We start from the raw sequence: 72,089 nt of genomic DNA, 5'->3' as shown, positions 1-72,089 counted from the left end.
CACACACTGTACAAGACTGGCACAAACACGAACAGGAAAAAGTAAAACACTCACCAAAGTGCAGACGCTCCCTCCGCCCGCGCCGGCTTTTCGCTTAGAATCCAAAATGCCTGCGACTGTTGAACTTCTTAAACACGTCCTCCTTGCGCAGAAGCTGCCGCCCAAGAGCGGAGTCCTCCGAAGACTTAAATTCGTACGTTCGCGCTCCAATTTGAACAAAACGATCTTCGTGATAATCACCAGCGAAAAACCTACATACGGTGCTTCGTTCACAGTGCAAGATGCGACCACGGTGGCGGGAAAACGCCAACTGAACTGGCACATCGCCGCACTCAGCGTACCCGCGTCTGCGTGCAAAGAAAACGGGGCGCAGAAGAACAGCTTCGGTGAAAAGCCGCCACCCCCACTGCGCGACTGCTGAAGCCAAGGTCATCTCCGTGAAAACAAACCACGGAGAAGGCACAGAGCGGAGACCAAGCGGGAGCAACCCCTCCTCCCTCCCCCCTTTTTCCCCCCAGCCGACAGGAAGCGACCCTCGACCTCTCCGGACATGCTGGCGCCGTTTGCGGGGCACGGGTGAAGTGGGATGCGGACAGAAGCAAGGCGGCGGCCGAATGCGTCCTTGAAAAGAAGAGTCGCCGTTAGAAGACGCATGCAATCTTGTTTTTTTCTTCTTTTTTTTTTTTTTTCATACGCGAATGTTTTTGCTATGCGTGTTAACTCTATAGTATCCGTGGGATCAATCGGTGATTATTAGAACCCCTCAATGTTTAAAGTGACTTCATTTTAGCATGGTGTCCACTTTAAGAAAGGAAAGAAAAGAAAAAAATACAGTAAAACTCTCCAAAGACATAGAGCGGTGGAGGATTCCAATACAGACTGCACCTCATTTTGCGGCAATAAGCTACGGGCAAAAATACCTATGCTTGGGCAGAATGTCAGACCCTGAAGCATATATATAGTGAACTTTGGAACTGGTTTAAAAAAGCTCTGTCCTGCCCTACATGGTAGGTTCAATCTAGGATCCTGTTTGTTAGTATGATGACTCACTGAACTTGTTTTATGATAAATATAAAATATGTCCTACCACTAAAGTTACCTTCTGCGACATACAGAAGCTGATCCATTACGGATTCTGATTGACATTCAACGATGTATTTGCATTATTAGTGGAGGCTTTGCCATCATGAAGTTTTTAGGGCATATTTTCACTGTGTCGCGAAGCTTGAGCTAAGTGTGCACCGTTAATATGTACTTTTATATAACATGAACGAGCACGCAACTGCATGCTGCTCTTATATTTCCCTTTGCAGAATGTGGCCAATAGTTGATTACAGGTGAGTAAAAAATTCATAACGAAATTGTCACATCATGCTCTTATCATTTGTGCCTAAAACTACTTAAAAACATGGGTCCGCATGAACAGTACACGCTAATTGTTCGTGAACGTTGAAAACTGACAACAAAAAGCACATAGAAAAAATTGCACAAAAAGTCTATTGGGTAGAACACAATGAAAATTCTGTTGGCCCTGTAAAGATTGCATTCAGCTGGGGTTGAATGTCTATCGAAATTCAATAAATTCAAAAGGCGGTCAATAGTCCAACAATAGAGTTTCAAAACTCATTTTTGTAAGGGTGTTTTGAAGCACAGCAATATTTTATCTGCTGTCTGCTCCGTAGCTTGTATACTACAGTGCCTCACGCTCTCATGACAGCAGCACTGCTTCAGTGAGGCTGAAAGAAGGCTGGCGAGTGTTTCCTCCAGTTATTTTTAATTATAGTATTTACATATATGCATGAGCCCCCGCGGAAGAGCAGTGGAGAAAGCGTTCTGCTTCCGTGGGCATTCGGTTATTCGTGGCGGCCGAATAAACAAATAGCTTCTTTGTTGTGAGATACCGATGCACGCTAAGGGACCCCCATGTGGTCGGGACTGATCCGAAGCCAAGCTCCAAAACAGCGTCTCTCATGGCCCACGCACTGTGTTACTCTACCGCGTTGCAGCATACTAATACAACATGCTGTGTGCCACTCCATACCTTTCTATGCGCATGCGTTACCGTCTACGGTAAGGCACAGGAAGAAAAGATGCGAACCCATTAGAGCGGACTCACACATATTCAGAAGACTGCCCAACCAGCACTAAATGTTTCGACGAACCTTAACCCATTGTGTGCAAAAACACCTGCTGCAGCAGCACGGATGGATCGCTGGCAGATGCCGGCATTATTCTTTGCTGTATTTTAATAACTTCTCAAAGTAATCGGCGCTACTTGTACACACTATATTTTGAATACAAATTAAACTACCTTCTAAGATGGTCAAATTTTCGACCCTGGACTTGTATCATCAGGCCGTTGTCTTCTTTTAAGCCTCTAACACTCCAGCAACTTTCTTACATCTACTGCAAACTCATTCACAATAGAAGGCACAGCGCACACGCATTAGAGTTGACATGCAGTGCCAGACGCGCTCCTCACTCTGTTAATACGTACCTGTTATTCCAAAACTCTGTCTTAATTCTTTTCATTTTCTCTAAACCCTACGGCCTCAGGGACACCGAATCAACCTACATCGGCATAATATTGCCCCAATATAGCACAAAATAGGTTGCATTCTTTCTGCAGGTTTACCGCGCTCTGCACTTATGTGACCATCGGTTAATTCTTGTTTTGAAGCTCTGCGTTCTAAGCACACGCTAACCTCGATTCGAACAGCAAGGCACTACCTCGGAAGCCACAGGCACAGTGCCTGCGCCCACTAGTGGCGTCGCTGAGCTGCTCCTCTCTCAAGGCAGAAGCTGTGCAACGCCGTTTTTCATTGCGGCAGCCGACCGTGCTTACAGTTCACGCCGTACCCACGCTACCGCTGTCACGGCTACTTGGTCGGAGGGAGGGCGACCTCTTGACTCCTTTTGTGGCGCTACGCCGGAGAGACGTCTCATTAGCGCGCGGTTTCTCGACGCGCGCGTGTGCGTATACCGGCTGTTTGTACGCGGAGGCCTTTTGTTCTGGCGCACAATGCGTCTACCGCGATGCCAGGTGCGATTTGCCATGTCGCCTTGCCCGGTCGATGATAAAGGATCAGGGCAATCTCTCAAGAAGGGAAGGGCAAGGCCTCGGGGAGGGGGAAGAGGAGGGGCTAGAGCAAGAATCAGTGTGGAGTAGCACGCGAGAATTCGTCGCGACACGAGAAGTTGCTCAACTGGGAAGCTTCCCCCGTGCGAAGTGATAAATCACCGAAAACACTCCGGTGCAATGCGTCGTTGAGGGTGCTGCAGATTTATTGATGTCTCCTTTTCGCGGCGCCGGCCAGCAAGAATGGATTTTGATGAGGTCTTCGATAGTATCGCACTGAGACAAGACAACTTTGGGAATACTTAATATCTTGGCTTCGCTTTAATAGTAGCACGCTTGCTTGGGCACAAAATATACTGAAACGAAACAAGGTGCGTCACATGCTAGGGGAAGCTATACGTGTGTGCGAACGGCAGCGTTATAGCAAAAACAATAGCTGTTCTAAATAATAAAAAGGCTTACCGCTGTAAGAGTGATATATATATATATATATATATATATATATATATATATATATATATATATATATATATATATATATATATATATATATATATATATATATATATATATATATGTATAAAAACAGGCGTGTTCACGCATCGGTACCCGACCCTAGCCTGTCCGCTTGCATTGGTTAAGAATGCACACATCGAAATCTATATTATGCATGCATGATATATCTGTATTGGCTGCTTGTGAGCCATAATGGACGGCCAACGGCTGTGTCGAAATAAGGCTAATAATTGTTTACTGGAGCCAAGAGCACTTACTTGCAAAAGCGATAGTTTACTATAAGAAAACCGGAGCAACGTCACATACTAAATTACTAAGTTGAGGCAGCCTGAGATAGTAATTAAACCTAGTCAGTTTAGCGCCAAGCTATTACAAAGATTCTTGTTCACAATGAATGAGCACAGCAAATAAAAGAAATACAAACTAAACTGTAATGGGTAAAGCTTGCGCGAAAAGGATTCCTGCAGAAAGTTGTACAAGTACCACAAGAGACTTATCGTTTGACTGATATATGCATTGCATTTGCAGAAAGAAAACAGCACTAAAATTTATAAATACGCAGCATTGGCCTCAAGAGCGGCTAATATACGTGGAACTTCATTTTTTCTTCAACTATTCGCGCCTTAAACGAAGAAGTTTTTATTATGCAATGAAAAAAACAAAAACGGTAAAAACCAACTTAGCGCCAACAATCCCGTAGAATGCAGTCGAGACGTCAAGTACGAAGCATGTCCACAATGTTGAATCAACGGCGCGCATATGGAGGAAATAAACGACAAAACGCAAACGAATAACAACAACAAAAAAACAACCACGTTCCATCAGGATAAATGCCGAGACTCCCTGTGGATTTTCCGCGAGTTGGGCTCTAACGTTCATTTCGTTTTCCTTTCCGTTCGCAGCTTACACTCCATTCTTCCTCATATGCAACAGCTCCGTGAACCAAAAACTGAATTCTTTCTCGCTTTCGCTCCATGCCTGAACGCGGCAACAGGAAGCGTTTCCACGCTTCCGGCGCGAGCCGAATTTCCGACGCCAGCTGGTAAGGGTGTCAGCATTGCCCTCCTCTCCCGCTTAATTGCCACCTCGGGCAACGAGACGCGAGCCTTTAATGACGGGAAAAGTCGAGGTTGCCAACTAAATGTGGCTACTCGCGAACGTTGCTAAATATAGGCGATATTTGTTTTGTAGAAATTGCAATGACGCTACGTCGCGTGCAGTGTGTTTGAGGAGGCCAGCCTGCTCGACGTAATAGCTCCACTCGGGGAACGTGTCGCTCTCTTGCGCACGCAATCCGTAATATAAACATACTATCTCGCGATAATCTGCCCCATGAAATGCATAATAAATAAGAAATCGTAGATATCATTGATTTACTCTGCCCGAGGCTGGTTCACCTTGCGAGGCGAGGAATGCGACGAATATGAAGCCACTGCTAAGGTGAGATGTCCCATTAATAACACCCATTGAGTGTCGAGTTCAAAGGATATCTTGAAACAAAACATTCCCGAAATATAGACCGAGACACGCAAACACTGCAAACGCGAGCATTGAGAAAGAATGCCTCGCATTCTCGGGTGTCAGGGTAGTCTAAGATCCAAGATACTTGTTTGAGATGACGTTGCGTGCTTGATGGCCTTCGATTTGAAAAAGCAATAATTGAAGGACCTTCAGCTCGAGCTCAGGTGACACAACGGCTGGAGGTGGTGCTGGAGACCACGCTAATAATGAACGCAGGCTTGGTTCCAAAAGATCCATATTTCGCATTCCTGGTTCCGACAATGGAAACGCGGCCGGGGATAAGCGCACGGGGAATACATTTGCTGTATCTTAGCGGCCACCTGCATTATTTGATCTTTATCATGAGGGTCACGAGCGGTGTTATGGACCGCGTTCATCTGGGCAAAACAAAGAGGAAGAAAGAATGATTGCTGGTCTGTCATTTATTCAGGTGCTTTAGTTATATAGGATATGCGGAATCCTCGACAGTTAATGGGCGAAATACTTTGCAGGCAGAATGCGTGTCGTCAAATAATTACTTTCTTCTAACTAGCGCATCATGTTTCTTCTTGGTTTTTTTTTTTTTTGGAGCATCTCTGCATTACGCAGTTAGCTACTGCGTGCCCATTAATGGTTCCTTATTATTCAGGTACCTCCTCATTTTCTTGTACATTGTACATTATTCAGGGAGTGCAACACCCCCTACAGCATCTGCACCATTCATTGCTCACAACGCCGAGAACTCGGCGCTAAGCGTCTATTACACGGAACGATTACATTCCAGTTTTTTGTTTCAGCTTTCGTCGTTCATCAAGAGCTCGCCATGCTGAGCCCCTTGCCTATCACCTTGATAGGACACACGTTGTGACTTATAACTAAAACTAAACAGAATAAAGAAAGAATGACTGTATTATGCCGGCCCTGAGCAGTTCCCAAATAGTTATTACCAATGAATTCATGTAGTCTTATTGAATATGAATTAGCATTAACCGATATGCGCTTCGATTAACTGAAGTCTGATTTGTTCGGTTTAATTTTAATTATAGGTTTACTGCCAAGCAGGATTTTAATTGCAGCTTTTTTTATTGTTTCTCTAAATGGGCACCGGTTCCTGAGAATTCACGCTCATAAGGGGCACAACAGCATCTGCAATCGCCGCTTCCTCATGTGAACGCAAAGTTGCACAACACCCATCGTAAGACTCAAGCAGACTCGTCTCTCAGTCAGCGCAGAATCTAGCCATAGACCACACGGGACACCATTTAGCTCTGATTATCGGAACGGTAATTATCCCGCCCCAATAAGTATAGGATTCGACGAGCCGGTAGTGAGCGCGTGTTTTTGAATCAAGTATATTTGCTGGTGGCTTCCACAACATGCGCAAAGCGCTGTCGATTTTACTCGTAAAATCGCTGTGTCGTGCATCCCTTATGCGTCGCCCATTGTACGCTTATTTCCTTCTACGTTTCCTAACAATCAGCACAGTGATTTTATAAAGTGCCTTTATGCTCAACGGCACAGCGTTGAAAACACATTTCAAGCCTCCGAAAGTATTTTCTCACTGATTGCAGCACTGTTATGGTAAATTGGGTAACTCTATTCTTTGATGTCTGGTGGTAAGGCGGCAGTGGAGGTGCAACCATAGGAACAAAGATGAATAAAAAATTTGAAGAATGCAGTCAATGCTTACCTCAGCAACGTGGATGGTGTTCTTCGCGTGGCCGTTGATGAGTTCCTAGTTGCGAAGTGCCAGGAGTGGTAGCGGAGAACACAGAAAGTTCGCTTGATCAAATTCAGCTGTTTCTCACAGAACTTATTCCGAGGGTAAGGCAATAGTGTGAATCAGGCAGGAAATGATTTTAAAAACTGCAGGTTATTACGGGGCGGATGATCGACAAGATTCAAGGCTAGACTTCTTTGGCGTGACAGTGATGCCGTGGATTGCAGAGAATTAGCCCTCTTTATAATTAAAATAGAGCTGTCTTGTATTAAAAACACTTTTTAACATATCCTGGGTAACAATTTTCGGCAATATTGTTTTGCACATACACAAAGGTTACTACCAAACAGTGCAGAATAGCCGTAAAGTTCTCACCATAAATTTGCCTTCATAAGTAAAACTTGGCGATGCGCAAGCTTTGTACTTTGCACCTAGCGGTTTGTAAAAGTTTAGCCTTGTCTATGCGTGATATGCGATGAACCAAGCGCACAAAGTTATCTCCACACCGGAATTCGCTAAAGACGAAAGAAGACTAATTAACCTACGGCACTTCTGAAGAAATACAGCACTGTAACGATGAACTCGCTCTCAAACGTACCTCTTAGTATAAAACTAAGTGTGAATTAGAGAGTATGCTTCTGTCGAGCCTCACTGAGACCAGCAGACTATATCCTTCAGTTCTCGCGCACTTCACTGTAACGCGCAATGCCGCCATCCGCTTTAAAGCTGCACACTTTACGTCGACGTCATCGAAGAGCCGTGGGATGAAAGCGTAAACAAGAAGACCGCAAGCAACTGCGCTTCTAACAGCCGTTCAGGCCACGCAGTATCTGTCACGCACTTTGACGTCGAAGACCCTGCAAACGCACATGTCTTGCAGAATGTGCCGATGGACGGAGCTCGTGATTCGAATGACCAACACACACTCAAAAGTTTTCCACGGCGCTCCAGGAGCAAGCAATCAGCTGAATGTCCACCGCTCGTTCAATATCACTGATGAGGGCGTATCTTCCCGATGAACTGTGCTGAAGACATCCGCAGCGTTGACCGTTGGGCAAGGCTTACGATGGAATGTTTTGCGATGTCCTGGACAAGGCGTGCCCAGGGTGTCCTGCCGTCGGTAGAGGGACAGTTCCGTTGCCGTGGATGTATCAGACGCGGCGCGCTGTTCGCACCGAGCGCCGCATGGTCGTGTACGCACGAGAGGAGAGAGGGGCCAACACCTGCGGCAGCGAAGAAGCGCCGAGCACGACTGAGGAGCCTCGGAAGGAGCCGGTCCGCATGGCCTACGCCGCTCTCGACACAGACGGCGGTGCCCGGCGCTACCTGGTGCGACCCGCCAAGAGGCGGCGCCAGCGCCCAAGGGCCACGCCGCCGGCAGTCGCGCAACGGCGGCACTTGGCAGCTCCTTGCAAGATGGAGAAGGGTGCGGGAGAGGGGTAACTTTCTGAAGATAAACATATATAGCTGGGGAGCGGGCATCTTGTCTTCTGCCATCTTTGGCGCACAAAGTACGCAGAGATTGATAACATGGCGTGCAAGTTTCGAAATAATGCCGTTCAGGGGGGTGGTAAAAGGTTCCAATGTCCTAAGTTTTCCGCGCATGTACCTTGAGAGGCAGCTGTGTTGTTTACATAGGCATGCCAACAGCCGTCGTTCAGGTAGCACGAGTATTGTACCTGTCTCTTTGTGTCCGTCGATATGTATGTATGTATGTATGTATGTATGTATGTATGTATGTATGTATGTATGTATGTATGTATGTATGTATGTATGTATGTATGTATGTATGTATGTATGTATGTATATGTATGTGTGTGTGTATGTATGTATGTATGTATGTATGTATGTATGTATGTATGTATGTATGTATGTATGTATGTATGTATGTATGTATGTATGTATGTATGTACGCGTGTATGTACGCATGTATGTACGCATGTATGTATGTATGTATGTATGTATGTATGTATGTATGTATGTATGTATGTATGTATGTATGTATGTATGTATGTATGTATGTATGCATATGCATGCGTGTGTGTGTGTGTCGCGCGTGCGTGTATGGATATGTCCAGTTTATTTTTGTTTCCATTACACATACCCTTTAAAGGAAGGAGTTTTGGGGTTTGCTCACATTTCATCACATATGTTGCACTACCGTCATCAATACGTGAAAACTTTTCATGATGCGAGTGATTGAGTCGGTACTCGCAGAAAGTTTAAACGTGCCCAATGCAGCTGCGAAAGAAAAGAGAGAAAATGAAAGGTACGGCATCAAGATGAAGAGCGCGTCGTTCCTACGCAGTCGACAAATAGATTATGCATGTGATAGTTATTGCAGTGCATTAAAATGCTAGCTGTCGTTTCGAATGTGCGGCAAACGCAATTTTAAAATTGCTTTTGTTTTGCTTTTGACAGTGCGCACTGTGAGGAATTTGTGCACCCTCGGTGGCAGGTTCCATCAACTTCGACCTTGACGTGTTTAACAGTACACAGCGTCCTGTTTTGTCTCTTTTGTCATCAAAGGAGATTTTTTTCTTTATTTCCATGGTGCAGAAAAAACTATGCACATGAATGTATCATCATGTTGCGAATTTGCAAGGTCGCAGGGGGGCACCAGAGCAAGATGACCAGCGTGGCAGGCTTCTCCTTCTGAACAGCCCGTGCCGTGCTTGCGCTCTGAGCACGCGCTGTACATCTTTTTTTTTTTTTTCTCTAACACGGGCTGGTAACGCTGATCTCAGCGCCTCCGCTTTATGGCGTCGGCGGGCGCTATAATCCCTTGCTGCCTTATTTCTCTTTTTTTTCTCTGCACTAGTCTTTTCTGCTGGTAGCGTTTCCACAAGTGGGTATCTTATCATTCACTTTCGGGTAGGAAAAAGACAACTAGGACACAGAAAAGGTACCCTTGGACGCGAAATCACCGATAGTTCTATATGGAAAACACTGGTAACAATGCCGTCAATACGGCGTCACGGTTGTCGAATGAAAATAAAACGGTGTTGCTAGAGAACTGCGATTAAAGCTCAACGCTACGACAACAGAATATATTTAGGCATCGAAGCATTTCAACAAGAACAGTTGAATGCGCCGCGCCTGTCGACCCTTGTGCATTCCTCCGATGTGTCTTCGCTTTATTTGTGCTACGACGCACATTGTGCGAAACACATGTCTCCATGACATAACCCGTATGTTAGTCACATAACCAGTCGACATCAAAATAAAGAGCAATGACTAAACCCGAAGATGTCAAGATGAGGACATCGCACCACAAAGTGCATGCAGCGCGTATTTTCTAGTCTTGCCCCGGCGCGGTGGCTCAGGGGTTAGAGAACTCGGCTACTTAGCCGGGCAACCCAGGTTCCATCCTGGCCGCGGCGGTCAGGATGAAACCTGGATTGTCCGGCTGTGGACGGGATACTTGAGACGCGTACGCTGTGCGATGCTTGTGTAGGTTAAAGACGCCCGGTGGTCGAAATTACCGAAATTACCGGAGCCATCCACTACGGTGTTCCTCATAGCCTGAGCCGCTTTGGGGCGTTAAACCTATAATCAAATATTCTTCTTTGACCGGCAAGAATTCAACGGAAGCCCTACCTAGAGATCTTCGAGATTCATCCCCCGATCGTCATTGTTTTCAAAACTCTTTCTGAACAAAATAAAGAATGGAATGAAGTGCGAAGTGCCACATGTCATTTTCTGAGGAACAGCGCGACTTGGACAAGGACGGAAGGAAGACAACACGGACAGGCGCTACTTACTTGTCACATGTCAAACAAAGTAATTTTGTTCTTTAACCGGGGTTACGGTGGAACGTGCCTCTCTCTCTCTCTCTCTCTCTCTCTCTCTCTCTCTCTCTCTCTCTCTCTCTCTCTCTCTCTCTCTCTCTCTCTCTCTCTCTCTCTCTCTCTCTTCAAGCTACCCTTTCTCTAAAAGCACAAAAGATGTACTAAGAGGGCCTGGCAGAGACGAGGAGGACTCACATACGAGTCTAATCGGCAAGACAGTTATTTCGTATAAATGGTAGCCGTTTGGACGAAAGCTCTATAGAGTTCAGACGAAGTGTGAGAAAAAAGCAATGGCGGCTACTATGATGCGTATAATTTTTAGCCGCCTCACAATGATAGTTTCATGTCCGCAGTTTTACGACTTGTATTGCAAGGTGCGATGCTTAACGGAAACCGCGAATTGTGAGCAGCCCCTTCTGCTGGCGCTTCAATGTGTACAATGTCAGTTTTGCAGAACGCTTCCACAAACTTCTACTGAGTTCCTTCGCGCTTGCTTTCTGCTGAATCTCGTGAACTGATCCTCAGAAACCCTGGCTAGCAAATGGGGGACTACCGTAATGCCAAGTACATTATCATGCAGTAAAATCGGTATAAAATTCTATGCCTCCCAATATATTTGACTCTACAAACGAACGCATAACAGGATCGAACACTTGGTGGCTATCCTCTTCAAGATAGTAACATTACAAGAAATTGCTGAAAAATGGTTAGAGCTCAGATTTAAAAAAAAAAATCATTTTTAATACCCGCCTTGCGACAAAATAAAATTAAATAAAACTCTTCTTTTTTTTAATTTCAAGATCCTGTGCGGTCTATCTAACTTCAGTTCTGCGTAAATTGACGCAGCTGTCATTGGCATAAAAGTGCAGTTAATTGCTCTGTTCTGTGGCCTAGTGTGCGAAACAACACCGCAGTACAATACTAAGGTGATGATTACTTATCGCACATTAGTTCTAATTGTTTTCAGGCCTTAGTACTCTCCGTAAATAGAACAGAAGGCTAATTGTACTAAAATAGCTTAAAATCCCGCGCATCTTTGGTTTCTTGTGAGCCCTGTATGTACCGGCTTCGCGTGCGCTCTTCTGTGCATGGTCCAGTTTATTTCCGTCTTCGTTTCTATTCGTAAGTGTGCGGCAGTGGTCCAAACCCAAGTCGTGCAAATGTAGGCCTTTCTACAGTGTTTAGCAGCATGAGAGCCATTCCTCGAAAACGTCGGGAAGTAAAAACCTCCATCGTTTAGAAGAGCCACCCACCCTTCCTCTCCCTACCTTTGCCCGCCTCCACCTATCAAATGCCCACCCATCAGCGGAACAAAACAGACACGACGAGGTCAAATTCGTGCATGGACGCAGTGAAGAAATAGAAGACTCTCAGACGTACTAGTTTCGTTTTGGCTTCTTTTGTGTGGCTGTATTGTTTATGTTCCAGCTTTGTTTTGCATTTGACAAGTGAAGCTACCACACGGTATTACGCGTAATAACCTGATGCTATCTAGCACGAGCAGAAATTTCGGCATAACTGCGTTTTTAGGCTTCGACGGAGTAAGTATAGTAGGCACCGGCTTATGAGAAACCGGGATAAGAACTGGGAGCTGAAGCGATATGTGCAGAGTCAGTTTAGACAGCTGCGCATGCATAGCGTTGGAGTAGTTTTGACAACCGGAAGTAGAGTAGCTTATTACTTTCGTGCACACGTGCCCCTGTATTATAGTTTGTTTAATGTAAAGTTCCTCTTCTCTGTCTCCATAGGTCATTGTCCATCGTCTTCATGTCTAATTCTCGTCCTCTGCCAAATCGACGCGAACCTAGACGGAACAAGGTGGAAGAAAAGAAGAGCCGAACTTTACTATTGGTACTCATTCTGTATGTGTGGCCGCATTTTAACATCTGGCTCCCAGGCGGCGCGAGAAGAGGACGGTGGTGGTGTCGCACGCGCGAACTGTTATATTTATACGAATTCCCGGTTTTCCTGCCCCATTGATAGCTAACTGTTGCGGACCCCTAGCGCAGCTTATGCGTGTCTGAATAGGTCGTGACCTGATTAGTCTCCAAGCTAATCAGGGCTTGTTCGGATTTTCTAACGCAGACAATCACCGTGCTCGACGGTTGCTCGACAAAAAAAGCCCAGAAGCTCGTGTGAAGCCTTGCTGTGAAACAGACGAAAAAAGCCCGCAAAGCCTTAACATAAAGAACAAATTCGCTCATGCGATGCGTCCCATAGTGCTACCGCACGATATTCCTCATTTAGCAATGCTAAACCAAATGCTGATGTTTTTGCTCTTTCTGGTTTATACAAGTTTCGTCTTGCGTAGTTGTTGTGGCTGTAGGAAGAAGGAAAAGAAAATGCACGGGCCTGCTACTGGCTCTGTAGCTGAGCCACCTCCGCTGCCTCGTGCAGACAGAAGAGAAAATAGAAAAGAAAGAAAAGGAAGACGAAGAGAAAGACGCACGCCGCAACAACAGCCGTCGTCCACCACCGTAGCGGTGGCGGGTGCAATGACGGCCTACAACATAAAAATTCGGTGGCAGGCTAGCCCCCGCCGCAAGCGGCGGTGACCTACCTGCCCCAGCCCCATCAGGGGAGACACAGTCCCTTTGTCATTAGATCGCGATAACTTATAGACGCAGACCAACTTAATGTAATCCTCTACATCCCTTTTATATGAAGCTGAAAGCCATAATTTAGTTGGAGTTTCTGGCCTTGTTCCTTGGAATCAAAACATATCTAGCTGTACCGCCAAAAACGCTATACAAGGTTGTCAATCGATGTCTCTTTCGAGAACAACTTTCTGGACAGGGTGCGTCCTAAAGCCCTATAAACTTATAAACCTATATCCCTATAACCCTATAAGCCCTATAAACATGTACCACCTAATAGACTGAGGGCTGATATGCCCTTTATTCCAACGAGGGCTCCCAGCGTGGGTGACAGAAGAGCAGCGAACCAGGTGGAAGCGTCGCAATGCGAAGCAGGGCACGTCGCAAAATGCACTGGACGGGAACCGAGTGGCCTCTCCGTCACCGGGGCAACAGGCAAGGTCCGGGGTCCTGCGCCACGGGTCCGTCTTCAGTGTGGCGGTGCACCGCTTCAGGATGGACCCCTCGCGGTGCTTTGAACGGCGAATGGCGCCCTACGCGTTGCTGCTGTGCCTTCTTTTCACCCAGGCATGTCTACTACTCGCCTCGGCGCAAGATATCCTTGGTGGGTCCTTTTCCTGCCGTCAAGCTCTACTGAGCAAAGGACGGTTCTCAAGCTGTTTTCAGCATTTACATGTTATCAGTTTTCTTTAACAGCAGGCGACGTGATAGCTGTAACTTGTTCACATTTATAAAAAGTATGTAGCCTACGTCACGTGCTACAAGATTTTTACTAGGCTGCATGGATAGATTTGTGTGTCACCGCTGGCGTTACAAATTATTGATGCCGACATCAAAGACAGCCATCAGAGTTTGTTGGCTTAAGCACAAGGGGAATACGATAGAAGCTACAGTCTACTGCTCAGTGCCAGGTCTGCTTACAAGCAACATGCATTTTAGGTATATTTGACAAATGGCTTTCTTGATACTGATTCCGGACTATTATCGAATGAAGAAAATACTATGGGGTTTCCTTAGAAAGAAAGGAGAAGGAACACGCGCGAGTTGTGCGACTGCAGGATACGCGCTTACCTGCCTCTCACGCAACTCTCCACGTCTTGACAACCCTAAAAACAGCCACTACGGCAATGTAGTCGCAGCATAGCACCAACGTCTAACTCTCTCTAAAGAAGGTAACTTTGTGCGCGTTGACGGGACGTGATTCTGCGGAAGCATACACGATAACAAAATTTATTTAGTCTGATCAGTCCTCCCAGAAAGTACCGGCACCAAGGAAAAGCTAGGAGTCCAAAATGGCCAAGAGGGAACGTAGTTGATCGCGGCTAGATCTAAAAAAAGTATTACAAATCTGAAATGGAAAATGCAGCAGCAACATAGCCTTTTTGTCAGTTTGTTAGTTTTGCTAAGTTCTAGGGCCATGAATTTTCTGCAGTTAGTGTGTTTGTTGGTAAGGAGTTCCATTCATTGCTCCTGCTATATTATTTGTTTGTTACATTGGCTACATGTGGTTTTATTTTATTATAAACGTTAAACGCAACTCAAAACCAATTACTGTTCGTCAACTGTATTCTTTCTTTTTTAATTTTCGACTGCCAAATCGTGGAAACAGATCGCGAGCGCGAACTTTACATGAGTTGTCAGGTGTTGTTTTTTCTCTATTGCCTGTCTTCAACCCAATACGTACAACACAAATTAACACATACACTGGTTCCCTTGCATGTGAGGATTTTATAATCAAGCAGTCACATCCGGCGTCATCATATTAAAATTTCCTCAGGGAAAACAGAGGATTCATTGTCCCTTCAGCCATTCAGTAACTCGATCAGCTCTTTTCTGTGTTTCCACAAACCAGTGCATGTTTTCGAGGAAGTAGATTCGGGCTGGCCTTGCATCTGGTTCACAATGGTATGCAGCCATTCTCGAACGCCAAATACTGTGGAGGCCATTAAGCATTACTGTATCATAGGCACTTCCTCGTCGTTTAAGCACATTGGCAAAGCTTTCACACACCTCCATAGGCAACTAAATTTTTCTTATTCGTAACCTATTGGTTAGAACATTGTGATTCTCTGCGTTGCCCACCTGTCCAAACTTGAGAAGAACAGGTGTCTTTAAAGCCCTTCGTCACGATGCGATCAGCTCAAGCCTACCCTTTGCGAAGTCAGAGCCAAAACGGCGGGTTCGAATTAGGAATGTTAAAGATGCGGTACGTTTGCTTCGTGCCGTGCAATCGGGGTGCTTCAATGGTATGTGTAGTTTGGTTTAGTTTATGGAGTTTAAATACCAAAGCGACTCAGGCTAATGAGTAACGTCATAAGGGAAGGCTTCGGGAGTGTCGACGAGCCTGGGGTTATTTAATTCGCATTGACATCGCACAGCACACTGGCGCATTTATTTTCCCCTCCGTCGAAAAGCGGCCGCTGCGGCCGGGATTCGACCCCGTATCCTTGGGTACAGTAGTCGAGCTCCCTAACCACTGCGCCACCACGGCGGAGTGCAAGAGTTCTGTGTCCACGGGCTTATGGTTGTCATAAGTTTGACAAATTTGTAGCTTTACACTGCGTCGGTTGGACGGTGCTTCTTTTGCATTTTGAGAATAAGGCAATCAATCAGCTTTCAATACAGAGGAGCGCCGTTTCATTAGGCGCGAGCGTTCTCTCATTTTATTTTTGTTTTTGCTTTCTTCTACGGCAGTTTGGCGCAAGGATCCAACAAAGCGGAAAATGGCATAAAGGCAAGGACTCTTAGAGACAAAGTCGGTCCCGTCTACCCGTCCTGCGCTTTGTTTGCCCTCAAAAATGAGCCGATGCTAACCAGCCCAGTTTCCCACCCTGTGCACAAGTTTTATGCATCCGAAGTTGAACATGGGCTATGAGGAACGCCGTAGAGCAGGGATGGCCAATTAGTTTGCACCACCTAGAGATTACGTTTGAGGGGGTCAAGGCGATGCAGCTAACACATGACCGTGTTAACTGCAAAGAGCTGGGAGAGGCATTTGCTGTGCATTTGGTATGGTCCGGTTGATGACAATCTGAACTTTTTGAACATTAATTCGCTCACATCCCACAGCACAAGGTCCCTTTTGTTATTATTTCGCCTCCTCTGAAAACGCGGCCGCCGCGCCCGGTATCCGATCCCCCAACTTAGGAATCAATCCACTTGAAGAGGGGTTTTCACCCTTGGTGTCAAGTGCTACGATAGAGACGAAATATAAAAAGGGAAATATTTCAAAACGTCGCCAGCATACATTTGTCTAGGAGCCTTGCAGTATGTTAACTAATTTACTGTGGCGATAAAGCAATCTCTAAGCCAAACAAAAAATATATATGCACTGAAATTTCTCGTCATTGCAATTTTTTCTCGTGAAAATGTGCTGTTAGGAAGTGTGTAAAACAGTACAAAATAATGTCGCTTTTTTCTCGAGCTGTTAGTTTAACCAATGTGGACTATGTCGTAAACCCGAATCAATGGCAGTATACATTTGCTTCGCTATCTTGGTGATTGTAAAACCAGGAGCAGTCACAACTGATCAGTGAGGTGGCTTGTCAAGGTACAAGTTTCCAATTAGTGGGGCCTTTGCTTAGTGTGTATATAGCTATCTTGAAATGAAAAACGCATGCGGGTGACCAGCTCATGTCCGCGTTAGGGCTGGCAATAAAGAGCGCAGACGAAGGAGTTTGTACAGAGAGCTGCATAGCTACCTAGATGCCGAATCCTGACAGTGTTTTGGTTTCAAAGTTATCGGCAACTTTCTTTGCTACAGCACGCTTTACTCTATCGGACAGATTGAAGCGACCGACGAAGCTCGAATTTTTGCAGCTGATTTGCTGCAGGCGTGGGACTGTAGTTGGAGTCGTACATCAAGTTATAGCTTCAGGCTTTCTTGCGAAAGCAATAACATGAGCGTTTAGGACAAGCTTATATTTTACGTTCCGAGCGAAGAAAATTGCTGCCGAGGTACCAGCAACGTTTCTTGTTTTCTTTTTAGATTGTCTATAACACGTCACGCTGCTCAAAGCCATCTTTAGTACTTGTCTTATCTTTGTTGGCGGCAGTATCCGCATTTCACGCTTTGCCCTAGCCCTGAATCTTAAGTTTGGAAATGCCATGAGCCGTACGATGCGCAGAACCGAGACAGAAAAATAGCTGTCTCGTTATGTGCAAATGGACGACGGTGTATATCTCTCCTTGTAAATCGCCTGTTAAAAGGGCCTGATGACCTATACGATTCTGTGTATTATGATCCAATAATCAGCAGTGTAGTGATAGAACAAAGTTTGAAACTGCAAGCGAACTTGTTAACATGAAGTGAAACTTTTAGTGAAGGATATTCCAATTTAATTCTGGATCAACCATTTACGCGAAGAAAATTTAAAGTTGACGCATAATTGGTACTTTAGTATATGTTCATTTAACACTTTTAACAATAGATACTAAGGAGCAGTGTCTATTTCTCGTTGTGATCAGTGTTTTTTTGTTTTGTTTTTTGTGTGCACGTCTTGGGGCTGAGTATGCCAAGAGCAAATGTATATAATAATGAATGCTGTGAGCGCTAAGATAGCATGAAGCGTTCGTAAAGTGTTGCCCATTGTCTCCTTGTCTGTAGCATTGAGTCTGTATTGGGCTGAAATGTCAATATTTCAAGAAAAAAAAATCCGGAAGGACAGGTAGGAAGCATACCGTCTGTTGCAAAGATGCTACTCATCCTGATTCTTTTTGCCTAATTTTCTTAAACCCAAACCTCATCAAGAACGAAAAATGTTCACTGTCGTCGCTGTACCGGCTTTCGCAAAACCAAAGGCGACGGGCATCTGTGCGATATTCTACCCACCACCACGCCACCCTCGCATGTATACGGAAGCTTCAGCACCGATTCGAGGCGCCGCCTCTTTTGGGGAGGACCAGCTAGAGGGCACCACGGTGTGTTTTAATGAGCGCATACACGCAGTAACGCCATCTACTATCTGGATCACAAATGGCACAAATCGAATAGCCGGAAAAAAATCTGTAAACCAATAATACCATTACTTCAACTGCTTGTAAACAATTTTTCATATTTGTAGCTTGCTGTGTGCATAGTGAGGAGCGGCTTGATTCCAACTGTGATTATTTTGAATAGTCCATAACCACATCGTTTCCGTTTTGTTTTTTTCATGGCGAGCGGCAATTTCTTTCAATCGAGTCACCTGTTTTCGCACGCAGGCACTTATTGGTGCCGATCACGGACATATTCCGACAGATAATGCAACGTCCATCAGGTACAACGAACGCAAGCAGGTATTCGGAGAGGAAAAACTAATCTCCGATATTGTTTCCGACCGCCTGGCTATGCCCATATCGCCTCGCTGCAATCAGATGGAGCTGGCTAGAGGGGAAGCGGAGGCGCACCGCAGAGCTGCTGCTCGGCAGTCGAAGCGGCGTGCGTGCCGACTGAAGCATGGCCGCGACGGTCTTCCAAGCATGACGCTTAGGCTGCCGCAAGCACGCAAACAACCCAACGCGTGGGCCCCACAAGCCCCCTCCCCCCTATCCTCTCACCTCAAGGTCAGGCAACCTGAAGGACACTCGGACCGCGGCTGTGACCGCTGCAATGTCGGATCGATGGGCAAACGTCTACCCGTCGCGCCGTTTGTTTAGCACAGAGTCAAAGGAAAATGATGTCAACTCTTGTTGAGCCCAGGAAAGTGCTCATGAAGGGAAGAAAAAAGAAAACAACCTCCTATGAGCTAATTTTTTGTAGATGGCTTACACGTGACATCATGGGCACCATCTTTGAACAGTGATACTAGCTTCGGAAGTGGGACAGGAGATAATAATAATAATAATAATAATAATAATAATAATAATAATAATTGGTTCATAGGAAGGGAAAGGCGCAGTATCTGTCACACTTGCTATGTGGACACCTGAACCGCGCCGTAAGGGAAGGGATGAAGGTGGGAGTGAAAGTGGAAAGAGAGAAAGGGGAGCCGTAGTGGAGGGCTACGGAGTAATTTCGACCACCTGGGGATCTTTAACGTGCGCTGACATCGCACAGCACACGGACGCCACTTCGTTTCGCCTCCATCGAAGCGCAGCCGCCGAGGTCGGGTTCGAACCCGGGAGCTCCGGACAGTAGTCGGGCGTCTTACCACTGTACCACCCCGGCGGGGCAGACAGGAGAGGTGGTGATGACGGAATTAGACAAACGTGCATGTTCCCGTCGCAGCACTGCTGGCCATAAACTTGGTTGACACTATGGCTTCGTTGCAAACTATGCTCATCAGTTACCACAGCATTTACGCTGGAACACTGAGCTTGCAGAGTCTGCCTGCAGTCAGGCGCACAAGCGCTAGTCAACAGGCCTAATTATGTGTGCTTGTAGCACTGCAATACTGCACGAGTAGTAAGCATCAGCGAAAGCAGTGCTACTTTAGCAGCCGTTATTGTCTACCTAGATATAAGTGTATGTCTTAAGTGTTATCCCGGAAAGCTCTAGCAGGTGAATACAGTGGGTTTATGTATAGAAAACAAAATTAACAAGCAACACGGTACAACAGAAGCTAGACGCACTCGCGTGTACTCGACACACTGAGAAATGCGGCGGCAAAGACACCGAGCAAACTTTTCCTTGAACAGTCTCTTTCACCTAATCCCAGCGTTGAAAAAGAAATGACCAGAAATTCTCGGGATGCTGAAAACACGTGGAGACGACCTGAAATCAGCCCGTACTAATAGAGTACCCCGTATGTTCAAATGATTAGCCGAAAATAAAGATATAATGAGCCGGAAAAGTCACAAAATGCGATGCATCTCTTGCTGCCATTGGCCTTTGCCGCAAAGAAACTGCGATGAAGTCAACACATTTTGTTTCTCAATGCTGCCGCAGTGCGGTGTACTTTTCTTTGCAGTATGGATTACTGATCGCTCCCTGTACGATGGCAGCTGGGCCTTATGTACTTCCATCTGTTTTGTTTTCTTTGTAGGTTTTAATGTGCCTTTTTTTTTCCTTCCGCGTGGGGGTTAAAAATGGTAAGAGAACGCTCTATATATGCAGCCTTAACTGAGCTTCATTTCTCGCTTTTTTCCACTCATCGGCGTGAATAACTACCAACGCGATCAGGCGGTAGCAGATTCTGTTGACACCACAAGAATCACTACGTTCCGTAGACCTTAATCACTTAACAACCCAGGCTGCCTCAGTTATCTGCTTTGCCATAAGAATATATAAATCTACCTTTAAGAGCTCTTCATGGCATGCATTCACGTCGAAAGCAAACACCACACAGAGTAGCCGCCTGAGTGCGCTGATTGTCATGTTATTGGAAATTTGGAAATTCCGTGACATACTATGTCATTGGGCACATGCAGCATTGAAACTCTTTGAAACTCACACACATATGGATGGAAGACCTGTCGTTAAGGGGTGCGCGCCACAGGGACAGAGAGGGAGAAAAACGTATTTAATGAAAGAAAAAGGCAGAGGCCACATGGATCTCTGCAAGGCACCGTTTGCCTGCTTGGGAACCGACAAATTGGGGGAGGGTTGCCCACATTCCGTTACAGTTCCTTTCAGATGCTTTTCTCCAAATAGTGACTATAGCAGTGGATATTGTGTGCTCGACTATGATGAGATCACTGAGCCAAAACAAAACGCTTCTCTTTAATTATTGTTTAAAGTATAGTTATGGCCTAGTAATTTCTGGCCGATTAATCACAATGCTAATGCTAGCAGTTACCAGAAACAGCTTGCAGAAAAAGTTTAAATGGCGCCTGAGAGCACCGTTATTTAATAACCCTCTTTCGTCTGCTTCTGGCGTCCCGCAAATATCCCGGTAGAATTCAGGAAATTTGTCAGGTCTGGAAAAAGAAGCATGTGTCCAGCTTGGAATCGAACGGATATTTAATTTTACCAAACGCAGGAGCAGCAGACGGGCGCAGCTGTACCAGGATCGTGGAGGGATGCCTCGAAGGCGACTGCAAAGTGTAAGCCACGCCACTGCCACGCAGACGAATGATTCCATGTTCATCGGCACACTTGCATCGTATTACATTAGCATCTTTACGAAACCATACTGCATGGCCGCAGGGACAACACGCGCGCCTCACCGTGTAACAGTTTTGTACGCATCTTCAGCGCGTGTTCCAGCGATGCACGCAAACTGCGCCATGGCGTGTCAAGAGGCGCCACGCTAGATTCCCATTATCACATTTTAACGGCACCCAACGCTGCCGAGTGGAACTTCCAGTTGGCGCAGCTTCGTTTGCATTCTTTCGTCCTCTCTCTCTCTCTTTCTTTTTTCTTTGTTTCGTCGTAACTTTGCTGCCATACTTTGTCGGCACGCTCTCCACTCCTGAAAAGACTCAGCTACACGCAGGTCGCAACGTGCCATCAATTATGCACGCATAATAACTTCGAGCAGTCAAGGATATGGAAGGTGAACGTATTTGCTATAATAAACGTGCTGGAGCGACAAGTTTGACGTTACCTTTTAGTCCAAATCAGTCTTTTTTTTTTTCATTCCTCCAAAAAAAATATAATATTAAAACACAAAAATATTGGCCTTCTGAAAACTTCTAGCAATCTGCTGTACATAGGGCACAAACTCCTTTCACAAACCTGCCTCACAAAGCTTCGTCGCACACACTAAGACAAGAGGACACATTTGCAGTGACATATTCTGAGCTGTCAATTTTAAATAGGAAGACAGTCTTTATTTGCTGGCTACCGTTACCTGTGAGAGTTGCGCGCCAATAGCCAGCCTCGCCAACAGCATGGACAGGTAAGCTTTATTATAGCTTACGAACAAGTCGGGCACTGATATTACTAGAAGCAAATGCGTGAAATGTTGATTCATTGCTTCAAGCATGCGTCATTATGCATGACTCTTGGTGCGCGCTTATTTTTGTCATTGTTGTGAACACGAGCCGCTATACGTTTACCTCAGTTATGTACAAATAAATTAGTGCTCGGCTCACTGAGTATACAATTATTGCATTCCTCTTCTCAGGACAATGCCTTGCGTCAACGGAGCTTGCGACGGGCTTGGCCGCTGCATTTGCAAGCCGTGCTGGGAAGGTGACTCTTGTGACGAGTTCGGTAAGGCATATGCTGAAACGTTTCGAATCTATCTGAGCCGGTATGGCAGAAGACTGCCCTGCCACGCACGAATTTCAAATCACCTCTTGTGCCCAGCATAGTTTACGCCATTGCTTGACAGCTCGAACTCCGACTGGTCACTTTACTTTTGCTAATACGACGAAAAGACGTTTTAAAAAATTCGGGCATATGTGTATTGCACGTGGTTGTCCTGTTTCGCTTTCATAGGAGTCTAGAAAGAAATGTTGCTGGGCAACTCATTTTCAAGAACACGCGCTTAAGTTTAACAGAGAGAAAAAAACACACAAAATTTAAGTTGTTTGACATGCACATATCAATGAACCACTTGCGAGGATAAGACAGCGACGCTTGCTGTGCGGTTGACACACGGCATCACTTCCTGAGATGTATGCAACTCTTTCAAGCAGCTCAAAAAGCGATACGCTTAGAAGTTTTTGTTCTTGTATCTCAGTAATGCTTTTTCTTTAAAAGGAACTTCAGAACACGCATAGTGCTCTGTCATGCCCACTGTTTAGGTTTGTTCTTCGTTGTATGCACTTTTCAATCATCCTACTAAAACTTTTATTTAGCTTATTACCATCATTTGGGACAGCAGCACGTCAAGAGCTGTGGGTGGGCACGTAGACAAATATTTCTTTCTTCTAATGAGGAGATTTCTGTTCTTTGTCTACGTGCGTTACACTAGACCGTATTCTGTAGTATGACTCTACTACTCTGGTCACCGCACTTTGCACGACTTTTGCACACCCGAGGGTCGTCCATGAGCTGCCACTAGTCTATAATAGCCAGCTCGCGTAAAATGCTTGCACACATCTTATACCTTCGTTGTCAGCCAATGGCGCTGTTCGGTTTTCCTCTCCCGGTCTGGAGCGTACAGGAGTCATCCTATCTCGCGTTTTCTTTATTAGTTGTATGTGTGCGTGCATGTGATATGAAACGAAGAAACGAAGAAAGTAATCAATTACAGTGAGCAACTGTGCGCATAACCTGTTTGTATAACGTGTTATAATAACCCCCGCCAGTGGACCTGTACCCGCCGTCCTTCCCAAGCCGGGCCGAGGTGGTGGCCATCTCGGAACCAGACGTGTCTCGGCCCGTGTTCCGCGCGGCGGCTCGGGACCGTGATCTGGAGGACACTTGCGAAGGCCGCGAGCCATGCGCGTGCGCCATCACCAGCTACAGCATCGTGGCCGGCAACCGCTACCAGCTGTTCTCGGTGGACAACGTCACGGGCCATGTGACGCTGGACGACCCGCACCACCTGGTGGAAGGGGTGCCCTTCCCGGTCACCCTGGGCGCCTGGTCGCCCGGCAGCCTCGAGAACGACACTGACCCGGACTCGACAATGCAGGTTTGCAACGCACGATGCATCTCCTATCTGATGATATCCGGCAATACGACAACTGAGCAACGATATTCGATTCTGGGACCAAAACTTCTCTTAATTAGACCCACAAATCTTTAGTATTGGTCATTTTTTTCCTGCAGCAAAAAAGGAGAAAAAAAGTATCGAGTGTCAGCAGGCATGAAAATTTCCCTTTTCACCAAGTTTTCCTCCTAAAAGTTATGAAGAGAAGAAAATTTCTCGAATAGTACTTACCTGAAACTGAGGAACCACCCGATAAAAAGCAGTGCTTATGTATGAAGAGTTTGGTTAATATATCCCGCTGTCTAGCATAAGTTCAAGCTGATAAGCACTTTTCATTTTTAGTGAGTTGAAGACAACCTTGAGTAAGTAAAAAGGATGGAGCAAAAAAAAAAAACGAAACTTCACAGAAAGATCCAGAATTTTAATTTTTGCTACATAATTTCGGTCAAGGAGCAAAACTGAAACTGCGAACGATGATGGCGGCTGTAAAAAAGAATGTGGGTACAGCAGTCAAGTGCCCTAACCACTGCACTACCGTGGCGAGGCCATAACAGAACTCGTTTTTATTTAAAGTAGCAGCGACACTGGAACTCTGGCAGTGACATCCCATCTAAAAGTTCGTATCTTATCGATGTACCTCCACCAAATAAAAATGGGTTTATCCATTCATAAAACGGTGGATATAATTATGCGTAAACTGAGTGGCGAGTAACACAAAACACAGCCAGTCTAGACACCAAAGCGATCTAGAGCAACGCGGAGGCGCTTCCCCGTTCTCTATGCCATCTTTCTGAGGCGCGGCCGTTACGGTTCACTACACATTGATTAGCTTGAGTTTTACGGGTATAATATACAGCAATCGTGTAAGACCGACATTTGAACTAGTTTTTAGCAGCATCTTAGAAAAAAACAGCACACAATAATTAGGAAAAGTGTAGTCTTTCTTGTCCTGTTTAGTGTGCGCGTTTTCTTTTCTTTTTTTCATCTTTTTTTTTTTTTTTTTTTTGCTGAGATACAGAAACCGTGTCATGTCGATAGTCGGAGACAGCTTTATTTTGTGTCAAACACGAGTCTTAAAATCTAACACCTTAAAATGTTTGTCGCGCAGGTGACCTTCTACCTGGACACAGCCGAAGACCACGACGACCACAGCCACATGCTCACTGGTGATATTGACGGCACCAGTCATCATCACAACCGCACAAAACGGCAGGTAAGATTGAGCTAACAATGTTTCACTTCCCACCATTCGGAAGGTTTGTAGTCCATTTCCACGAAATGAACTGTACTCTGTAAAATAAAAAAAAATAGTGAGCCTAACCAATGAAGTTAATTAAAGGGCAAAGAAGGAAACCGGCGGGCATGACAGGTTTGATGACTACATTTCTGCATACCAAATCCAGCAATGGGTGTTCTAATCCGACCAATGAACATATGCATGCAACTTTAGTGCAGACCCACTATTTTTTATGCCCTGTAGGCCAGTCATCTGCACGGTTTTCTTTTTCTTCGTCTAAGATGGAGCTATTACTGACAATCTACGTGAGCCTTTTAAGAATAGCTTTTAGACACATTTTCTGCGTTTCAAGTACAATTCAGTACTTAAAGCACCCCTAATGACGAACAGGCCTAGAAAGGCGATGACTGTCATTCCCCTCAGCCTACAGAGGTTGGAAGCTTTCCTTAGGTTGACGGCTGCACGGCTGAAACACAAACAATGTTGTCCGAAGAATTTTGACCCAAGTCTGCTTTGCAGAGGCCTGCATCTAAGCACATTGCAAAGAGTCGGTGCTTTCAGCCGCCCGAATTTCAGACGCTATTGTTTATTTTAAGAATCGGGGTCGAAATACGGCCTTAAGTGAAGTTAAGAAGCGTTGGAAAGTGACCCACCAGAAGAACTCTGCTGTTACATTTCTCTTTCTCCCTCTTTGATACTTTCAATGTAATGCGTCGCATTATCGGCCACGGCCGGTACCGAACGCAGGCTCCGCCTTCAGCGACGGACTCTGAGAACTACCGCACGGACTTCAAGCTGAACATCGTGAGCGGTGATCCGGCCGCCATGGAGCTTGGACGCGTGCTCGAGTACGAGCTGCAGATCACCATTCCGCCCACGGAGAGGCTGGACCTGCTTGTCGACATATTCACCAAGGACGTGATCGCCGAGAACTACGTGCCGCCGCTGGCTATCTTCGACGTGCGGACCGACCTGCCGCCCGAGATGACGTTCAGCGTCGGCGAGCCCACGCCAAAGATGATCCTGAGCGAGTCCGTCAAGAACGTGGTGCGTCTTTTGTCTGCCCTTCCCACCGGATCACACAGCGCTCCCTACTTAGCTTTCTCCGCTTCGGGGTGCTCTGTGAGACAAGTTCACTTGGCTGGCGATAAAACTTCTGCACTGTGAATGAAAAAAGGACGAAGTCAGTTCATTTGCAAAAAAATATTGCTCCTTTTTCTGGAATGCAAGGAAGATTGGTATGGAGGGATGCCGTGACCTGTAGTACTTTTGTGTTCCATACAGTCCTAAAATAATTTATTCTCGCAAAATTAATATGGCATTTACAGAAGCATACTAGAGTCACCCTAGGTCGATAGCGTTGTCATTCTAGCGTTCACTGTTTCACGCAAGTTGAATGTCCTGCAAAAAAGCGTGTTCGTGCTTCCTGTTGCTAGCCAGTGCTAGTTCTGTGATTGATTGTTGAATTGCTTGATGCGGTAATCCTTGCAAACTGTGATGTTGGTCGTTACCGCTTTCATTGCATTGTAAAGAGGAGAGTGACTGCACATGCTACCTCTCAAAACACCTTGCTGTGTAAAACCTATAATTTCTGTGGCAGCTATTCTTCGGAAGCTGTTATCAGTACACTTGTAGTGTTTATGACGCTGTGAAATGGTCGAGTGAAGATGTACAAGATGTCATCGTTTTGAGAGTGGCATTGTATTTATTTGTCCGGAAGTCGCAAATGCTTCCTTGTAGTCAATTCGTGCTCGAGATGAGTGGCTGCAGAAGAGCGTGAGATTTATGGCCTCGGCCGGTAAACAGTGCAGTGATTTTTACTCGCACTAAAGCCGCAACACGGTTTGGCCTAGTCAGAAACAGCAGGTGCATATTTTTCATGGATTAATGTGTTCACGTGGACCTTTTGGGCCCAGTACGACCGGGTGGTGGTCGAGTTCGGCAACATCGTCAACCCGGACACGAGTCGCAACATCCTGCTGCGCTTCTCGGTGACCGCCGTGCGCACGCGCACGACGTCCAAGACCCACTACGTCACCGTGGGCGCCGAGTTTGACTTCGAGACGTACGTCTGGGTAGGCCAGACCGAGGTCACCCTCAATCCAGCGAAAGCGGTGAGCCCTGCAAAACGTGGTGCTTGCATTTGCATGCATAGGACCGCCATTCTTACGGACTAGTGGAATATTTCGCTCCGCGTGTCGTGTATACTACATCGATTTACAAAAGGGGAATTTGCTTACTTACAAGCTGCATTCAAATGTTTGCTGTCTTTTTTTTTTTTTTCTTGCTGGATTTCATTTCCTATTCGTGTTGTCAAGCACAAGAATACTTTAGAAGCTTATGCACCCAGCGATTGCACAATGGCCCACTTATCAACAGCACACAAAAAAATTGTATTATTCCTGCCTGCTTTTCTTGGTCTCAATAGGTGTTGCCTCCTTCATGCGCATTTCTGTAGCATGTTATCTGCTTGTTTAACGTTGATGCCCCAAGATCTAGGGCTACTCTACTTGCAGTAGGATGGCAAGATGGGCTAGTTGGGTTATGTTCATCTTGAGGAAATATACAGCGCGAACAGAGACGACGGACGAGGAAGTACACAGTGCTAGTGTTGTGTACTTCCTCGTCTGTCGTCTCTGTTCGCGCTGTATATTTCCTCAAGACGAACTACTCTACTTGATTTGGTTAATTTTTTTATTTCCAAATATTTCGTTGAAATAGTGTTTTCGGACACTGCGAGGAAGAAGTCAATTCGTTCGCGTTGTTCACCAGCCCATGCGGCATGTATTGCATTTCACGGCAGTATGGTACCTAGACTTATTCAGAATTTACCTGTTTTGCCTGAATGCAGCACATCTTGCAATCATATGCCTTCGACCCCTGGTGTCAAGATACAGACTGCCATGGTCTCACAAATGCTATTATATAAAAAAAAAACTTATCTTGGCAGTACCGCTTGCAAGGTTATTTCGTGGCAATTTTTTTTTTCTTTTTCATTTTCAAATTCCACGTTCTGTCCCGCAAAAGGTTAAGTCGAGAAGAAGCTAAAAAAGGGCTGCAGTCACTAATTTTGCGCACACTTGGCAATAGTGTCTAATGGAATACCCACTTTGTATTGGATCTTCTGAAATTTATCTATGCAAATGGACGCACGCGTGCAAATGCGAGCTTACGGACAAATGATAGTCCTGGGTTCTGAAACGTTACACGTCTAGCTGCCACCAGGGAATTTTGATTTGCTGCATTGTTCCGTATGTCTTATGCACGCTATTGCGCTGATGTAAAGCGCGACCCACAAGAAAGCCATCCCCGACACGTTGCAGTTAAAACAGAGAGGGACTGTATTTACACTGAATTCCAAGTATTCGTTTTTCTTTTTTTTTTATACTGCAGACTGCACTGTGCGTGCAGGCTGCTTTGGAAACATTTTGTTACAGTTGTGAACAAACCCCGGGCAAGTAGAGAGTGGGTCGGTGGCCGGGGATATTTAAAGCTGAGAGCATGCGGTAGCTTTCCTAACACCTCATGACATCTCGCACCACCTGGTACGCGTCGCAGAACGAGGATGAGAAGAAACTCGAGGTGGACGTGACCGGCCCGAGCGAAATCGCGCTAGACAGCGCAGGCATCTACACCGTCGACATGTTCCTCAAGCTACGCTCGGACCGGGTCACCATCTCCGTCACGGGGCCCACCGACCTCGAGGACTTGCTTGCCGTCGGAAACCTGGGAGTCACCAGTAAGGGTCACATTGCATCCTCCTGATGTACTGCTCGGGTCTTGGTTTCCTCATTTCCGGCTTCGCTGGTTGAGAAGCGCAAGAGTTGAATGCGAATATTGAGACTGCTCTCTGAAATGATTCAGGCGCTTTTAACACCCCTTTTCTTTCCGCGAATACTTTTTTTTAGAGTTGGTTTTGGAGGAAAGAAAGGCGCAGTATCTCACTTCTCAGTGAACACTGACGCTTGTCGTAGGTGCATAAGTCGGCGGTTGAAATCTCTATAGCAAACCATCCTACAACTTGACTAGGAGATGGATGCTAAATGTGAAGCGAAATGGTATGACGTCACCCTGAACGCTGCACAGAGAACGATTGCGTCACAGTTTCGATTCGAAATCAGGTGCCTGTTTTCTCTGACGGCGTTTTTAGCCATTTTGGTTACGGCGGCGGTGACGTTAACCTAAAATTCGGCAATAATAGATATCAAGAGAGAGTAGAAGTAAGACCTTCTGGTCTACGCACTGCATGAGTACCGGTGAGGTGTCATATACTATATCAGGCATACATTTTACCGCCGGTCTCGCCTACATTACGTGCCACAAGGCATATAGACTCATTTTGCCCCTAGCTAAGCGCATGCATACTGTCGGGGTATAGCTTCCTTCTTTCCAATGTTAAATATTTTGCACTGTGCAAAGGCGCAAGGAACGACTACAAAAATAAGGAATACGGAAGGCACTCACGGGCGCTGTTTGTTTTATGTATTTCTCCCTTGTTTCTTCGTTCTTTGCACTTTTTCACCGTGCCGTACCGACTAGCCCTCCATGTCGCTCTGTTGAATGTCTTGCAATTTCACTTACAGGTTTCAGCGGAAATTACAGGGCCATACCCAACGATGTCAACCACTACAAGACGGTGCTCACGCCATCAGCCACACAGGAGACGTACAGCGCCGCAAAAATTGACATGGGCCTCATCACAAGCACGGGTGACTGCCCTCTTTCTTCAGTCGCTTGCAGAGCTTTTCAGTTTTTCAGTTTTTCAGTTTCTAGGTTGGGCAAGACAAAGCACAGTTATATCGGGTTATGTATGTTTGCCGATTATCCGCATTCTGTGAAGTCTGCAAATACCACATGTTTAATTTCCACTCCAAAAGGACAGATGTCAGAAGAGGGTTCAACGAAATATGCTTCAATTTCAGTGCCAGGCATAACAGGAGGGTATGACATACTTATGCACACTTGCTACCTTGGCGAGAAAAAGAGGCTCTCCAATGAAGAACTGAGATTCTAGTCGGCGTGTTAAGAAAAATGACATGCTCTGATTACATTGCCTATGGGAACAAGTACTTTTGCGAGCGGCTAGAAAGATAAGGACGCGCACGCCAAGCAGCTTTTGATAGCAACATTGAAAGCGTCAATGAAATATATAACAAATAATCTGTTTAAAGATCTCGGCTCATAAGCTGCTCATTTACTGTTGTCTCAACGAATATTTGCTGGAAAGGTTGGAGGGAAAACGAGGGACAAATGCGATGTGTACTATGTGCTCGATATTTGTTGTGGGTATGATTCGTAATAATCGTAAGAGTAATAATCGAGGATAAATCCAACTTTCTTCATAGAGCTGTCCCGCTATATTTCTGATGTGTCCCGTCCGTAATGTTTTTTTCTGCCATTTTTGTCAGCAAATACACGCATTAAAATGAACTGAATGGCCCAGAACTAAGACTAACCCTGTGCATTGGTTGGCCGCGTGTTTTCTGACAGGTTCGATTTACCAGAAGGCGCGAATCGACGAAAACAAGATCAGCTTCACCTTCGCCCTGTTCGCACTGAACAAGCCGGAGTACGTGGGAGAGACGAAAACTGTCACTCTGGAGATTAGCGTGGCCAACAAGGTCATGTACAAGGAGCCAATCTACGTCAATCTCACCGAGATCAACCCCGATGAACCGGTACGTTTTGCGCCGTCCTGTGGGGACTGATCAACTAACCACAGCTGGGTTAACTTCAACCATTATATGAGCAAAATAACTTTGTGCAGTACACCAAGATCTCAGACAAATAGCTGCTAGCTTCCATGTATAGTAAATTTTGGACTTCCATAAAGAAAGAGAGACTTCGTCAGCTAATAGGCACTTTTGGCAGATATAAGCTGCTATATGTTTGATTGGAAGGAAACTATTGCATGGTACTTTAACCGGGTGGAATCACTGAATACTTGAGATCAGTTGTAAGTGGGTAGAAAAAAGACGTTTTGGCCGCACCCCGGTGGCGGCGTACGCAGACAAACAACGTGGAAGACGTGCTTCCGATGACGGAGCTGAGCAAGGCGACACTGGGAAGCCTGCTCAAGTTCACGCTCCACCTCAACGTCACTTCGGGCGGCTTCACAGCCATCCGCATCATGGCGGAGGCCGACCCTGAAAGCCCGATGCAGCTTTGCTCGGCGCGCTTCGATCTCGAGGCCAGCGGTTTCAACCTGCCTTGGGTGAACACCAGCTCAGCTGAAGCCACGCTCGAAAACGATCACTACGTAGTCGACCTCGGGCGCGTCTACGTTTCTCAGCAGGTGAGCCCATTGTAAAGGCGCCTGTTCTAGGGCGCACAGACTGCACAACATCCTTTTGACGGATTTCCCAAATCTATTTATTTATTTTATTTATTTAGAACATACTGCAGGCCTACAGTAGGCCCAAGCAGGAGGGGCGAATACATAATATACGCAAAAAGAACAGGATTAGCAAAATTGAAAAAATGTTAAATACAAGTTGTGACACAAAATACAACAATAAATACAAGGCTCAGATGCAAAATACAAAAAGTAAACGTAGAAATAAATGGCTCTCAAATAAATGCTGTGAAGAAAAATTGGGTCATCATCATCGTCATCATTACCACCACCACCAACAAATCTGGCCTCATTGTAGGGCAAAGTTCTCTTTCTCGTAGGGATCTGTTCTAGGGCGCACAGACTGCACAACATCCTTTTGACGGATTTCCCAAATCGATTGGGTCATCATCGTCGTCATCACCACCACCACCAAGAAATCTGGCCTCATTGTAGGGCAAAGTTCTCTTTCTCGTAGGGATCTGTTCTAGGGCGCACAGACTGCACAACATCCTTTTGACGGATTTCCCAAATCGATTGGGTCATCATCGTCGTCATCACCACCACCATCAACGAATCTGGCCTCATTGTAGGGCAAAGTTCTCTTTCTCGTAGGGATCTGTTCTAGGGCGCACAGACTGCACAACATCCTTTTGACGAATTCCCCAAATCGATTGGGTCATCATCGTCATCATCATCACCATCAACGAATCTGGCCTCATTGTAGGGCAAAGTTTTCTTTCTCGTAGGGATCTAAATTTAGTCAGCACTTTGGCAGCCGCTGTCGTCACAAAGCTACGGACTTCCTTATGTCGCTTGTCTTATTGCAACCTAGTTAGCAACTTAGTTTTAAATCAATGTTGCTTACGTCCGAATCGTTTATTTTGATTTGCAAAATTTAGCATACAGCGAAGACGCTATGTAGGCGCCTAAGTTTTGAAAACAATGTTAGTTACGTGCAAATCTCTTTTCACCTAAGCCGTAAACGCAACGTATTATCACCGTTCAACCTCCAAAAACTCGTGGTGGATATGGTAGCTGTATAGAACTCAACCTTCATAGGAAACAACGGTACTGTTATTGGAGTTTGAAGAGCTAGTCAGCACTAGCTGCGTCATTGTTATCGGTCTTATATTTTGACGCGATGCTACGGGCCGGGTATAACGCAGCGTCCTGTGGGATCGGCCAAGGAGAACACGCTGGTGCTGGAAGTGTTCGTGTACGTGGACTACACGATGGACGTGAGCCTGAAGGAGGGCAACTTGTTCCCCATCAAGATGAAGGTTGGCAAGGGAGACGATGGCCTGCTGGTCCCGTTTGAAGCCCTCACACTCGAACCTAAGGTATGCCCTATACACTGTGAAGGGGCGTGTTCTCTAACGCGCAGTATCTGAACATTAGGTCAAATCAAGTGGTTTTCAATGCCTGTTAAACATAAACAGTAGTGACGCAAGCATTAGAAATCCTTCACAGCGACGAACACTGCGACATTACAAGGGTAATAATTTCTGTAGTCGCGCGGTGTTCATCGCCACCTAGATTATAGAAGACCTCATTTTTACCAACCACATTTCAAGCATAGACTTGGGAAGCAAATGAAAACCTAATTAAAAGGGCTGAAGTGCGCGAACTTCGATTGTTTTATGATAGCTTGTAATTGAAGTGATGTTCTCACAGCCGCAGTTCACTTTTCGTGCGTGCATTTCACCTTATCGCCTTTTCATGTCTTCACCATCAATCACAGCAAAACCTCCGGCGTCCACAAAATTCGTTTTGCACAAGAACAAGATTGCAGGGAAGACTTTGGCGAGTAATCTAACTAGGAGATTGTCATACGATTACACTTAACCGCTTCGCTTGGAGGCGCACTTCTAAACTACGCGGCAGCGTGATGTGACCGACGTCGTCGCTCGCAGCGCTACATGTACAACCCGGACGTGAAGATCCTGGACGCCGTTGGCTGGCGGGAGCTGTACGTAGGCGGCGCGGTGGCACTGGACGTGGTCATCTCCATGCCGGCAGGATCGACTCACTCCAACATCACACTCGACGTGGCTGGCCAGAACAACCCGAGCCTGCCCGGTCTGCACATCTGCCGTGCTCGCGTCTCATTCGTGGGGCGCGCATTGCCCTGCCTGCAAGCTGTGCTGAGCACCGTCAACTTGGAGGGCGTTAGCTACCCGAAACTGTGAGAACACTCATTGTTGTCGTTTATAGTGTACAGCTCAAGAGCTAAGCATGCATTCCTTGAGTTTTGTAATGGGGAATATTCGCGTGCAATCAAGGCGAATAGCATGTTTCCAGATGCTCCTACTTTGTTCGAAAGCAATGTTGGATTGATTCCACTGCGGCTCATTCGTGGGGTGCCACCCTGGTAAGGGTGGCACCCCACGGGCGAAATGGTACCCCCCAAGGGCGAAATTGCACTGAGACGAGTCAACAGCAGAAGTATAGTGAGTGAGTGAGTGAGTGAGTGAGTGAGTGAGTGAGTGAGTGAGTGAGTGAGTGAGTGAGTGAGTGAGTGAGTGAGTGAGTGAGTGAGTGAGTGAGTGAGTGAGTGAGTGAGTGAGTGAGTGAGTGAGTGAGTGAGTGAGTGAGTGAGTGAGTGAGTGAGTGAGTGAGTGAGTGAGTGAGTGAGTGAGTGAGTGAGTGAGTGAGTGAGTGAGTGAGTGAGTGAGTGAGTGAGTGAGTGAGTGAGTGAGTGAGTGAGTGAGTGAGTGAGTGAGTGAGTGAGTGAGTGAGTGAGTGAGTGAGTGAGTGAGTGAGTGAGTGAGTGAGTGAGTGAGTGAGTGAGTGAGTGAGTGAGTGAGTGAGTGAGTGAGTGAGTGAGTGAGTGAGTGAGTGAGTGAGTGAGTGAGTGAGTGAGTGAGTGAGTGAGTGAGTGAGTGAGTGAGTGAGTGAGTGAGTGAGTGAGTGAGTGAGTGAGTGAGTGAGTGAGTGAGTGAGTGAGTGAGTGAGTGAGTGAGTGAGTGAGTGAGTGAGTGAGTGAGTGAGTGAGTGAGTGAGTGAGTGAGTGAGTGAGTGAGTGAGTGAGTGAGTGAGTGAGTGAGTGAGTGAGTGAGTGAGTGAGTGAGTGAGTGAGTGAGTGAGTGAGTGAGTGAGTGAGTGAGTGAGTGAGTGAGTGAGTGAGTGAGTGAGTGAGTGAGTGAGTGAGTGAGTGAGTGAGTGAGTGAGTGAGTGAGTGAGTGAGTGAGTGAGTGAGTGAGTGAGTGAGTGAGTGAGTGAGTGAGTGAGTGAGTGAGTGAGTGAGTGAGTGAGTGAGTGAGTGAGTGAGTGAGTGAGTGAGTGAGTGAGTGAGTGAGTGAGTGAGTGAGTGAGTGAGTGAGTGAGTGAGTGAGTGAGTGAGTGAGTGAGTGAGTGAGTGAGTGAGTGAGTGAGTGAGTGAGTGAGTGAGTGAGTGAGTGAGTGAGTGAGTGAGTGAGTGAGTGAGTGAGTGAGTGAGTGAGTGAGTGAGTGAGTGAGTGAGTGAGTGAGTGAGTGAGTGAGTGAGTGAGTGAGTGAGTGAGTGAGTGAGTGAGTGAGTGAGTGAGTGAGTGAGTGCGAGCGATCGGTGAGACAGGTGGCTTCCCATCCGTCCCTGTTTACTACCACAGCAACCCTACCCGCCAAGACACGGATTCCGCCCGGGTATCCCTGGGCACTGTGGCACACATCCCCAAAGTCCTGAGCAACCTGACCGAGAGCAAGATGATCATCAACTTCGTGGCCAGCATACAGGACGACGCTGAGTTCGCCAATGGTGCTCAATACGGAATCATCACCTCCATGTCCATCGCCGGCAAAAGTGTCTTCACCGAAGAAAAGAAGTTCGTCGCCACCAGAGGTCCTTCCAAAGATTTACTCCGGGTGCGCTTTTTTCTCCTTTGCGTCTTGCAGTATTAAAGATCGTTTCGTATTTGTTTTTGCTGCGAAAAAAAAAAACCTTGCTTCTTGGTTGGTCGCTGTGATGGTCGCCATCACAATAGCTACGCATGCGATTAAATATCTATGTAATTATTTATAATCACCTAAGAGTTCCGACTCTGTTTCGTTTAGGAACAAATATGCTTAGAAGAATTGGCAGAACGTGCCGGGATCACCGGCTTACTTAGTTACCCGACTTGCTGAAAGTTTGCCCTTAAGATTGTGAACGGTATCATGCATGCTAGAATCTTTGTTATGGTTTAGAGGCCCTAATAATCACGTTAGCGTAACAAAGCAAGCGAGTAGTGATAATTGTCAGTAACTAGTGAAGCTCAGAAATGCTTTAGAAAATTTTAGTATACGCAGCTTTTATTGCTGTGAACCCCCTGCTCAGTTTTATTTTTCTGGGTGTAATGTGCCTTATCTTAGTGCAACAGCGGAGGAAAGAAACTTAAATACAATGAGTGCTGCGGTAATTCCGTGACGCAAAAGACCTTCAAGACAGCACAACCTATTCCAAAGCTGGAACCTTAACGAGTAACAGACAGATTACAAAATGTCTAGCAATCGCATTTTTATCCTATCTCAAGTAGACTGAGTTCAAAGCACAATCCGATCTAGCTGCTTAGACTCAGTAACCGGCTTACTGCCTGTGCAGAACAACCCGATCTTCGCGTATACCCACCCGCTGTGGACGACGCCCATTGTTCCGGGAATGGTGGCCGAGTTCGAACTGGTGCTCAAGGTACCGCCTCGCACCATGGGTCTGTACCTGGTCGAGGTGAGCACGGCCAGCACTGACGTGAGCGTGTGCGTGCTAAAGATCAAGTCGGTGGGCGACACGATGCCGTGCCTGGACCCCGAGACACCGGCCACGTACACGCTGCACGACGACCCCAACGACGGAAACAAGAGGGCCTCCATCGCTCTGCAGGCGCTCGCCAACGTCGGTGAGGAGAAAAGCCTCTCGCCTCCGGTCGCTATCTTTATGCGGTATGGGGAGGGACGGTGGTGAGGTGCATGTAATAGTGCCCACAAAATAAAGCGGAACACAAGTTTGGGGGAAAAACGGTCTCCTTCGTCCGGGCTGCTGACGAGGCGAACACCAAAAGTGTCAAGCTGAACATCCGGGTGACCTACACGCATCCAAGCTATACACAATCGCATCCGCTTCCAGGGCGCGCTACGAAACTAAATTTTGTTCGTTCGTGTGCTCCGTCTTTTTTGAGGGCACTAGTACAAGAAATGTTTCCGGTTAAGAGAAAAACAAGGACGTTAATTGTTGTACTTGGGCGTTAGTCTACAAATGTGCGGTTCTGATCAGTCCCTGCGAGCTTTCCTGCCCGTTTCCGCTTTCCCTCCAAGAGTTGGTCGTCCTTTAGATAATTTCATTGAATTAGCATGCAGCTCTGATTCATCACGTACAATTAGTCATGCATTTGCGTGAGCAATGGCAATTTTGCGAAATGGGGCTTGTTGCCACTGCATTACAACGAAAAAATATATTTGATTGCCATCAAGCTCGCTCTAATTTTCAAAGAAGACGAAACAATCATTGCAGCCGACTGCAGAAGAAGAAGAAGCCGACGGTTTGATCCGCACTGCTCTCTTCGCGTCTTTTAACTTTGCATTTATCATTCTTATTTGGATTACTAACTATCCTCAAATTGCGTTGATTCAAAGTTAACTTTAGGTCAAGATGCTTTTCTTCAACATGCACACTGAAATGTACACGCCACATGCTGTGGCTCGAGGAAGATCTATTAATCATATACAGTAATTCTGGAATACCTGTTCAGCACTCTCCCCTTCCTTTGAATGTGGGGTGAACAAAACCGCGAAGTCGGGTTGTGTAGGCTAGCGATTGCAGACATCTTGCGGGTATGGACTAAAACATGCAGCCATCAACTGAAAAACAGCTATCAATTTGAAAAATTACAGAGTTGCGCTTAAGTCTTCTTACGTGTGAAAATTCGGAAGTATCGCGAGTTCTGTCACGACGCATGGTGGATTCGCCCGACACTACGATCGCGGACTTCGCCCGCACTGGCATATTTGCATAGGTCAAATGATGTAGCGGTGCAGACGGAACTTGATGAAGACGATGATGTTCACTGCACAGCGTGTGAGTGCCAAGCAGTTTGTTACTCGAGGCGTGATCGGCTTTTGGACAACGTTCTCCCGCTGTCCACAGGCCGCAATCCATCTCATTTCAAATTATCCCCCCCCCCCCATGTACAACATATATTCCCTAAACACTGACCCTCCCTCCTTATTTCCATTCCCTTTTTTTCTACATGTATATTATCCCTTTATATTTATATTACCTTGACACGTGTATGCAAACAAGAATTATAGTCCCTTTCAGTCGAACTTACCCTTCTTGTGCTGCTATCGGTAGGAATAAGATTATTATATCAGCTCCGCAGCATTCTATTTACTTTGTAAATACACGTTTTGTTTGGGGAAAACATTCGGCGATGGGGTAGGGATCTCGCGCCTGACCCGGGTTCGAAACTCATTCGGGGCAATGTCATTTTTTTTTTTATCTTTCGACATTTCGTGCCGATACGCTCTGCCGACCCTCTCTGTCCACAACTCCTTTTCCCGCCACTCACGAGATAAGAAATGCTTTCGAATTAATACCTGTTTGCTTCATCGGACTCTGAAACTGAAACTATTAGGAGAGAAGGAAGCGCATAGCAGTTGTACGTTACCGGAACGCACAGTACTCCACATCGTCCGCCTTTTGCCCAGGCACCTACCCGATGAGGATGGTGAAGGACCTGGACCCGAACACGGTCGTGTTCTCCGTCATGATTCGCGTCAAGGAGACGGCGACCAAGAACAAGGCGCTCAAGTGCCGCATCTCGTACGGCTCCAAGGGCAACTTCGAGGAGAGCCTCATCGTGCCCGTTGCCAGCGGCGCAGCCGCGAAGGCACCGCAACACGACGAGAAAGTGAGTCGCGCACGTACACCGCTTACATTGTTGCCTCATTCACAAGAAAACGGTATGGGGAATTACCACGGCCCCAACGCAATCGAGGAGACACGAGAGGAGAATCCATTCATTAGAGCAATACTTCATGCTTGCCGGACAACATCGGTTGCACTGGGGTGGAGAGCGGTGGTGTATTAGAGGTGGGTACATTACGTCAGAACTTCAACGCTGTCTCAAGGACCCATTTTAGATACCCGTCTCGCGACCGCAGTAGTGACTGTCATTCGTAATTCCGCAAGCAGGTTTTTTCAAGTATGTAATTTGGCCCAAGCAATGTCTTCGACCTCGTTCTTCGAAAAATCATAACGCAATTAAGTATGATATTAATGCAGGAATGCATTTAACGGCTACATTTTCAACTCATCTTGTCCGTCCGTTAGTCCAAACCCCAAGGAAATGATTATCTCAACTGGGCAACGTAAATTGAGGAGCAGGTAAAAATACTTGACTGACACGAATTTTCTCAGGAAGGCTTTTTTTTTTTTTTGTAAACAAAGCAAAGTGATTGGGCTGAAAAGAAAACTGGGTTAATTTACACGGGGCAGGAATAGAACCGGGCTCTTTAGAGGCAACTAAAGCTCGTTGGTTGAAACTGAATTAAGGCCGACCTACTGAATGCTTTATGTAAACGGGACAACCCGATAACGCAATCACAGTCAACTCTTAAGTAAACATTTATAAAAAAAAAAAAAAGGACACAATATACGTGAGATAAATTTTACCTTTTTTAAATATACAATGTGCTCGCGACATGACCAGGGAGATACTGATTGGGAACATTGCTTTTTAGCATTTTGGAGCACGCAGGGTGTCTTTCTTTATGCTGCGTTCTTTGTTGCGTTCGAGCACGCTTTCGTAACCTCCCTGGCGAATGTTCTTGTCCGCGCTCATTCTTCCGCATTAGCCGCGCCTTCTTCATGTCTGATGTCGCACATGCCACGTCATCGCTACTTTTATGTGAGCGCTTACAAGGGGCGTAATGAAACGAGGGCTCAGATGCTACCTTAGTGATAGCCTTCATTGTGCAGTTCCTTACGTATGCAGGGAATCATAACTTCGAACAACACACATGCATTCCTGAAATGGGATAATCTAGTGCAGCGTGGAGTAGACAGCGATTTCTTCGTTCGGTTCTCCCAAATGCATATTTTTCGTCCATACCCCTGGCTTATTGTTTCTTGCAATCTTCACAACTCTTCTAGAGAGAAAACTTCACCCATTTTAGGTAGATAAGAAGTGTTATGGGGAAAAGAACAACTAGCATCTGTGTCCTGTGACTCCTTCCTGAAACAGTAAAGTCCAACACACTACAGTACCATACGATACCATAAGATTTGGTACGGTACCCCACTACATAATATGAGCCCGCGGAAACATTTAGCGTTAATGGGCGAGGCATATTTTTTTCTTTGGTGCCGTTGCAGGCACCATATGTCAATATGTCGAGGCGGAGAGCTGCGGCTGCCAGCGCCGAGTTCTCCATGAACGGAAATGTGTGATCGGATAAAGTATTAACACAGCTTTAAGAACAATAAACTACCAGGAATACGCAATACAGGATAACAATCTCTGGTAAGTGTGTGATTGTAAGCAAAAAGAGGAAACAATACTGCGGTCCATGTATCGCAAGAGCAAATACATAGAAATACAGAGGTGAAAAAAACATACGTGAAAGGAAGGAAAAAGTACGAAAAGTACAAGGTCACAGCAGTTAAGATTGCAATAGATAAAACGCAGTGAAAGAGGTCGCAGTGCACAGGAAATAGAAGGCAGAACGATACAATAACTACTCACGGCACAGTCTGCCTGACGCACTGGGTAGAGTGCAGAGCAGAGGTAGAGTGAAACATAAGCATACAAAAAATTTCGAGCACGAATTCCTGTGCGCAGGAAAGCAAAACTCGCAGAAGAAATTGAAATGGCGACTCTTAGCGAATATTGTCTTGATTGTCGCGCTCAAACTGTGTTGCAAAAACACACCGCGAGTGTCGCCCACAGCACAAAGACGGTCTTGTGCTGAGGGAAGTGCCAAAGGTAACGAAAGCAATCAGTAGCAAGCGTATGGAGGCTGTCTTTCGCTCTCCAAACGCAGCTGGCCAAGGCTCCCCGGCAGATGGCGGTGGGCCCACACGAACCCAGCTTGCACAGCCTGGCTCCGGGCGCCATGCTTCTCATGACTCTCTTCCTCGAGCTAGAGCCATTCACCGCTTCCTCGCTAAACTTTGACCTGACCCTTGATGAAGGAGCGGCCTCCATGGATGACTTCGAGTTGTGTCACGAGGGCGTCTCGCACCTGGGCATGAACTACCCGTGCGTCAAGCCCGGCCAATGGGACAAGCTGCCTGTCAACGCGGCGTGAGTATAAGGCGTGAACGTAAGCTCAGAACGTTGATTACGACATTGATATGTTACGTGTTTTTTCCAAACAACTTCTGCCGCTTCTTCTTCAAATTGCATAGTTTCGTTTTACGTTTGGAGAATAAAAGACTAACACTATCATTTTAACATCTCAGGCGAACGCGATTCAGTAAAGGCTCAATTTTCACCCTGTGGTTGCAAACCAGAGAGCTCCACCTAGTGCTTGTAAAGGCCACTCCTTTACGCGCTGAACCGAGCATACCTCCTGTTTCTTTAATATACTAATAAATGTTTTCATCACAATCGCCTTCCAAATAACAGTTAATTGGTTGCACAGCTCTTACGAGACGTATGACGTTTAATTGAATCATGTGCGACATTAGGTTCAAGCAACTTTCTTATGCGTTCATAACTGTCATCCTTCATAGTGCTTTCTCATGAGGTAAGCCATTGCTAGCCTTTTTAATAAGCATTTTGCGCCTCCGAAACACTTATGGTGTCTTGTGGCATCGGCAACTTATGATTTTTTCTCTGTTTTCATTCTGGCCTTTCCTCCCCTCCATACCTCAGATGAGCTGGCTAGGATTGCATACTCTAACAGTGTAGTCTGTTTCTTATGGCATCGGCAACTTATGATCTTTTCTCTGTTTTCATTCTGGCCTTTCCTCCCCTCCATACCTCAGATGAGCTGGCTAGGATTGCATACTCTAACAGTGTAGTCTGTTCTTCTCATCTTGATTTGCTCCGACACTCATGATCGAGGATGCCAGACCTGCTTTAGGTTTAAACAACGTCAGCATATATTGTTGAAAACGTTGAGCGTAGAACTACTTGACAAAAATTGCCCAGGGAATCATCGCCATCTGCTGCAGAGACAGGTGCATCAGTGACAAGGCTCCTTCAAAGAGCCCTAACGTAATCTTCAAAGAGAACTTTTTTCTTTGTGTTTTGCCCCAACAGAAGGAGAATATTCGGACACTACGACTTGCACCTCATCTGTAACTCGTACATTGAGCGAAAAACAGTGGAAGAAAACATGGTAAGAATCTCATCACTTTCTACAGTGCAAATTCTGAGTTTCCAGTGCAGATTTAAGCTGCCCGTTAAGCAAGAAATGTTACATAAAAAAACCATTCTGAAATTTATTTATTTTGACGACTGAAGTTCAATGAATATCTTGTTTAAAAGATAGTCGCCCATTCCTCCCCTATCTCACATCAGTCTCCAAAAATGACCCATAAAGTAGCCCTTGGAGTGTTCGCACAAAAGAAGAAAAAGTTATGTGTAGGTGTAGATGTTATAGGTGTAGAAGGCAGCGCATGAAAGAAATTATATCGTAACGTTTAAGCATCATGCCAGTCCTGTATACATTATACAGAATTATTAGTTTGCATCGTTGTAGCAATACCAAGGAAAGCCAGCAACGACTGATTGCGTCATTTTTCCACGAAAGAGCCTTAATCGGTTTCAACTTTACTTTTTTCACATTTCTGATCGGCCTCATGACACGATCGAATTTCGTTTCTAGGTTCGTCTCCACAGTGACCTTCGAAATAGACCTAGGAATCAAAAGCTATCGTACTGCCCCGCTAAAGCTTATTACTACACAGCTGGTAAAATGCATAAAGTAACTTATACTTTGTCTCTAACTGAAACCGTCTGACACACGGGCGTATGTACGTTGCGTAAGCTAATTTCAAGTCTCATTCATAAAGTTCTTCGTAAGAAAGAACGTCTTGCACTCAGTGGCTAAATGTGCGAGTGCCCAGGCAAAACGAACCACGGGTCCAACATTGGTAGTATGTTGGCAATTATGGGCTCTAAATATGACCAGCACATTGCCAACGTGCTCCAATATTGGGCCTGTATTTGCTGCCCTGGTGCCAATCACAGGAGTAAATTATGCGCCTTCTAAAGCATCGCGAGTGAACAGGTGTTGGTCATCTGACGCCAGCTGGAACTCACATGTTCGTTTTAGGAAGCATATGAGTAGTGTATTCAGAACAGCTTACGAAGCTGAGGTATTAAAGCTAGAGCTCGGCGTTCGAAGATGCTACACAGTCAGCGTTATATGCGAACAACGATGCGATACCACTTTCTCTCATTGTCCATGCGCAGCTGAGGTTCACGGTTCCTCTGCTGCTCAAGCGCAACTCGAGCCTGCTGCCGGGAATGGAGGTCAGCCTGACCGCCACCGCCGTGTCTGGTCTTTCGAGTCGGAAGACTGCCACCACTCGCTTACGCATCTCGGACGTGCCAGATCAGACGCTGGGGACGGTACGTGCACCTCTTAATCATACTACATTTAAGGTAGACAAGTGGCAGTTCTTTGAAATACTCAACACTACATACGATCCCAAAGTTTGAACTCTAATGTTTCTTGATGGTTGGATAGACATTGGCTGATGCTAAATCTACCTTTCTTGATAGTAAAACGCCTGGGCAGATTCCAATGTCCAGTCGAAATGAAAAAAAAAAAAAAAAAAACTACCGAAAATGTTCTGTTACTACAGAACTACAGACTACAGAAAAGTGCTACCGAAAATACTTCACAACTACAGAACATCAGAAAAGTTTGACGTCACAAGATAAATATAGAATATTTAACGTATTTTTGACACAATTCTGTCCATTTTTCCACAGGGATGAATTGTAATAAAGAAGTCAGGGCGATGTATGTCATCAAAAAAATTGCTCTCCTGAACGGAATCTCAACAGTTGGCATGAAGTCCGTTGCGAATTCGGTCTGGACCATACCTCGCTCCAGTTAGTGTTTATGCTTGTACGCAGCCTCCCCTTTCCTCTATAAGCATTCGCTAGATTAATACATGTATATACTAGTCGCCCAGCATCTATGGTCTGTTTCCAAAGAGTTTGACAATCGCGCTTTTTATTGTGGTAAATGTAATGACGTCAGCAGTTTTATAATATACTTCTAACATGGCAACATGATTGGTTCTTTTGTAGTGTTCACCTTTCCATCACCTTATGGTACTAATTCGTCATATTTTATGAGGCATTCAGCGGTCCTTCGGCTTCGTCAACCATTCTACTATTGCAGTTGTATATTGCTTAATCTCACCTGCTACGAGTCTGTGTCTCTAGTTTATCGTGCTGTTCCACTGAGCCTTCGAGCACACATCTATCTGCCTTTACGTATCAGATTTATCACTGCTTTACATTTGTAGGTCGCTCCTCAGCGCTACAATTAATATATAAAATGATGGGCAACTTTGTCCTCAAACAGAACCCTTTACCCCCAGTGGTAATTAAGAGTAAGTTTATTCTTTAATAACTGGAGTTGTGTTGACGTTCGCGACGAGGTAATGCATACTGATATGCCCACGACGCCATTTCAGGGCGACCCTATGGTCAAGTCTACCAACGAAGGTCCTACAGACATCCGGGTGCGACAGCGGCTCTGGATACCCTTCAACATCACTCTGGCCCGAGGAACGATGGCCGAGCTGCAAGTACGATACTGCACTCTTTATGGTCGCTTACTGAGACCTCAACGCTTGCGTCTGTGCGTAGTGCTTGCCACACCACAGTATTTCGCGTAAATGTTGTGCCCGTGGCATTTTCCGAGTCGTCTCAAGAAATAAGTATTTATCATAAAAGCGTAAAGAGGAAGAGAGGGAGAGATATTTGTGTTAAACATATGTGAAGGACTGACGCTTCTTCGTTCCAGTACGTATGTTAGTTTTGTTTTTTCTGGCTGTGCGGGATGCAATATTAGCTTGAGCGAAAATGCGCTGAGAGATCATGCTCACCTTAGAAATAATGACATTAGGTGCACAGCACTTGCGAAGGGCACAAAGCACAGTTCACAGAGTGTTCTCGTCAATTTAAACTGCCATAAGTGATGCACCTGTGTCCCTGAACTCTAAATGTAGATGTCACGGTTAGCGAGTGGAAGTTTATGCTGCAGGGTGTGCGGAAGAAGAGTGGTGTGGGTGTAGGCGAAGAAGCTCTCGTTTTTGTCTCATGTTCGCGTACAGAGCTTAGCACAGAGCATGGAAGAATGAGTTGCTAGCCAATAAGAAGCCATTCCGCAGGTCGAAGCCCGAGGCGCTGTCCACGAGAAGAGTGGCATTGTAAACATCCATGGACTCCGAGTGGAGGCCGTGGGACGCAACATTCCCTGCTGGCGCAGCCGACCTCTGAACGTCACGCTCACGTCGTCGTTCGGCAATGTGCAGACCGACAGAGCGTCCGCCTCGTTGGGCTTCTACGCCAACCCTGGTCAGTTGCCACGGGTGCACTTCTGACTGGGCTTTTCTTTTTCCTGACAAGAGCGTCTACACCAACTGCTCTATTGGAGTGAAGTTGCCATTCTTAAGCTCAAAATTTTCTCACGTGATATTTTTAAGCCCTGTTCGTCATAAGTTCATATGTAATGTTTAGAGAAAAAATAGTCTACCTTTCTCTACAACCTCTAAGATCATTATGCATCATCAAAACAACTGGTTACGCTTTCCCAGTGACTTCTCCGTACCAGAAATATTTAATACTCAAAACTTCCTTCAAATGAGCTTTGCGTTAATACCGCCCCCTCCCCAATTTCATGCGATCATATGCACTAACACCGATGCGATACGCTCTGCATTCTACAAACGTCGTATTAGGGTTTCAAGCTGCTATAGCTTCTCGCCTACAATCGCGATACTCATGGGTGCAATTCCCTCTAATCCTCTATTTAAAGCGATAACGTTTAAGGCCACTTTCAACTTTCCCCCAATTTTTTCTTGTGTTGGCAATGCCGGTTCTCCTGGTCCCTTTCTGTCTCTTTTTCTCTCCACCTGTGTTCTTTCCTTTTTTCTACTCCTTTTATGCACTTTTTCCTTAATCCCTATTTCCTTCCTTTCTTCCTGTCTTCGTTCTTTCACCGTCGCTTTTTTTCTCGGCGTCTCAGGGTACAGCCATGTTCGGGGTAAGCTCAAGCAGGGGGACGACGACATCGTTGTCGAGGTGCTGGCCGAGATGACCGACCACCAGACGGCGGACGACGGCAGCCGCCACCCGGTGACGTTGCAGGTGACGGCGCTCCACTGGCGCGCCACAGCCACGCACCTGCTGCGAGTCGTACGCTCCGGGAAAGAGAGCGCTCTGATCGACGCACGCGTGCTTGTCGACGACAGCCACGTCTACGAGAGAGAGTGAGCAACAAGCCTGCTTTTTTCGCGCGCTTTGTCTAGCATACAGTAAAGTTATATGCTATAAGAGGCGCGAACGTTCGTGGCAAGCTTTTAGCGACTTCTTTTGCCAATTTACTCCCTCCCTCTTCCCCTTTATATATACCTTTATCCCTTTCCCAGAGCAGCATAGCGAACCGGTTCTTTTGCCGGTTAACCTACGCACCTTTCCCCTTTCTTCTTTTTTCCTTCCTACCTGTAAGAAACGTGAAATTTCGTGGCAAGCTTTACCGCAGATCTTTTAAAAAGTCATGTGAAGAAGCTGACTTGCAAGCTCTGAAGGAAATTATTGCACAAATGAATGTAGTTTTTTTGCTAATGGACTCTGACACCCATAACTGCTGTTCAAAGCATCAGTTTTCTTTTTCAAACTCTGCAAAACGTACTTTATTAAATGAACTAAAATAACCTAAAAAGCGTAGAGAAAAATTAACGAATGTGGAGGGGAAGCGTCAATCCGATACCCAGCGTTCCGACATTGGCAAGCGAACTGAGGCTTTCCCGCAACTCTTATTCATTTTTATTAGCGTTCTACAAGGAAACCTATCTCTGTGGCATTTTTCTGGCATAAAAGGAGTTTATGTTATCAGCCAAGAGGTAGGGGAGAGAAACGTGTTAGGAAAAAAACGAGTGTTAACACAATTATTCACAATTGTGCGAGTGTCTCCCCATTGCAAGGTACCACCCGAGTGATTTGAATACTTTGTTTGCTTTCATTTTTCTGCAAGAAGCGTGGGCGCTACAGCTAAAGGCGGAAATAGCGAATGATCTCTTGGAAAGCATCGGCTTTGATCGAATGCGCAAGCAGTACTTCTGAAGGACGGAAAGATTGCAGCATTACTCACAGCCCTCAGTGTTTCAGTGATGGCGCTGTTCCCTCCCTTCTCCCAGCACATTTTCCTGTCACGTGCATTTTCTCTGAGCTCTGGAAATGCGATAAAATCTCATTAAATCAAGCACTAGCTCTATGAATGATTGCAATAAAAAATTTGTGAGAACAAGCTTCCGGTACTAAATACGTGGCTACACAGCTATGGACGCATCTGTCCAAGAGAGCATTATGGCGGGCTAGTTGGTGCATAATAAAGATGAAGAAAAAACAGCGCGAACTCGTCTTCGTTTTCGCGCTGTTTTTTCTTCACCTCTGACGCATCTGTATTGTCTCTTATACGTTCTACCCATAACTTAGGTCAGCGATAAAGAGTAAGCCTGTTTAAAACATTTCATAGGATTTTTGTTTTTACAACTTGAGGTTGCGGCACAGTGCTTGCCTAAAGTGATTATATAGTTACTAGTGGTTACTAGTCTATAAGCACGCAACAAGTCAGTGTCACGTAACTGAGCGCCTCGTTGCATTTTTTTTTTTTTTTTTGCTTTCAGTGCCTCCCTTTTCGCTCTCATTTTTCTCCCTGTGGTTTTATGCCTGTTAGAGTTTCAGGTTAACGGCAGCACACTGACTTCATTTTGGTATCGCAGTCCATTTCAAGGCCTTAATAATGCATTTGCAAATGCAGGGATCGGGTCGCGCTTGCCGCATACATCCGTCACTCGGACGAATCGACTTCTGAGCCGAGCAAGCTCATATTCCGCCTCTTCCTGCCATTCTTCATCACATTCGAAGCACTCGCCGACGTGGTGTCCGTCAGTCGCTACCAACCCACCGTCAGGAACACCAGCACCGGCGTCGACATCGAGGTGAGAGCGAACTCCCCTCTGAGAACACTTTGTTTTTGTGTCCGCCATCCACGCTGGTCAAAGCGGTTAAAGAGTGTGGTTAATTAGTTGCATTGCTCTTTATCAATTAATCTCTGCGCCAACTGTTTACGTAGACCAACCTGCACAATCGTCATTGTTATCATCAGATTTGAGTACATCCAATTCTCTTTCAAGGGGATGCGCCAACCATGGCCGCCCTGTCCTAAAACAATTCCTAACATACTTCGCTCCGCCTAACTACGTTTCATTCCTCCGGCGTCTGCTCGGTCGTAATAAGAGACAATCATCTATCAATATCTGTGGTTTATTTCTTCTTCGAATCATATTTTGCCCCTGGGCGTCAGTTGTCAACGTCTGTCGTTTGTTCTCTGATTCGTGCTGTATTAACGCGAAGGCTCTACTTAGCTCATGTCCTTACTACCCCTACCCTGACCCTACTACCCTTCTCCCTTGAACAGGCCTTCGTGTCAGCTCCATTGAATATTAAAGACTACTCACTCATTTAGCTCATGAGTGGCTTGGGCAAGAGGCGTCTGCATTAAGTGGCACAGAACCGGCGTAACCTGATGACGTCACCATAGCATAAAAACGTAACACGTTATATGTACTGTTGTTCCACTCGCCATAGAAGCAACGAGTGGAACGACGGTGCACAATAAATACCCCTGTAGGAGTGCCCCTAACTTCTTAGTCGCCTCTCGCGCGCCCGTTGCTCGCACGGCATCACTAACAGACCTCCATATGATTCGAGATTTCCCCTCCTTCGTATCAAAACTCTAAAGCAACCGTTCTTCGTGCAGCGTGCCGGGTAATGTCACGTCATTTCACTTCCTAACTGACGTACTAGTCTAGTTTGCGGTAGGATTGGAACCGACGCTTCCAACTGTGTTCCTTAATCACCACTCCGCACCTCATGGCCTAGCGCTGCGGGTGTTGTCACAGGTGAAGGAGAGAAGATGGCGTCGTCAGAGAAGCAGAAAGAGTGCAAAGGGTATCGCGTTACAGGCCGCGTTGTTGCGGGAGCCACGTGCAGGAAGGAGGAAGCGTGGAAATCGGGCGCCGCGGCAGCCTATTGCGCTAGTGACCGTTCGTCCACATACACGTCGGCAGTCCTATGTGTCCCTGATGAATTTTAGTTCATACTTTAAAAATCTGCACGTATCACTTTCTTCTCTATCTCACCCAGGATACAGAACGAAAACTGCTACATATGAGAACAATAATGCTTGGAAGTGTATCACCTAGTTATTCTGTGCTCGTGCGTCCAAGATTCGTGATGGGAGAGCGAACAAAATAATGCACGGGGAATTCGGCTATTAAAGAAAATTCCTGGGACGATTCGATTTGTTTGGTGCTTATACCACAGGTTAAAAGTACTTTCTCTTTTCACTTGTTTCTTCGGAAGCTGTGTTCATATGTCAAAAGTAATTCCACTAGATATCGTACTTTGATGACGGTCAGCTCCTTAATTAATCCAGTTGTGTATAAAACCTCACAAGCGCGAAGCTGCGCACGTAACTTCCTTGAGACTTGCACACTTCTCGCCTCCGTTTTCTTATGCCTGCTTTCACTTTAACCTGCACAGGGCGGCCATATTGACCCTCTTCTTGCCTGCTTCCCTCCATAGTCCTCTCTTTAGGAGTCAAATAAAAGCATATCTCTCTCTCTAACCTCTTTTGCAATCTTAGTGTGCAGAGAATCTGCTTTACAGGAATCTTGTATGGTAATTTTGCCTCGGGGTCAATGCTGACGTATGCAGATATCTCGGTCAAGGTTCACGCATAACGCAGTGACTGGTGTCGATGCAGCTCCCCACACTGATGTTCGCTGATCAGATTGAGCTGAACATGACACTCGCCGTTGACCCCGAGAACAAGCGGGGCTACGGCACGGGTGAGACGCTGGCCACCATCCCGTACCGAGTGCTCTGCGACCAGACCTCCAGGGGCTCCCAGAAGCAGATGCAGGGGCTACCCTGCGCGAACACCAGCCACGTGCTTTTCACCGTCAACAGCAACGGTGAGCCTTACCGTGATTCGTGCATTGCTCGGATAGCGACAACATTTCACGGAGCTCGTTAACTGCTTTTTGGTTTGCGCTGCCACAGCGGCGAAATACAGAGCTCACCGCTTATGGGAAGCAACAATCAAATTCGCTTCACACGCTGCTCAGTTCTTTAACGCCGTGTCTAGTTTTCTTATTTATACATGTTTTACTGCGCAGGGTACTTATGAGTACAGTTGCGCCTTGTATGCTTAACATAAAACTAATTTGCAGTAAGTTGTCTCTGTAGCAGCGTAGAGTTTTTCACGGTTAGCAACACAATCAATTTTCCGCCACGCTGCGATCTTAGTGCATGCAAATTGAACAAACGGCTTTAAATTTGGCGAATGCCAATCCGTACCTTCGGTTGCATTTGTTTCCGTTGCTCCAGATTCCGCTACGTCTGTTACTCTCGATTTGCAATCTGAAAACGTCTCTCTTGTTGCTATTGCTGTTGACTAATCAGTAAAGAAAGGGCCAAATTGTTTAGTAGCTTTCTTTTTTCTTCAATTAGCAGTGACAGTTTTCAGGCTTTTTCAGTTTTACTTAAATTTGCACAGACGTAATCATTTCCTTGTACAGCAACCAGGCTTTATGTTTCATGTGTACGTTCCAGAGTGCGTATTTGACTTGGGAATGGAGAGCGGAGCCATCGAGAACTGCCAGATAACAGCCTCGTCGGCAGCAGACAGCTCCCACGCGCCGTGGGATGTCCGGAAAGGTGGCTCGAGTGGTAAGTGCGCGCAGCATTGTAAACTTCGTTTCTGTTACCAACTAACTCGAATCTTTCCAAGCGTCGTCTGTACATTTAACACCAGGATAACGAAACGCATTGCTCATTTTCACCGGAGCAATGTATTAGAGCTCAGGAGCTATTGCGTTCAAAAAAGCTTTGGAATAACCCAGCCGAGAAGCCAATTTTTTTACAGTTGGGCTTTCTCACTAAAATTTGTGCGCAATAAAACCAGGAGTGTTTAACGACCTTTTTAATCTTGGAATGCAGAATGGTGCTTCCTCTGATCATGAGCCCATACTTCACCTAGCCAACGCCTTGCATGCCTACTCGCTACTATCTGTTTCCACTTATGCTGGTCTTAACAATTTCTCATAGAACATAACCATTTCTGGGACAATATCGCGCAACTGTAACAGCAGTATCCACCAACACCTGCCTCCTGCAAAACAAAAAATGGCTTTGCCTCAGTACACAACGGTAGCAGGCAAAGCACGCTTTAAAGGCAAACGCTTGCGATAATTTCAACATGGCGCGTTTGCCTTTAAAGCGTGTTTTGCCGCAGTACACAACGGTACCAGGCAAAGCACACTTTAAAGGCACACGCGCCGTCCTGAAATTATCCCTAAGATCCCCAGGTGGTCGAAATTACTCCGTAGCCCTCCACTACGGCTCCCCTTTCTCTCTTTCCACTTTCACTCCCACCTTCCTCCCTTCCCTTACGGCGCGGTTCAGGTGTCCACAGAAACAAGTGTGACAGATACTGCGCCTTTCCCTTCCTATGAACCAACCAACCAACCAACCAACAGCGAGCTGCTAAGAAAACTTGGGTTGCATGTTCTGCCGTAAATGTGAAGCATTTAGGCCGTCACAAGTTTAGCCATTGTTTCTGCTTTTTTTTGCATCCGTGCTTTTTATAAATATGTACACCGGCTTACAGTAGTCGTGCTTGTAGTTCGCTTACACCGAAGAAGAAATTCCTTTAGTATCGGCGGTGTCAACGGGCCACATGAAATTGAAATTTTCATCGAATACTAATTTCAAGCATGATGTTATTAATTATCAAAAAATTTTTCCAAACGAGTCGGTGGAAAAAGGGCAGACCAAACTATAAGGAAACCATTTCTGACATAACTGTCACATCGATATATGCAGAGAAATTGACAGCACATCTTTAAAACGCGCAGAAGTGTCTGGGCAGTGATTCTCAGCTAACTTATTACTACTATCACCAAAAATTTCAGCTTGCAGTCGCAGGCGAGCAGCACACTGTAAACGGGGGTTACGACTCTGCCCAAAATAACGGAAAAATATTGCGCCCAATAAACCCATTCTCGGTACTAAAGAAGCAAAGCGTGCTACAAATAACGCTGACTTCGTTGTAAAGGAAACAAGCTGACCACATCTGTGTGTAGCGCGATGAAAGAGTATCGCCTGTGTGATGAAATTGCAGCTATGGTAAATCCTGTATCTTTCTTTCTCCGCTGTGGTGCAGTGTGGTCTCCGGCCGTGAAGTCCAGCCTGCAACACAACTACCTGCAAGTGAATTTTATGCGCGTCACCCGGGTGTCCCAAGTGGAGGTGGTGTACGTTCCGGGCTCGCGCCGTGTTTCCAAGTACCGACTTCTCTACAGTGATAACGGCCAGGACTGGTACAAGCACGGAGACGTGAGTAAGAGCGGTCGGAGGTGGAAGAAGGGAGCACGACGCAACGAAGGAAGGGAATACTTCACGCGCTGTAGAATATGATAGCTGCAAAATATGACGTCACAAGCAAATACTGCCAGTGCAAGACATTGGGATGTATTAATAGTTATTTTTATTCTTTTAGCTTATATATCGTACGCGCAAAACTATGAAAGGCTTAGGCGCCGAGGGCAAAGCGTCTACGGTGCGTATAAATAACATGGCGGTATCGAATAATGAGAAATCACTCTTGTTATGAGCCGAATTGTTATTCATATCTTGCTTTTACATTCCAGACTGGCGTACGTGTCCAAAGCGTCGACGAAAATTAAGAACTTATGTGATGCCGAAACAAATCCAGCGCTGACTGAGGCGCGTGAAAAAGTAGCTGTCTATTCTGAGATTCCCTATTCGGTAAAATTCTAGAGACGAAATTTTCGAGCGCTGAACAAATGTCCAGACATAGCCTCCACCAGACATAACATCCGTGGAATGCTTAAATCTGACAAAGAAGCCCAGGACTTAACACACAATCATTTAAAGCTGTGTCGTGGAGGAACTTCCACTTCCTACGAATCACCGGTTCATTTAACTGTATAGTAATCTGGCTCACACGCTCACCCACGCTCAGCATTAAGATCGTCGACTGACGACAGGTGCAGCAAATGTCACGCAAAGTTCTCCACATTTCGTAATTTGATCCCGCTTAGCATTGCGAGAGCAGGACGCGGAAGACTGAAAGGAAGCGATGGGTGAATGCCGTTCTGCAGCAGGCTCGTCCCGCTCCGAAAAAAAAAAAAAAAATAAAGGTCTCACTAAGTGTTGTATTCTAAAAACCTGCAATCAGTGGACTTTGAGAAAAACTGCGTCCAAACATCAGTTTGCTGTCGCCAATACATTCATCGAGGAGGGGGGCACGAGCAGCGAGCTTCCTTTTTTATCGGACTTATGTTTCGTTATTTTCTGATCCATGGTCTTGAGACCTTACGGTTGTCGCGAGAGCAGGTGCGCCCCCTGGACCACAAGAACGGTGTGGCAATTGACCGCTTGGAGAAGACGATACAGGCGCGCCAGATCCGCTTCGTCATCGAGGAGGCCTCCGACCCGCAGATGGAGGATGAGCTGCTCGTCGGTATGCAACTCGAGCTCTATGGCTGCTACATCGAAGAGCTGAACCAGGAACGTGCAGGTACTCTTACTTAAAGCACGGGCACGTTTCAACTCTATTTATCAGATGTATTCTAGTGCTTACAATTAATTTTATCGACTTATTAAGGTTGTTGAGGAGTTTTTGTGACTTTTTCTTCGTGAGCGCTCGCCCTTTAGTTATTCGCTCGTGTCCAGCAAGAAAGTCGTTAAGCGCAAGCCTAGATGAGGGCGTTGGAATAACGGTAGACACACGAGTGCTAGATTTCAGCACTTTACTGTGAAACGGCGGAACGAAGAATTACGTTGTGGTTCAACATCGCACAGTCCAAGTCATATATTGGTCAAAGTAGAAGGTGTTCGTGAGTATCGAAAAACGTGCGAGACAGATGCGAAGGGTTTCTGGAGGCGCACTGTAGGAAATATGAACCGAACGCTGATCCTGCTGTAGTACACAGCTCTGACCTTAGTTCAATTTATTGTTGCGAGTCGAGTCCCGTTCCCAGCGCGAAATCAACCTGCTCACCACTCTAACGGGAATGTACAGCCTTTATCAAAAGTTTACAGCCCAGAAGGTTTGCTTTTAAGCCGTATAGTATGACTTCTGTAATAATCGTGGAAGTCCTAGCCATCGGAGAGGGTAGGACGAAAAATCTTTTTACCTTCAGCAAGTATGGAAACCTGAGAATGCATTACGAGCCACATAGTATCGCTCAGAAGTAGACCCCCTGGGCTGTAAACTTTTGATAAAAGCTGTACCATCGTCGCGAGAAGCAGATGCCAACTGATGCGCGAAATTATCGAGTCAGAAATTCATCATCATCATCATCATCATCAGCCTGATTATACCCACTGCAGGGCGAAGGCCTCTCCCATATCTCTCCACTTAACCCGGTTCTGTGCTAGCTGTATCCACTTGACCCCTGCGAACTTCTTAATCTCATCCGCCCACCTAACTTTCTGCCGCCCCCTGCTACGCTTTCCTTCCCTTGGAATCCAGTTTGTTACCCTCAGCGACCATCGGTTATCCTCTCTTCGCACTACATGTCCTGCCCATGTCCATTTCTTCATCTTAATTTCTACTAGAATGGAGTCAGAAATTATTGATAGTTTACGGTACAACTGTGTTTCGAAGCCGCTCATGGCTCTATCACCAGAATAATTGTTGCATTTTTGTCATTAGTGATTATGGTGCTGGTCGCGCATACTTGATGTTTGGCCACCACTTGCCTTTTCCTCGTTCCGTTGTTTTACGGTAATGTGTTGAAAGTTAGCGCTCGTGTGTCTACCGTTCTTCTTCCGTCCTTGGTTACGTGCGCGCTGAAACATTTTCTTTTCATATAGCAGCAAGCTCAAACATCCACGTTCCTGCTCAGCAGAACCCTAATACAAAGCAACTATCCCGATTCACTTGCGTATATTAAGTATTTAGTCATTTAGGGAAAACGAGGAGCCACTAAAGTCTATCCCTGGCAATAAGGCTTTAGTTGGTATTTTTTTATTTATTTATAGTCTTGACACTTATTCACCTGTCATAACGATTTTGTTTAATTCTTATTATATAATGAAAATCAATTTTTCTCAGTACGAGGATTTTGTACTTAAACTTGTTCAGTGACAATACAGCGCAGCAGACAGCAACGCCACACGAAAGTTGGCGTTGTATCCGCCTTTCACAGCTTCCTCTTACAACGAATAGCTCGAAAAAAGACCATGTATATAGACTTATTTTATACACTGATTATTTAAATCAATTTGTACATTCCGACAGCGCTATATTCTGCTCGCAAATGTTCTACCTCACTTTGAATTACTAAGTTTTCAAGCGCTACGGCGAATATGGGAACTCATTGTGTTGTCTTTGTATCCCCCTCACCTCTCTTTTTTTTTTTTTTCAGCTGCCTGTGAGGAGGACAAGACATGGTACTCTCACGTAAGAAGTACGTGGATATTTAACAAACTCTCGTAACTTTCTGCGAACACAATTGAAGAAGAATGCGCGAAAAAAAAATGCAGCAAATAAGACATGTAATATTTAAATATCAAGGCGTGGTAATTGAGATATTATTTCAAACCTTATGTGATGTATGTCATGCATTACCTTCAAACATTTGCTATTCCCGTTATTCTTCTCACTCTACTACATCTCGCAATCACCAAAATTTTAGCTCTCCAAAAAATAAACTTGAATGAATTGTGCCACTTCCGAAATTGCTTTATATCACTGCATATCACTCTGTTTTGTCTTCATCTTTCGCTTCATCTAGCACATTAAGGACGCATTTGAATAAACTTATGTATTCTTTTATAAACTCATAGTGACGTTTTACTGATCTTTTTTTTTTTGTTTTTTTGTGTTTTTTTTTGCAGCCAAGAAAACGCGTCACTTTGCCGTCGATACGACGAACAACATAGTCTACTTCTGCGACTTCCACGGAAGGACGAGGTAAGCCATTGTGTTTTGCAAAAATACGGCACTTCGATTTCAAGTAAAGAACTAATCGTGCACCCCAGCAGAGCATTTTCTGAAAATCGAGCTCAATGCTCAGTCTGGTTTATGCTCGAAAACAGCTTGTCCGAAATGTACCTTACCAATTCAAACAGCTGAAATCGGGAAATTGTGTGTAGTGTCCCATTGGCTCTAATTTATGTCGTCCCTCAAGTCAAAGCTTCAGTTTTGGATAAAATCTGTAGAAGCTGCAAGTAGTAGTCTCAGTAGTGAGACCGCAGGTTTGTCAGACCTTACCTCTTTCTCTCTGTTGCTTCGGTGAACGGTAAGTAAACATTGGCTGAGGTTTAACCTGTTAAACCTAGTTAGGTGAAGCGAAAGCGTTGTTTTCCTTAGTTTTTCTTTTGTTAGGCTTAAGCTTAGACATGACAGACATGTTTTTTGTAGCGATTAAATTGCCGACACAATGGAGTTGAGGACGCCATCGGTTACAAGAGAAAACACGTGATGATGCATCTGCCGTTTAAGTTGAAATACATGGAATGCGGAGACGACGTGAACGAAAATAGGCGAGGACAAAAGGAATTCTCAATTCGGAAAACATTTTCTTAGTTTAGCTGCTGAGGAGCGAAATATGTCAAGTCTCGCAAAGGTACCGGAGCTTCTTAGTAATTTTATTTATTTAAAAATAGCCCTTCTTCTAAGAAATAAATCAATTTTTTGAACAGCGAAAATAAGAAAGAAACGCATCCACGGCGAACAATCAAATTAGTGCATATGAAATTCATTTGGCTGTGAGATGAAATGCTATCACCTGATCTACCCACCCCGATTACGAATTTCGAGAGGTATAAGATGCAAAAGCGAAACGTCCCCAGTCGAAAAACAAAAACTACAGAAGTGTAAAAAACACGACAAAATATCTGGAGCTCTTTCGTAATGATCAGACTTGTCTTTAGCTGTAGTATACTTTTCTCTAGTTCTCTGGCTTTTTTTTTATAGTAATTTCTGTTGTCTGTAAGTACACAAGATTATTTATTTATTTATTTATTTATTTATTTATTTATTTATTTATTTATTTATTTATTTATTTATTTATTTATTTATTTATTTATTTATTTATTTATTTATTTATTTATTTATTTATTTATTTATTTATTTATTTATTTATTTATTTATTTATTTATTTATAATGTACCCTGCAGCACCAAGGCATTAAAGCAGGGGAGGGAGTATCACGGGTAACATCAGGTTATGCAAAACAAAAAGTACAAACAGATCTTGTGAACAGAAACAGAAACAAACAAGTAGAGTGGAACTAGGTCTCATTCAAATAAGAAAACAAATTTGCTGCTGCTGGCGCCCGCCACATGCACAGGAAGCGCATTCCATTCCGTGATTGTTTTTGGGAAAAAAGAAGAATTTCATGTAGTTAGTAATGCGGCTAATTTCTCGGATCTTATTTTTGTGGCTTCTGGCTGACAATTAGTGAAGGCGCTGAATATATTTTTGCCTCTCAATTTTTGTCACATTACAATATATGGAATGCATCAGCTTCAATCTAGTTGTTTGTTTTTGTTGTTTGCTTGTGTATCTACACAAAATTTTGATGTTACAAGAGAAAATTATCTTATCCCAACACGTTTGCTGTCAAAAACCGCACAGAAATTCTATCGTAACCTCAGAAAATTTTGTGTAGATATTTGTTTTCGCCTGGGTCAAGCATATATCAATTAAGTATCAGTGATCAATGAAAGCAAACCGGTCGACGTTCAACATGAGCCTAATATTCTCTTTTCAGTCACATGGCTTGCTTCTCTTCGAATGATGGCGGGAAGACTTGGTCAGGTATGTATCTGCAATATTCTCGTCACTTCTCTGCAAGCGCTGTTTCAAGCTATCTCGAGGCTGAAAGAAAATGCATTGGTTTAAACACTCTATATATACTGTGATTAAGGCGCCATCTGAGGCCTCGTGTTCTGATAATGTGCTACTGCGACGAGCTCATGCATAGTATGCAGCCATATTCACTGTGAGCGCTTTCTGGGGTATCTGCCACATTTAGAACATTAGAACATTTTATCGGTTTCGAGAGAGCTTATGCGAGAATTCCAGTTTTCAAGTTTTTGTGCCAGCTGTTAAAAACGGTGGAGCTCACCTGCACCACCAGTTACATTTTCCTCCTCTTCTCCATCGTCGCTTTTTTGCCCTGACCCCCCCCCTTCCCGGCGTCCTTGCGCTTTGCAAGAAGTATTATATGGACTCAATCTCAGGAGGTCGTCGACGAGTACAATTAAGGGAAAAAAAAGGAGGAGGGGGAGGGGGGTGGCGTAGAGTAGTGGTTAGCGCTCTCAGCTGGGGCACGGAAAGATGTTCGCGATTCCTGGAGTGCACACTATTTGCTTTTCTTACTCACGGGATTGGGACGACTTTTCGAGAACATATTCTGCGGACAACTTCCGACCTCAGATTTCGTATCTCGCAAGCTATATAAGGTTTTCTCCTTAACAGCAGCGCCACTACACTTTTTTGGATCAGGTACCTGGCGCCTCATGCAACTTGCTACGTGAATAGTTAAGACGTGCGGTCTACATCGCCGCCATAGACTGCGGAACTCCTCTCAGGCGCTCTGCGCGTTTCTCTGGGGGATTGATAATTAGTTGAGTGGAAATGTATGTAAAGGAATGATGTAAGAGAAGGCTAAAATAATTGTGTTTCTGAAAATAACCTAGAAAAGAAAGTAGCGCCAGTGCCTGTGCCATAGTAGTAATTAAACAGCAGAACCAGACACGGACAGAAAAAAGGAACGATCAAAACACGTGTACAGGCGCTGAACATAGACCTGATCGCTATTAGGAAATACGCGCGTCATATATGCACATACACAAAACGACATACATGCGCATAGTCACGAGTACAAAACCAGTAAAAAAGTAAAACCGCTACAGAATCATGTGTATATATGCCGAACCGCTATCAACTGTGTGGCATGTTCATTTCGCGAAGATATACCGCAACACCAACTTGCGCAATCTGTAATTATTCGTCTATGTCAGTTTTCATAAAAAAACACTTCATACACAGCGGGAATGACTGGAAGATGTGGTTTCGATTTGGCTTGTGGTGGATCAAAAATCTGAATTCTGCCTTGTGATCATGGCTGTGTCACGACAGAGTGGCTATAGCCTAACCATGGTAACCTTGGTGCTCTTCACTGTGTGGATATGAAATTATTTTAATAGAACGTGCTTTTTTTTTTAGTAAATTTTGCAAGTGAATCAGCTTTGGCTCATGAAAAGCAGTATTATTTAGACTGCATTATTTAGCCTTTGTCAAAAATATACGGCCTAAGGGGTTCGCTTCTAAGCATTCTAACAAAGTCCCTGGAAGCAATACTTGAATATATAAGTAAGCATAGAGAAGAACGGGACTAGATTTGTCGTCTACTAGATTTCGAACGGTACAGATACGTACCGAGCCCCGTTACGGGGCTTCGAAGCAAAACCCTTGGGCTGTATATTTTTGACAAAGAGTGTACGTTTTCGGCTCAATATTAGCCTAGAAAAATACAAAACCGCATCATCTTGGCACTCCCGCGGTGGATGATGGCTCGTGTCGCCACTTGTCTGTCTAATATGACAAACTCTATCCCCTCTCGGTGCTGATTACATCGCTTGACGTTCTAGTGGTGCTGTGCCATAGTTAGCCTAGCAGAGAGTGCGCCAGTTATAGCGTAGAAACGCATTCTAAGCCCAGGGTCTCATTTGCTGCCGTTCGCCAACCAGTGCGTTCACGTGATGTCGCAGTCTTGGAGCCGTTCGTCAACTACTTGCTGGGCTATGATCCCGAGTCGGGACGCATGCTGGCCTGCGACTCGTCGGGCGAGTCCTTCCTGGCCAGCTCGGATGGCACCCACTGGGCGCTGGTACCCGGCCGAGCGGCCAACAGCTCTCTGAGCCGCGCCAACTTTGTTCCCAGCCTCATAGTACCCGCTATGACGCGCTCGGACATCCTCTCAAAGGACCTCGTAATCGGAGACTGGAAAGGTATCTATCCCTTTCTTCCGCAAACCTAGACATTTTTAATAGAGCGTGGTTGTAGGCCAGCTGATGAGACATCGTAGGGAATAAAACGGCAGAAACGACAGGACTGAGACAAGACGAGAACACGGCGGGGTACTGACTGCTAATATTTATTGAAAACACACTTGGCATATGTGGATCAGACGCGAGTAAATTGCCAACAATCACAAAGTGCGTGGGTGGAAACATAAGCATAAAGAGTAACTAGCGATAACAACCGCGACGTAGATGGCATGAAAGCCGCGAAAAAAGACACTCTCAATCATAAAGCGAGTAGGAACGTGAGAAAATAATAAAATTGCAAAACGAACCGATACAGGCAGCACAAAGATAACTTTATTTCACTCGACCCATTAGTTAGCCCTTCTTCCTCTATGTGTCGGATTTCAAACATCTCGCAAACCATGAGATGTTTGGGGCTCGCGATATCACAGATCTATGCATTGGCGCCAATCGACTTCCCGCTTGGAAGCGGCGGCTTGAAAATAGCTCGATAAAATGACATTCTAGTCGAAATTAAGGGCAGAACATGTGTGCGAAGAGAGGATAACTGATGGTCGCTAAGGGTAACAAATTGTATTCCAGGGGTAGGAAAGCGTAGCAGGGGACGGCAGAAAGTTAGGTGGGTGAATTAGATTGAGAAGTCCACAGGGGTGAAGTTGATGCAGTTAGCACAGGACCGGGTTAATTGGAGGAATATGGGAGAGGCCTTCGCCCTGCAGTGGGTATAACTCCAGATGATGATGATGATGATGTCATATGACTAGCTCAAGACGCAATATTTGTTGATACAAAATAATATGTCGGGAAAATAGAACGATCGAAAAATAATGTTCACTTGCCTGCACCAGTGACGTAAACCGGGCTTATATCAATTAAAATATAAACTGAGTGGTGCGATCTTCATGTGTGACTATATTCTTCACATTTCAGCCACCTACGACGGACTCGTGTACAAGGATGCCGAGGCACCCGCGGCCGTCTGGAAAGGCTGCTGCATCGGGAGCGAATAGACTCAACGTCGGATAGCGGCTGTGCCTTGCACGCTGGAAACATTTTCGTTCCTAACATTCTTTTATTTTTCTTTTGCGGACGACAAAGTTCGTAATCAGCGCTGAACAAGGGGGCCTGAATCACCTTTGTCAGATATTTCCCGTGCTTCAAGCATACTATCCTGCCTTTCACGGCGATATACGACCGAACCGCCACCATTTGGCGGATTTTTATGAGAGGTCAAGCTAGTGCGTTCGCGCCAGCATAAATATAAAAATACGAGAAAGAACGTCGTGTTGTTTATCATGCAACATAAATATTACATGTTCTACGTTAAGTCTGCCCCTGTAACCTCCCGAAGACTTCAAATTTTCCAAGAAAAGAGGGGTATTAAAGAGAGAGAGAGGGAGAGAAAGGAGCAGCAGTTTTGATGAAAAATGCTTCAGAGTCCCTTTAAAGAAGCTGATAACTGCACTAGTCATGTGTGAGCCATTCTGTTGATCTCCTGAACAGCTTCCACATGTAATACGTTGTTTTCTTTTCCAACTGGACTTGTCAGCTTACTGTGAGCGTCATGAACAGCAGCACAGATACAGTACACATTTTTAGGTTGATCTTGACATAGCTACAACGAAACTACTGAAGTGAACTCAATGTGAGTGAATAGAAAAGTTCGCAATTGTTTGCTGTTGTCTTGAAGCATTTTGAGAGTTTGGTTTTTGTTACTAACTATGCATGCATAAAAACTGAAGCAGATTGTGTTGTAATGTGTTCTCTTGTAAAAACCACGTCTTCTCATTGAAGAAATAAAGCAAATTATTCGGCCATCAGTGACCGCAATAAGACAAAGACAACCTTTGGAAGAATGTCTATGATTTCACAAGTAGTGTACACATCGAAGACTGAAAACATAAGCCTGCAGCGTTATTGCACAAGACCGTAAACTATCCTATTGTTAGCAGTTTATCGCGTAAAGGACAAATAAACATTACTTCACTGCAGAATTTCTTTCAGTTCAACCATATATAGTGAATTCCATGAGGAATTAAAAAAAAGACGTGAAATGTCTCACATTAAGTGCGGCAATGCGTCTTTCGGCACAAAGTGTGCTGCTTGAACAAGACCTCGTTCAGCGCAACTGAGTGCAATCATGCTTACAGTGGACGGCCAGAAAACACTTTCCAGGGGCCGTGTGATGTGGATGTGTGGAAGGATACTGTGCATAAATCTTCGAAAGTGGGAGTTGTCAGACAGCAGTGGGTGCAGTAGCGAATGGCCTTTTATGACAGCAGGTTTACGATACCCCCTCTGCCCAATACGCCCGCAAATTCCATCTGACACATTCCCAGTTCCCCTACTTTTCGGAAATCTCGCTCTCCTTCCGGAAGCTGAGAGGTATCGCCTTCGTTATCGATTACGAAGCTTTTGTAGCAGACCGTTAGAGCTTCCCAGCATTTATTCTAAGACGTGCATTGTGAAAATTTTAGAAAGGCGTACGCGTCAAAGAGCGCGCTTCTGTGCGTCATGTGAGACGACTGCCAGCAGACTAGAACGACCGCTTATAAATAAAGTCGCGCTGCAAACAAGTTAGCGTCAAGAGCTGATTTCAACAGTCCCACCTTATCCCTGGAAACCACGAGATCACGAGCATGCATGCCTCGAGCGACATGACCGTGCACTTATTGGTCGGCGGTCTGTGTGACGTCATTACACCACGTGATATGGCCGAGATGGCAGGAGCTTTACGAGTGACAAGATGGAAATCGAACGCGGGATTCGTATCTCCAGCTAGACGCGGTTCCTCTGGCCACGCAGTCACGTTTGCACGGCTTGGTTAAAGTGGGCCTTTATATCTAGGTCAGACGGTATCTAACATAATGCGGTAGCTTACGACTAAGGCTACAAGGTACGTGCAAGACAACAGAGGAACTATAATTAAAGGAGCACAGATTAAACGAGTAGAAACACAGTGCATGTACACGAAATATACGCGGACGAAGACCGTAAAGGAGAAGGGAGGCCATTAACGCTCTCGCGTCATATCCTTAAAGGCGGAACTTAGTAGTCCCCAATTTATTTTTTGTAGTAGACAATTCATCGCACCCTCATTTTTTTTTTCTCGATCGCAGCTTCTATGCGAATTTTCGTTGATTGAACCGTGTTGTCGTTGTTCCTGGTGTAACCGAGCGAAAGAGAGTCACGAGCCATAAAGAATTTCTCAGAAGAAAAGAGCGAAGAGCCACAATCTTTGCGCCGCTCGATCGTGGCTCTTCTGAAAGATTCTCACTCGTGAAAAATGTAAAATGATTTGTAACTCTACATGCATACATACAAGCATCTCTCAAATTATTTGCCTCAATTATATAGCAAAAATAAACACCTGCGCTCAAGTTTCATATTAGGAAGTACGCATTCGTCCGTAGAACCTTCTTTTTTTTTTTTTTTCAGATTAAGGGCTGTAGTGGACAAATTTAACAAAGACGTACATATTTGATAGCACGCATTTTGATGCGCGATGTAAAAAACGACTGCTCGTTCACTGCTAGAACAGCCGCGTCTAGAGAAGGTCACGCTGAAAAGAAGTCGATGTTAAGAATTTTTTGAAGTGTCGCATCTTTCCTCTAGGAGGCATCTTGCATTCTTCCTTGTTCAGCTACTTTGTCACCACAAGAAAAAAAAATGTTTCACGGCAGAGTCTCATCGCTGCGTTCGGAGTCTTCGTTGCTGCTGCCGTTGCCTTCCCGCATGAAGGTCTTGTGTCCGGCGCGAATTTTCTGCCAGTCTGCCTCTGACGGAAATTTTTCAGTCACGACGTACATGCCGCCCGAGTGTACCCGAGAGGGGCACGCGAATTTCGCTTCTGGTTTAGCTTTCAATTCAGTAGTTGGAGCAGTTGCACTCTATCCTGCTGGGATTCGTAGAAGCGAGGTGGTGGTGCGGCTCACCGTTGCAATCTGCGTCGAGAGAAACGGGGGGAAAGGAGCATTCAACGTTGTACCAGTCGATTAGGCCCCGACCAGCTCTGCAGCGACCATGCGTGAACACCAAATTCAATTCGGACTTATTTCTTCCCAGAAGTGTACGAATTCTGCTTAAACACAGATGGACAAGGTCCAGGCACAGGATGTACAATATATTACTCTGTGGCGACCAGCCAAAGGTAGAGACGTGATCATGAGACGAAGATGAGATAATATAACGGCTCCTGGGCTATCGCGAGTACCCATTCCCGCGCCACTGCCATCTTCGTATTCTTTTAATCCATTACAATATCACCGAATTTAACACGCAGTGGTTCAAGGTAGGAATAAGTAAGCACTGTTTATAAGTTTTCGTCAGATGTCAGTGGCGTCCATAAATTGGACAGCGCTGCAACGGTGATGTTTATCTCTGTGAATATTTCTCAAGTTTAAGGAAGGTTTGCAGCGTGCCCCTCTTTTTATCTTTTTATACCGTTTTACCATTATACCAAAAATAACTCTGCACAGGCCCGCGTGGATCCTCCCAGGTCAGCCATCTCAGTCAGGTGACAAAACTTTATCTTGGTTTCGTAAGCAATTAAGCCTGGCATACAAACTAACATTAATAACTCCCTCCCGGAGGAAGCGGCTATGCCAGCAGCGGTGGATTTACAGAGGTGAAAGGGAGTCACCGCAGCCCAGTTGAAAATTTGTTAGTGGGAATCTAACTGGCTCCAAGTAAGCAAAACGTTTACATAGAAAAAATCATCATAAATCCCCTTTTTACACCGGATATAATATCCAAAAAACGGATAGTTCAAATGAAACCTCGATATCAAAAGATACTAATCAATGTGCCCCTGAGCTGCATGAAAAGAAACACCGAGTTCGCTATGAAAACGTAGAGCACATTCTTTGGTCTTCCCACCAAATTCCTTCCTGGCAAATTATTCAGCGCACCCTATTCATTTCCCAGAACTCTCGCGATTTTAAAGGTATAAAAAAAGTAAGCAATAATTCGAGGAATACTTAAGCTTCGTATTTAAGGTTACGACATGACAGCGCTAATAGCATCCAGTCTCCGGCCCCTTGAATATCTTCGTTCTCGTACATGCGCTGTTCTACTGGCTTAATCCTTGATTTAATAATTGTGTGCCTCTATCATCTCCTACATAGTCACTAGCATACAGTCTTAAGCTACCACAGTATGGGAAAGACCAACCAACCCGCAGGGACGGGCCAGCGCAGCCTATAAGGGCAGCGTATATGTCTCGGGATCCACGGAGCCCGGAGGGTTCTATTGCCATCTCAAAAGAGCAACCCCAGTTGGCAGCTCCCGCCAAGTTAATTGTATGCTCTCGTGACGTCACAGAATCCGCCGACCAATCAGAGACTGGCATTGTCACCTACCAACTATCACCTTCTAGAGACATGCTCGTAATTTTCCGTGGACATCGGCGACGCCGTTTTTTTTCTTCTTCTTTTTTTCCAAAACGGGTCGTTTAACGCTCACTCAAGCAGCGAAAACAGATGTACGGCCAACTTTCGCCCCTGTCTCTAGCGTCATACAGAAAGGAGCGGCAACCTAACACATTGCTGCCCGGAGCTGTCTGCATCGTTTGAAGCCTTGGAATTAAGATATTCATTGCTTCGGTTGTACTGGAAACCTAGCCCCGGTATCCTACTCTCGGAAATATTCACAATGTGCGAGTTTCATCTACCCTGCACCCTATTGCAAGGAGCTGAGCAGGGCACTGTTATTGCCTCCTCCAACAACGTATCTACGGCCTCTGCATGCGCTACTGAATGGTTTGAACAATATGTGCCAATCTACCCGCGTGTAGGCGACCCAAGCACAGTCTTACATCAACTGGCGACACGTATACCGTATTTGCCAAAAGTAACCAGGCTGCGTGTTCCGCTTCTCAGTCGGTTAGTAGAGCATTTGTACCACTTCTGAAGCTTTAAATTTCTGCAAAATAAAGGCGAGCTCCTGTCCTCACTTCTTAACAAGTTCTGATCCTCTGGGAATCCATGTTGGGGCTTTAGAATACAAGTGAGAAGCAAATACTGGAAGTAGTAGGCGAATATGTCTACTTAGGACAGGTAGTAACCGCCGATCCGGACCATGAAAAGGAAATAACAAGAAGAATAAGATTGGGATGGAGCGCATTTGGCAAGCACTCGCAGATTATGACTAGCAGCTTACCGGTATCGCTCAAGAGGAAAGTATACAACAGTTGCATCTTGCCTGTACTCACCTACGGGGCTGAAACGTGGAGGCTAACCAAGAGAGTTCTACTTAAGTTGAGGACAACCCAGAGGGCTATGGAACGAAAAATGGTAGGGGTAACATTAAGAGATAGAAAGCGTGCAGAGTGGGTCAGAGAAATAACTCAAGTTACCGACATTCTAGTGGAAATTAAGAAGAAGAAATGGACATGGGCAGGACATGTAGTGCGAAGAGAGGATAACCGATGGTCGCTGAGGGTAACAAACTGGATTCCAAGGGAAGGAAAGCGTATCAGGGGGCGGCAGAAAGTTAGGTGGGCGGATGAGATTAAGAAGTTCGCAGGGGTCAAGTGGATGCAGCTAGCACAGAACCGCGTTAAGTGGAGAAATATGGGAGAGGCCTTCGCCCTGCAGTGGGTATAATCAGGCTGATGATGATGATGATGATGATGATGATGATGATGATGATGATGATGATGATGATGATGATGATGATGATGATGATGATAAGCAAAACATGCAGCCTGGTTACTTTTGGCAAAGACGGTACACACACTCCCGCTGCAAGTAAAAAACAAATTATGGGGGACACTTAAGCTCCGCCTTTGACGCGATAGCGTAGGTTACCAGCGAACATATAAAGGCACGCTTTAACCTAGCCGTATGAACGTGCCTGCATCACCTAGGGGTGACGTGAATGCAAGGGTCTTGACAGGCCGATTTGGCAGCTTCTGCTAAACGTAACGTCAGGCAACCCCAGACAAGCCACCTTTAACAATTTAGAAGGAAGCAGAAGGTGGTCGACCGAGCACATATGCCCTCCAATGCCCAACCTTCAAAAGAAGGCAGTATAATTAACATGGTTACGGAGAAACCAGTGCTACTTATCATACGCTCTAAACGCAACCCAGTCGGAAAAAATATTACACAAAGTTTTCTTTTCTTACGTCAGAATTTATGTGCGGTTTTTGACAGAAAACCTGTTGTGACAACAGAACTTTTGTAGTAACATTAGAATTGTCTGTAGTTACAACAGAAAAGTACTGCAAAACTACAGACAAAAAAGAAAACTACTAGAGAAAGAACTACAGAACTTCAGAAATATCTTACGTTTATGACGGAACTACAGAATATTTTGTCGTATTTGTGACGCGGTACTGTACTTTTTCGATTGGGAAAAAGTCTATAATGGAGTAAAAAAGGAGTATCATGTCCTCTAGCGCATACCCTCTCAAAAGCAGGGCATGCTGCCCAAGCCCTTGCGTCATTTGCATCACCAAGTATGCGACGTACCTATGGTTGGCAAAGAAAGCAGCAATTTTCGCTATTACAGGTATTTTACCCCCATTTCGATCTTCTCTAAATGGTAATCTCATGATTTCTAGTGCATCTATTGCCAACAGCATATAATTCTGCAGATTTAGCGCGCGAAAATCTACCCCGAGGTTTGAAAAGAATACCCTGATTCCATAGGGAGCACGCTAGAGGACACGTTACTCTACTTTTACTCCCTTAAAAGGGTTTTCGTGCTTAGAGTGTAGTAGATTGTACGATAGTCCTTTAAACTGTTCGTTATTTCACCATTTCTAATATTTAGCGAGCATGCATGCATATCGCGCAAGAACCAAAAGCTTGAATGGAGGTCTCGTTTTGGTAGCTGTCTTGCTTCTTGCAACACTGAGCGGCTAAAACAGAGCGCTGGGGACGTGCTAGACGCCAGGGCGCAGTGCGGGAACGGCAGACACGTGCCTTGATTGAGGACAACCTCGGCGACGACGTGCCTTGGGCCGAGGAAGTTGAAGAAGCTGAGCGCTATGGCAATCAGGCTGAAGAAGAGAATAACGCCGATGCGAATCAGGATGCCCAGGGCATGGCAAAGCCGGGTGGTGCTCATGGAGGCCGCCGCTTCGCAGCCCCGCCACCACAGGGCCACCACCAGTTGAGCTAGCTGCATCCTGCCGCTTTGCGGCATCGCCAGAGACAGCCGACTGGATCCTGGATTGGGTTGGATTGGATCGGATTAAGCGCTTATTCTCTGTGGGGCTGATGATGGTGCCGGCCATAAGGCTGTCATGCCAATAAGAACGAGGCGAAAAGGACGTTTAAAGAATTTCCGCATAAAACAACCTGACCAGTCTGTGTAAGCAAGTCATGCTCAAATTAAAATATGGGTAAGATACATTTTAGATGGAACTTTTTCGAGCCTATACAACCTAGTAGAGCAGAAGTCAGGAAGCGTTGTGGGGCAGCGGTATCAATAAAGAATTGGCTCATCTTCAGGTATAAAATGAGGCATCCGCTTTATTTGGGCTTGGGGTTTCCTCTTAGACACATTCGATCTTCAGGCTTGTGCATGTAAATGTGTTCTCGTGCTGCAATTTACCCTGCTCTTGTCACTTACACTTCTTCGTACTCTAAGTATAAACTGCCCGTACCCCAGTCTTCAAGCTCATCTCTCCCGCGCCTCGACCGAACTCACTAAAAGCATAGTTACGCCATTTCAACGCTACATAATTCTATAAACCACCGCAAGTGCAGTAAACTTCATTGTTTATCTGGAAGCATGTCTGAACTGCGCGGAATAACTAAAGCCATCACCCACAATGTAAACGTGTGATACACTCTGTAACCTACGCCACACCAACGAACCCAGCTACACCATGCGAACGGCTCAATGTTTATGCAGGTATGAATAACCGTTACCTTCTCTACAAACGGGATAAGCCACCGACAATAAACAAGGAGGTAGGTACCCATCAAGCACAGCATCAGGCTCCACTACACACGCGTGCAATCACGCTTAGCTAATCTTACTCCGCCGCATCCGTTCGTCGTGATCTGTACCGCAGAATTCAGTTCAACTTAATAAGGCGGAAACTTGGGCGAGTTGGAAAGCATTTGAACTCATCTTTTCTAGCGCTTCTTTAACACACAAGGGACATTAGATGAAGGAGGAACACATAAGAACAGGACGGACGCTGTTCTTATGTGTTCCTCCTTCATCTAATGTCCCTTGTGTGTTAAAGAAGCGCTAGACTAGCGTCCGTCCTGTTCTTATGTGTTCCTCCTTCATCTAATGTCCCTTGTGTGTTAAAGAAGCGCTAGAAAAGATGAGTTCAGTTCAACTTGCTCTCATCCCCAGCCAGGCTCTAACATTATGGACTTGCACAGCAGCGCTAATGCCCTAGCTCCCCTTCCTCCTACGCCGACGTTGAACACTGTCTCTTTTATAATGCCGTCGCTCTCATCTCTCACCACTATCCAAACTTTCCTCCCTCTAATACCCACCTGGCAGACGGGCCCGAGCGAGAAACTACAACGAGTCGGAGTTTGGCTGACTCTCGATATCTTAGGTATCTAAATTAGTACTGTCAATAAAGGTGTTTTTCGCCTCCACAGGCAGGTGGAGCGCAGAGAGGAAGTTAGCTCATAACCGGGTTGCGCTTTTCACATTTAATCAGTCACGTCAGTCTGCAATCGGCAAATCGTACTTTCTTCGCCGCAGGCACAGGGTGCACAGTGATAAAAAATCGGGGCTCATCATCTGAGATGCGTATTGCACTGCAGCCACTGAATGAAATGTACTTGTCTGTAAATTGTAAACAAAATGAACACCCGAACAATCTGCATGCTGAATTCAAAGTGTAGGTCTGTGCCACAACTTCGCGACAACATTCCCGAGAACACGTCAAAATCGAAATCTTACACAAAATTACTTTGCGATTTCTTGTCACGTCTGGTTTGGTTTGGTTTGGTTTGTGGAGTTTAACGTCCCAAAGCGGCTCATGCTATGAGAGACGCCTTAGTGGAGGACTCCGGAAATTTCGACCACCTGGGGTTCTTTAACGTGCACTGACATCACACAGCACACAGGCGCCTTGCTTTTCGTCTCCATCGAAAAGCGGCCACCGCGGCCGGGATTCGATCCCGCGTCCTGGGCACAGTCGAGCGCATTAACCACTGCGCCACCACGGCGGGGCTCTTGTGACGTCTGTAAAACGAAGTGTGCCCCGCCGGTGTGGCGCAGTGGTTAGGGCGCTCGACTACTGTGCCCAAAGACGCGGGATCGAATGCTGGCCTTGGCGGCCGCTTTTCGATGGAGGCGAAAAGCTAGGCGCCCGTGTGCTGTGCGATGTCAGTGCACGTTAAAGAACCCCAGGTGGTCGAAATTCTGGAGTCCTCCACTACGGCGTCTCTCATAGCCTCATAGCCTAAGTCGCTTTGGGACATTAAACCCCAAGACCAAACCATGTAAAACGAAGTGCAAAGAACTGCAACCACTCCCGCGTTCCGGGCTGATGATAACTTTTGAATAATAGTAGTAAGTCTTCTTTAAAGATGGCTAAATCTTGGCAACTGCCGTACATGCTCCGTGATAGTTCCACGTCTCAGGGAGAATATTTTAACCTCACTGTCCCTGAACATGCAGCTACAATATCTATACATGCCCCAATGGCACACAGTCTCACTAGACATTTGGCCAATAATCTGTATGCGTGTGTATTATGGTTACTAATCATCACCACATATATTTTTGGAGGAATGAAATGTAGAAGAAACAAAATAAGTGGGGTTGACCTTAGCCAGAATGAACCATTCACATTCTAACGAGTTCAATGACCCACAGCACCATGCATGGGCAAATGTGCAAAATGAAAGTAATCTGTCATTCTCCTCCTGTGGGGCAGAAAACAGGTGACAAAAAGTTCTAGCCAAGGACATGACGTCTGGAAAACCCGCTTCAACGATTCAGCCTGAATTTGCTTGGGAATTAATTGCTCTTCTCCTCGGTGATTACAATCGGACAAGGTAACAGAAAAGTTAATGTAAAATGTGGGGTTTAATGTGCCGAAGCGACACGCGGGTTAAGGGACGCCGCACTTGAAGGTGCCGGATTAATTTATAAACCACTTGTAGTTTTTTCACCTGCCTGACATCGCGCATATCACACGTACGCTTTTAACGCGATAGCGTTATAGAAGCCTCGCTCTATAAAAATCTATAGAGCGAAAAATAGAAAAGCAAGAAATCGTGGGCGTGACATGGCCGAGCACTGAGTGGGTGAGTTGTGTGACGTCACAAGATCACGTGGCATGACCGAATTCACAGGAGTTTCCAACTCGGGTGGCTGATTTGAGATGGGAGACGGGAATTGAACCATATGTGTGACACTTGGATCCCGAATGAGACACGCTAAACCACGCATGCCCGTTCGCAAGGTTTGGCTGGCGGAGCTTATATCTATGACGTCGGGTGGTTATTCGCATAATGCGGTAGCTTATAACTGCAGTTTAATTGATACGCGTGCGATAATAGAGGCACAAATTAAGGGATTCGTGGTCAGATGAGTAGATAGCGTATGTACACGACACGAGGATACTCCATGGGGGGCCGCAGAGTGCAGCCATAAACGATGTCGCGTCAAGCCCTTAAAATCACAGCTGAACTGTCTCCCATAAATAATTTTCGTGTTTCACCTCCAGTGAAACGCGACCTCCGCAGTCGTTCTAGCCGAAAGCCATAACCATTCACGCACAGTGTTTTCACAACTGAATTGTCTGCTTCATATTACAAAACCTCCTTTTAGAAAAATCATTCCTAAAACCGCCTTTTCGTACTACTTCTTCAACGGTCGTGCCAGCAATTTATTCATTTCCTAATCCTTCCATTTCCTGCACGTGAAGCCCGCTTTGGTGAATAATTGCACATTTCATGATGCTCAGTTCACGATTTAATGCGGCAAGTAGCTGTTCTTGCTGTGGCACCGGTCCATATATTGCACGGAAATCGTTGAACGTACGAAGGAAAGGCGCTGGCTGAGACGTTGCCCTTCCAAAGTCTCATTTCGACCAGCCGCTGAACGAGGTTGATGCACCATGCATCCCTGTCCCGCAAGCGTCATCGCAGGCCTTCTGCGAAGCTACAATGTGATTTATACCACCTGTGCAAGGCCATATTCTCGTTGAGGAACAAACAGAAGAGCACGTTGAGGTGCCGGATTCATACAAAGGTTTCAGACAATGAGGCCGCATAGCAGCCAATCTTACGTGTCTTCATATTGCAGGCAATCATTAGCCTGAGACTGGAGGACAACAATGTAGACACGGTAGCTCGCTATGTCGGTTTGGTTACTCAAGAAGCAATAACTCGCTGTGATCTTGCTGACTTGCCTAGTAAACCCACAATGGCGTCTTGCCCCTGTTTGTGGAGGTCGTGATGCCTTGCTAGATGCGAACGACTAAATCGGTGCCCGCATGACCCTCTGAATTAGCTTTCGGTAGGGTCTTGCACTTGCTCCAACGGTTTGCTATGTCGTCAAAGGCTGGTGGACACATACCTTCCTATCGG

The 72,089-nt window shown here is 45.6% G+C and overlaps 1 protein-coding gene across 1 annotated transcript; it reads left to right on the top strand.

Annotated features, from left to right (window-relative positions):
• Nucleotides 1-13,698: 13,698 nt before the first annotated feature.
• Nucleotides 13,699-60,569, top strand: LOC146207898 (uncharacterized). The gene is made up of 32 exons (XM_084587181.1): nucleotides 13,699-13,807; nucleotides 21,105-21,168; nucleotides 22,194-22,282; nucleotides 23,326-23,654; nucleotides 24,781-24,885; nucleotides 25,657-25,956; nucleotides 26,826-27,023; nucleotides 28,468-28,648; nucleotides 29,493-29,618; nucleotides 30,400-30,587; nucleotides 30,920-31,204; nucleotides 32,413-32,586; nucleotides 33,160-33,431; nucleotides 34,837-35,089; nucleotides 35,805-36,096; nucleotides 37,904-38,106; nucleotides 40,241-40,503; nucleotides 41,467-41,545; nucleotides 42,625-42,783; nucleotides 43,866-43,979; nucleotides 44,565-44,751; nucleotides 45,422-45,665; nucleotides 47,216-47,396; nucleotides 49,226-49,436; nucleotides 50,077-50,193; nucleotides 51,689-51,861; nucleotides 52,885-53,068; nucleotides 54,924-54,965; nucleotides 55,396-55,471; nucleotides 57,276-57,322; nucleotides 59,281-59,520; nucleotides 60,490-60,569. Exons 1-32 carry the CDS (start codon nucleotides 13,699-13,701, stop codon nucleotides 60,567-60,569), a joined length of 5,565 nt encoding a protein of 1,854 aa, XP_084443307.1.
• Nucleotides 60,570-72,089: the final 11,520 nt, after the last annotated feature.

The sequence above is a fragment of the Amblyomma maculatum genome, chromosome 1 (assembly GCF_055883805.1).
Source record: "Amblyomma maculatum isolate TAMU_Amacu chromosome 1, ASM5588380v1, whole genome shotgun sequence".
Lineage (NCBI taxonomy): Eukaryota > Metazoa > Arthropoda > Arachnida > Ixodida > Ixodidae > Amblyomma > Amblyomma maculatum.
The sequence above is the reverse complement of the archived record's forward strand: the minus strand, read 5'-3'. Positions and strand labels throughout refer to the sequence as shown.

Bases quoted from the DNA above. Each gene is read 5' to 3' on its own strand.
- LOC146207898 (XM_084587181.1), top strand. From the start codon at position 13,699: ATGGACCCCTCGCGGTGCTTTGAACGGCGAATGGCGCCCTACGCGTTG. The intron at 43,980-44,564 runs GTACGATACTGC...GCCATTCCGCAG, and splicing joins GAACGATGGCCGAGCTGCAA to GTCGAAGCCCGAGGCGCTGT. The intron at 57,323-59,280 runs GTATGTATCTGC...GTGATGTCGCAG, and splicing joins TGGCGGGAAGACTTGGTCAG to TCTTGGAGCCGTTCGTCAAC.